This window comes from Podarcis pityusensis, assembly GCF_964106645.2.
Source record: "Podarcis pityusensis genome assembly, chromosome: 2".
Lineage (NCBI taxonomy): Eukaryota > Metazoa > Chordata > Lepidosauria > Squamata > Lacertidae > Podarcis > Podarcis pityusensis.
Genome location: NC_138029.1, coordinates 119052075 through 119119980, shown reverse-complemented (window position 1 = coordinate 119119980; position 67906 = coordinate 119052075). Strand labels below are relative to the sequence as shown.

Below are 67906 nucleotides of genomic sequence, written 5' to 3'. Positions count from 1 at the left end.
ATCGATGGTTACTAGCCATGAAAGCTATGCTCTGCCTGTGCCACTGTTTTCCAAACTTGGGTCTCCAGCTGTTTTTGAACTACAGTTCCCATCATCCCTGACCATCAGTCCTGCTAGCTAAGGATGATGGGAGTTGTAGTCCAAATAAACACCCGGAAACCCAAGTTTGGGAAACACCAGCCTCCAAGGTTGGAGACACCAATGCTTCTGATGGCAATTGCTGGAAACCACAGGAGGGGAAAGTGCTTGAATCCTGCTTGCTGTTTGAGAACAGGGTGCTGGACTAGATAAGCTACTGGCCTGATTCAGAGGCTCTTTTATGTCCTTATGCAGAGCAGCTGATCTACAAGGCAGGCTCAAGCAGTATGTGGACCGAGAACTCCCAGAAGTGCAAACTGGATTTAGAAGAGGCAGAGGAACCAGAGACCAAATTGCAAACATGCGCTGGATTATGGAGAAAGCTAGAGAGTTCCAGAAAGACATCTACTTCTGCTTCATTGACTATGCAAAAGCCTTTGACTGTCGACCACAGGAAACTATGGCAAGTTCTTAAAGAAATGGGAGTGCCTGATCACCTCATCTGTCTCCTGAGAAATCTCTACGTGGGACAAGAAGCTACAGTTAGAACTGGATATGGAACAACTGATTGGTTCTGTTACCGGAAAAATCCGAGGGCTCCCTTGGACAAAAACAAAGACACCAACCAGGATAACTTGGAGCAAAACAGCAGCCTGTAGGCTTGGCCTTTATTGAACTGTTGCAACAGGGTGTTCCCCTCACTTGCAGGAGAGAGGAAAGACCCAGAAAGATGGTGTGCAAGACCTTATAAAAACTTTTGAAATTCCCATCCTCTAGGTCAAGCCCACCCCCAGAAACATCATGCATACATTACAGAAAGGAGGGGTTGAGCGAGGAGTTGTGGTGGTAACCTGAGTGTCCTGTCACCTGGCTGGTTCCTCCTTTCCCCCTCCTCATGAGTCACTTCCAGGAGACAAAGGGGAGTTGGCAGTTTCCTGCCCCCAGAGGGAAGATCTGATCATTGTCCTTTGTTTCAGTCCATGCTGAATCCACTCCCATATGCAAGTTCTTTGTGATCTTGATTGTCTTCTGTCTGGGATCATTAGGGTTGACATAGCAACTGGGCAGGGCTCCTGTGGATGTGCTGGGATGGTGAAGGGATTATGGCTGACCAGAACCAAGCCACCCCCCTTTGATAGTCCTTGTCATATGGAGTAAAATAAAAATGGAACAGTGCAAATCCGATGTATGGTTGATTTTTCTATGAATTTATAACAGAAATGTGGCATATGTAGTGTGTGAGTGTGAGTGTGTGAAGTTTGTACAAACAGAATGATTGGGGTGGGGGGGTTCCTGCTACAGTTCAAAATTGGGAAAGGAGTACGACAAGGCTGTATTTTGTCTCCTTGCTTATTTAAATTATATGCAGAATTCATCATGCGAAAGGCTGGGCTGGATGAATCCCAAGCGGGAATTAAGATTGCTGGAAGAAATATCAACAACCTCAGATATGCAGATGACAAAACCTTGATGGCAGAAAGTGAGGAGGAATTAAAGAACCTTTTAATGAGGGTGAAAGAGGAGAGCGCAAAATATGGTCTGAAGCTCAACATCAAAAAAACGAAGATCATGGCCACTGGGCCCATCACCTCCCGGCAAATAGAAGGGGAAGAAATGGAGGCAGTGAGAGATTTTACTTTCTTGGGCTCCATGATCACTGCAGATGGTGACAGCAGCCACAAAATTAAAAGACGCCTGCTTCTTGGGAGAAAAGCAGTGACAAACCTAGACAGCATCTTAAAAAGCAGAGACATCACTTTGCCAACAAAGGTCCGTATAGTTAAAGCTATGGTTTTCCCAGTAGTGATGTATGGAAGTGAGAGCTGGACCATAAAGAAGGCTGATCGCCGAATAATTGATGCTTTTGAATTATGGTGCTGGAGGAGACTCTTGAGAGTCCTATGGACTGCAAGAAGATCAAACCCATCCATTCTGAAGGAAATCAGCCCTGAGTGCTCACTGGAAGGACAGATCCTGAAGCTGAGGCTCCAATACTTTGGCCACCTCATGAGAAGAGAAGACTCCCTGGAAAAGACCCTGATGTTGGGAAAGATGGAGGGCCCAAGGAGAAGGGGACGACAGAGGACGAGATGGTGGGACAGTGTTCTCAAAGCTACCAGCATGACTTTGACCAAACTGCGGGAGGCAGTGGAAGACAGGAGTGCCTGGCGTGCTCTGGTCCATGGGGTCACGAAGAGTCGGACATGACTAAACAACACCACCACCCCTTTAAACAGCCCCGCTTCCTCCAAAGAAAGAAGGGAAGGGAAAGAAAGGTGCACCAGGAAGATTCCGCTAGCGTTTTAGTTCCCCCATGCGCTCGCCATTTCCTGTCCTCTCTAGGACTCTCTAGCTCAGGCCCTTTAACCCCTTTAGTACCACAGCTGAGTTGATGGTGGGGTTGCATTGCCCTGGGTAGAGCGGGGCAGTAGGGGAACTTCCAACATGGGTAGAACATGTGCTTGGGACAGATGAGGTGCCCAGCTTTTCAGAGCCTGCGTCATGGCAGGCAGGAATATGAAGGCTCCGGTGGGCCCTCTGAGCATATGCAGAGTGCATTCATTGCCCTTGGGGAGGTGCCGCGCGGCTCAGTGGAAGAGCACGCGGTTTGCATGCAGGAGGTCCAGAGTTCAAGCCCCAGCTTCTTCCAATATGTAATTGCTGCATTTGCAGGGGGTTGGACTAGATGATCCTGTGGACCCCTCCCCGCTCTGTGGGGATTTGCACAGCTGAGTTCCTCTGATGAAAATGGGGACATCCTACTCCATACCCTCCAATATTGCTCTTGATGAAATGTGTGTTTTATAAGATCGTGAGGCTAAAGGTGTGTATCTGGTTGGTTGGGTTTTTTTTTTTTACAGGCACATGAAGGGTTACATTGTGAGTGTTTTGGTTCCTAGAGAGACTGAGAAGTTGGGGGTGAAGGGGAAATAAATTAGGGCTGCCCACTTCCTGTTCTGGATGCTCCCCCCCCCCCAGCCCCTCTGCTGCAGGATACAGCCAGACCAGAAAGAGGAGAGCCTCTGTGGGGCTGAAGCAGATCCAGCGCAGTGGGGCAGGATGTGCTGTGAGTTGCATGTGGAGGGGGAAAGGGGAAAGTTTCTAAATGTGCAAGTGGTGCAGAGCAGATGCAAACCCTTGCCCTTTGCCACTTCCGTTCACTTTTGACCTAGATCTCTGATAAAACAGATTTTCGTATATTTTCCTGTACATGCGTTTCCCTGTACACCACCTCTGTCTACAACTACAGGCTCTCTTCCTCCTCCTCCTCCTCTTCTTCTTCTTGTTTTTCAGTATTTTAGTATTTTATTTCTCCTTCATAAATGCTACCGTTTGCCATTGCATCTTTTTGGCGTTTTAGGATGGGAAAGTCATTTTCGTGCAATTGGGGTGGAGCGGGGGAGAGAGAGGAAAAAGTGAAGAGGCACTGGTTCGATAGAGGATTCTTGCAAAAGTGGGGAGGCTTTTAAGAAGAACGTCTCCCCCTTAATACACATCGAAGTTGTGCCATAGAACATCCTGATACAGTAGATCAATATTTTTAATCAGCCACCAAGCATTGCAATTTGTGCACAAAGAAACAGACATATATGAAGGCAGCTAAGCAGACAACGCTGCCCAATTTAAATTAAAAACCACACAAAATCGAAAGCTCATCGTTGTGACCCTTATTTCTAACAGCAACTGCTAGAAATTTTGCGGGTTTTGCTTATCTTGGTCCACAACGAGGGAGAAAGTCACGCAATAACCAACCGGACGTCCTAGTTTAGATAATAATGGGGTGGTGGGTTAACACTTTACCCAAAACTCGTTTTGGGGTTTGTTTGCTTTTTTACTTAAAAGTTAAATTTGAGGTTGCTTGCTAAGGAGTGTCAGGGGTGTGAAACAGCAAAGGTGACTTCAGGTAGGATTGTGAGCAAGCATAAAATTCTGGAATTAACCAGGTGTGTAAGCAAATGGATTCAAAAAAAGAATAGGTATTCCCAAGAATCACTTATCTAATAATAACACTGGGAGTGTAATTTCTTTTATTTATATAAAGATATATATATTCCTTTTTTTGTGCCATATGGTTAGAGGAGAGAACTTTGTTTATTGCATTTGTATCTCACCTCTTCCTGCAAGGAGCTAAAGGTGTGGCCTACATGGGTTCTCTTCCTCCTCATTTAATTCTCATTTAACCCTGCCAGGTAGGCTGAGAAGCAATGAATGGCCCAAGGTCACTTAGTGGGTTTCATGGCTGTGGGGTAATTTTAACTCTGGTCGCCCAGGTCCGAGTCTGATACTCAAACCACTAACAGCTCGCATCATCCCTGACCTCTGGAGGGCTGCATAGGTCAGTCACGCCGAGTTGGAGTGCTGGACTAGGAAGAGGGAGATACGAGTTCAAGTCTCCACATGGCTGTAAAGCTCATTGAGCAACCTTTAGCCTCTCACGTTCTCTCTCAGCCTAAAGACTACTTAACTGGGTTGTTGAGAGGATAAAATGACAAAGGAGACAAGCATTGGTCCATCTACGGACTATGTTGTTCCATTGGTCCATTTAGCTCAGAACTGAAATGTTCTTCCCATGATGTTGCGTCAGCTGCTAGATCCGGACAGCAGGCCCAGTTTAGCAAAGCGCTTTTAACTGGTACCCTTGCACAAGGGCCTGAGGCTTTTCAAAGCTTGCCAATTATATTTGCCGTTGTGCATGTAGAAAAAGAAAAGGTTCAGTCTAGCTGCACAAGCTCTGATCATGAAGAAAGTGACTGGAGGAAAGGGAAAAGTTGAATGAGCACACCTGGAAAAAAGGCAAGGCCTTCTTGGTAGTGGCACCTACCCTGTGGAACACCCCCCCCCATCAGATGTCAAGGAAATAAACAGCTATCTGACTTTCAGAAGACATCTGAAGGCAACACTGTTTAGGGAAGTTTTTAATGTTTGATGTTTTTCGCTTTTTTATTATTATTATTATTCTGTTGGGAGCCGCCCAGAGTGGCTGGGGAAATCCAGCCAGATGGGTGGGGTATAAATAAATTATTATTATTATTATTATTATTATTAGCATGGAAACCCAGCTTATCCCGAGCTCTGCATGGAGATGCAAAAGATTGAACCCAGGATAGTGCAAGGCAGATGCTCAGCCTGAAGGCTTAAAATACAGTTTCTCTTTCAGAACGACTCAACAGTCAAAACAGCTTGGTTTGGCTTATTTATTCCACTTTTTGTCTTCTTCATTCAGAGAAAAGAAGTTTCTTTCTTGCTGTCCGGAAATTTTGCTGAATCCAGCATAAAGTCACCATTTGACCGGAGTGAATTGCAGCACCATTGACAGATCCTGCTGGTGTGTCCTGGAGGAATCAGCCTGGCGGATGAAAACATGAGATGCGCTTATTTTAAAGGAGGTGCGACTGATGTCAAGGTCCTTCCTGGCACCACCTGTGGTACATCCACAAAGGCACAAGTCTCTCACGCGTTGGATAAGAAGGAGTAAACTCTTTGTTTAGCTCTTTCTTTAAGGAGAAGGCTACAAATATTCTGTTTGTTTGTTTGTTTGTTTGTTTTAGGCCTGCAAGTCTCGATGTGGCAACATTTCAGAACCCTCATCGTCCTTCCAGTGATGGGCTTTCCAGCTTAAAATTACACTTTCTACGCTCTCTGTGGACATTGCCTCCGGTGTTCCGACGCCGCCGGACAAAATGGCTGCCGAGCTGAGGGCCGGCGGAGTCATGAGTCTCCCTTTGCAGAACGTTCTAGAACACGAGGCGATCCCTGGCGCGAAACTCAGGGAGGGATCCCAATTGGGGCTTCTGGAATCCGAAGGGGAACGGGTGGTCCCTCGCGTCATCCAGGTTGGGACCATTGGGGAGCTTCTGGGATGGGTGCCCCCCCAAGAGTTGACCCAGGGGTCCGAGGAAGGCTTGGCGCAACGCTGGGAAACTCAGTGGCAGGAGGTCCTAAAGGCCGTGCAGCCCCTTCCCTCCGGGTGGGGAAGCCAACAGCCGTCGAAACCGTTGCTGTGGGGCTCTTGTGAGGCCGTGACGGTTGCTGGCCAGTGGCCCAGCGGAGATGGAGTCGCTCAGCTTCTGGTGAGCAATGGCAGAGGAGCTCCAGGAGCCTTTAGCAATCCGGCCGCTGGAGAAAACAGGACGTCGGAGAAAGAGGCCGTGGGAAAGGACGACACTGGCACCGACGTGCAGGGCAGACATTTCGGGCAGTTTGGCTACCAGGAAGCCGAGGGACCCCGAGAGGTTTGCAAGAAGCTCCGGGAACTCTGCTGGCAGTGGCTGAAGCCGGAGAGGCACACCAAGGAGCAGATCCTGGAGCTGGTGATCTTGGAGCGGTTCCTGGCCGTCCTGCCTCCGGAGATGCAGAGCTGGGTCAGGGAACGGGGGCCTCAGGCCTGTTCCCAGGCGGTGGCCCTGGCCGAAGATTTCCTCAGACGCCAGCAACCAGAGGCCGAGGTAAAGGAGAGAAAGTTTTAAGATTTTATTTTAAATCATTTTGATTTGATTTTCAAAATGTAAAATTAGAACAATCCAAATGTATATCCATATACGGTGGTACCTCGGGCTACAGACGCTTCAGGTTACAGACGCTTCAGGTTACAGACTCCGCTAACCCAGAAATAGTACCTTGGGTTAAGAACTTTGCTTCAGGATGAGAACAGAAATCGTGCTCCGGCAGCAGCAGGAGGCCCCATTAGCTAAAGTGGTACCTCGGGTTAAGAACAGTTTCAGGTTAAGAACAGACCTCCAGAATGAATTAAGTTCTTAACCCGAGGTACCACTGTACAGAGATTACTCTGAATCTCAAGACTCTCCCCCCACCCCCTCCGTGGGTCCTGTTGTCAACATTTACAGTTGCATATTATTCCATAGTCTATATTTTGTATCACTCCATACAATGGTACCTCGGGTTAAGTACTTAATTCGTTCTTTCAGAGCCATCCAAGTTGGTGACTGTCGCAGCCTCCTGCGGCAGGGAGTTTCATAGTTTGACAATGAGCTGCATAAAGTATTATTTTCTTTTATCTGCCCCTGAATCTTCCAACATTCAACTTCCTTGGATATCCTTGCAATTTACCAGCATTTTGGAACCTGAGATGCCCTTAACAAATTCCCACGCAGCCATGATGCTGACTGCATAAGCTTGGGCCAGCCGTTACCTTAAAGTCTAACCACCCTTTTGGGGTTGTTGTGAAGATAAATTGTGTGTGTGTGAAGAGGGAGAGAGATGGGGGAGGCAGGCAGGCAGGCAGGCAGGCAGAGAGGGCACTGCTGCCCCAGGCTTCTTGGGGAACTAGCAAGATTCAATAGAAGGAAAACTATCACAATAATACAGTGGTACCTCGGGTTAAGAACTTAATTCGTTCTGGAGGTTCGTTCTTAACCTGAAACTGTTCTTAACCTGAAGCACCACTTTAGCTAATGGGGCCTCCTGCTGCTGCCGCGCCGCCGGAACACAATTTCTGTTCTCATCCTGAGGCAAAGTTCTTAACCTGAAGCAATATTTCTGGGTTAGTGGAGACTGTAACCTGAAGCATATGTAACCCAAGGTAGCACTGTATTGTCCATAATAATTGTTTCACTACAAGTGAGTTTAAAATCCTGCTCATGTTTTCATCTGCTTGCAATGGTCTCCTAAATAATTTTTTTAAAAATCCCATTCCTTTTATAAAGTTTTTGTCCTCTTGTTTCCTGAGCTTTCCAGTCCATCAGCTCAGTTTGCCATTCCTCTCTGGTAGGGACCCTGTCTTCTTTCCGTCTCTGGACTAGTAACATCTATGCAGCAGTTGTATACATAAAATGTCTTCTTTGGAATATAATTCCTATAATTCCTAATAGAAAAGCTCCTGGTTTTTTTAACAAAAGTTATTTTAAACATTTTTTAAAATTTCATTATATATCATCTCCCAGAAAGATTTTATTATCTTACACGACCACCACATATGATAATTTTTCTTTTTCTTTACATTCCCAGCAGGTATTTGCACTAGTTCTATACATTTTTGCTAACTTACTAGGAGTCAAATACCCCTGGTACATCATTTTCATATAATTTTCAGGGTACAGCATGCTGTAAATTTCAAATCTGTTTTCCATAACCTTTCCCAATCTGCCATCTGGATATTATGTCCCAAATCCTTTGCCCAGTGTATCATTGCTGATTTGACCTGGTGGTCTTTTGAGAAAATTTTCAGATTTGATCTTCCTCAGGGTGAGCCTGAGGGGGGTTTGCCCTCCTGAGTCCAAGGCGTTGACTTGACGGGAATGCTCTCTGCTCTTTTAGGCTCTGGGGAGACACGAGGAGGAGGTGATTGTGGTCTCCCCTGAGGCCGAGTGGTCGCCATTGGAGGGCAGCCTGGGTCCCAACTCATTGGGTATGTATGAATTGTATGGATCCCATTGATCCCATTTAGATTGTTTGCTCTCCAGTCTTGTTTGTGGGCTTCCCATAAAGGCATCTGTTTTTATTTTTATTAGGTATTTTGTGGTTTTATATCTTGATTTTATTCTGGGGAGGGTGGGGTATAAATCATCACCATTATTATTATTATTATTATTAATATTATTATTATTATTAGAACCACCCTGAGACCCCCGGGTATTGGGCAGCATATAAATTCTAATGATGATGATGATGATGATTTCTTGGCAGAAGAGACAAGCCATAGAGAAGGAAACAGCTAGAGGAATCTAGGAAAATGCTAGCTGCTAGAGCAAAGTAAATAGAGGCATAACTGACCAGAATAGCAGAGCAAAAGGCCTGTGAAAATTGTGCAGCTCATCCAATGAGATAAAGAGAGTCAGATTTCTCTGAGCTTTAGAAGCTAAAATGAGAGAGGGTGTTTAAGATGTCCTGCAAATGCCCCGTCAAAATGTGGCCATGTGGAAGCAGCATTGGTGTCCAGCAGAGCTCTTTTGTATATTTTTAAATACTGTGCAGTAAAATCCAGCCTGATCCTTCTGTTTCCTTTTCCTGTCCAGGGAAAGTGAACCTGGATGGCTATGCGGTCTCAGCTGGAGAAACAACTCTGAATGGGAGCAAGCTGGGCCCTTTCCAGCGAGGAAGTCCCAGGCTACCGGTGATGCTCGGGACGTTATTGGGGCGGCCTGGTTCCCTCGAAAGCAGCTGCGATCTGGAGCAGGAGAATGAGACGGAGCCGCTGGAGAGGTGGGACGAAGCCACGCTCTGCAGCGAGGGGGTCTACGAGACCGTTGTGCGCTTGGAAGAACATGGCCACTGGTGCCTCGAATGCGGGGAAAGCTTCCAGGATGCGTGGCAGTTGGATAGACACCAGAAGACCCACACTGGCCGCAAGCGTCCTGAGTGCCCGGAATGCGGGAAGAGTTTCCGGGATATCTCACATGTCCTCCGGCACCAGACAGTCCACACCGGAGAGAAGCCGTATTCCTGCTCCGAGTGTGGGCAGAGCTTCACCCAGAAGCCGGCCCTCAACAGACATCTCAGAAAACATCTGGAAGAAAAGAATTACACAGGTACGTACGCCGTAATCAATTTTGCGGGTGCCACAAAAGATGAATATGAGGGAATAGAATCTGCACACACACAAAATATAAAGCTTTTCAATAACTGCACAAACCCTGCAGCTCCATGCAGATTATTGAAACTATGCAACTTACAATAGAAGATGTAATACAGTGGTACCTTGGTTCCTGAACGGCTTGGCTCCTGAACAAATCGGCTCCTGAACGCCGCAAACCCAGAAGTGAGTGTTCCGGTTTGCGAAAGTTTTTCGGAAGTCGAACGTCCAATGTGGCTTCTGATTGAGTGCAGGAAGCTCCTGCAGCCAATCGGAAGCCTCACCTTGGTTTTCAAACCATTTTGGGAGTTGAACGAACTCCCAGAACGGATTAAATTTAAGAATCAAGGTACCCCTGTATTTGGATTCCAACTTTGGTGTGTTGATATACTTAATAGTGTTTGTTGTGGGGGAGGAAGGGAAAAGGAGATTGTTAGCCGCTTTGAAACTCCTTAGGGTAGTGATAAAGCGGGATATCAAATCCAAACTCTTCTTTTTCTTCTTAATATTCCACAATAATATGAAACCGCGGGGCTTCCCACAGGATCATCAGGAGCGTTCACCTTTCCGCATTCTGCTATGAATAATTGCAAGGGACAAAGTGATTCCCTCTTGCTGTGTGAGAGATAAGGAAATGCCTCTTCTAATATTATCTTAAGAAGAGGAATTCCATCTGTGTGTGTGAAAGAGAAAGGCAGAGTGCCTCTCCTAAAATGACAGTGAAAGAAGTATTAGGAGGAGGAATGTCTGTTCTCAGATGTTCCTGATACTGTCCTCATAAGATACTGTATTAAACATAACCTTCACAGAAAAACAAAATCTGCTGCCCAGTTAATAAGAGACACCCTTTTTAGCTTGTCAAAAATATTTTTATCCTTCTATCTGTCTGTCTGTCTATCTAATCTACTGTATTTACTTACTTAATTTCTTACTTCAAGCAGGCTCGTACTCAATAATTCTCAGAAACCTAAAAACCAGTGCAGTTTTGAAAGGTTCATTCTGCAACCTTGATTCAAAATGGCCTCCAATTGGAGAGACGCATAGACAAAAAACCCCTGCTTCCTTATCTTGGGAACCATCATGCAACATTTGTTTGTGATCTCTTAAGAGGTGTCTAAATAAACAGAAAACGAGTAACTTTCCAAAACGTGTGGTAATTTTCAATTACGTATGGTACACACACACTGCTTGGCACCATAGTTTCCATAAAAGTTTTGCATCGGTTAAAATTCACGTAAGCAAATGACCTTATTTAAACCTTGTGACGCTCCTTCCTCGTGCGGGATCTCATACTGCTCCCCACCTCTGGCCAAACAGGTGTCAGCGTCACCGTCCGACCCCCGAAGACGCTTGTGGGCCGCAAACGCCCCGAGTGCCTAGAGTGCGGGAAGAGTTTCCGGGACATTTCGCAAGTCCTTCGCCACCAGACGGTCCACACGGGAGAGAGACCGTACACCTGCCTCGAGTGCGGACAGAGCTTCACTCAGAAACCCGCCCTCAGCAGACACCAGAGGAAGCACGTAGAAGGCAGCCACGGTGCAGGTATGGGGCTGGGCTTACCCTCTGGGACCACAGCTTCCAGCCAGAGCCAGATCTGGGTTCGGGGGAGCCCTTGGGCAAAGACCCCCTTTCAATGTATCTCCCTCCCTGCTGCCACTGATGTCGCCCCTTCCCTGTTAGGACTATTCACATCACCTAGTTTCTGGTTCTTTTTTGAAGTAGGGGTGCCAGAGATTGAACCGGGTGTGTGTGAGTCAACCTGAACAACAACAACAACAAGCGGCAGCAATTTATACCCCCGCCCATCTGGCTGGGTTTCCCCAGCCACTCTGGGCGGCTCCCAACAGAATATTAATAATAATAATAAAGCGATAAAACATCAAACATTAAAAACTTCCTAATACAGGGCTGCCTTAATATGTCTTCTGAAAGTCAGGTAGTTGGTTGTTTCCTTGACATCTGCTGGGAGGGCGTTCCACAGGGCAGGCACCACTACTGAGAAGGCCCTCTGCCTGGTTCCCTGTAACCTCACTTCTCGCAGGGAGGGAACCGCCAGAAGGCCCTCAGAGCTGGACCTCAGTGTCTGGGCAGAACAATGGAGGTAGAGATGCTCCTTCAGGTACTGGGCCGAGGCCATTTAGGGCTTTAAAGGTCAGGACCAACACTTCGAATTGTGCTCGGAAATGTACTGGGAGCCAATGTGGGTCTTTCAAGACCGGTGTTATATGGTCCTGGCGGCCGCTCCCAATCAACAGTCTAGCTGCTGCATTCTGGATTAGTTGCAGTTTCTGGGTCACCTGCAAAGGTAGCCCCACGTAGAGCGCATTGCAGTAGTCCAAGCAGGAGATAACCAGAGCATGCACCACTCTGGCGAGGCAGTCCACAGGCAGATAGGGTCTCAGCCTGCGTACCAGATGGAGCTGGTAGACAGCTGCCCTGGACACAGAGTTAACCTGCGCCTCCATGGACAGCTGTGAGTCCAAAATGACTCTCAGGCTGCGCACCTGGTCCTTCAGGAGCACAGTTACCCCATTCCGTACTCCATCCACACCTGCCCGCCCCCCTGTCTCCCCAAAACAGTACTTCTGTGGTGGAGATTTGGTCTCTTACTTGAGAGTGTTCAGGCCCTCTGCATCGTCTCGATGGGACAGCTGTGTGATATGCTGCTAGGTGCAGCAACTGAACATAAAACGGTGGATTAAGCAGAGAGGTGGATCCAGCGTTTTGTGGTGGGTTAGGGTTTCAGAGTAGGACCTGAGTAACCAATATTCAAATCCCCACTTACTCATGAAGCTTGATGGGTGACTTTGGGCCAGTCACACACAGGCACGCTCTCCTTCTCTCAGCCTAACCTCCCTTTTTTTTTTTTTTTTTTTTGGAGAAAAAGGTGAGATATAAATGCAAATAAATAAACCAAAGAGCTGGAATCATAGAATCGAAGAGTTGAAAGGAACAGCCGTCCCATACGGGGATCAAACTTGCCACCTTGCCGTTATCAGCACCATGCACTAACCAATAAGTCTCACTAGTGCAACAAGATTTCCCCCTGTCCATGCATGCACAGAAACACCCCAAAATGACTCTGTAGGATTGGCAGGGCCCACCCAGAACAGCGTGTGGAGGGAGAAGAAACGCCTGCACCAATAGAATGAAAGCCATTTGCATGCTTTAAGAGGTTTGAAAAGGTCTTGGACAAATAATGATAACGACATGTTATAATAGTATAACAGATACAGAAACTTATGGAATACAGTGGTACCTCCGGTTATGAATGGGATCCGTTCTGGAGGCCTGGCCATATCCCGAAGATTTCGTTACTGGAGGACTCACTTCTGCGTATGCATGAGGTGCGCAGAGCGCTTCTGCGCATGTGTAAGCGGCAAACCCGGGTTTGCCGCGTCCGCAACCTGAAGTTTACATTACCTGAAGGTAATGTAACCCGAGAGTCCACTGTATACAGAAATGGCAAATCTTACCAGAAGAATAAGAGATCAAGATAACAAACTTTTAATAAAAGAATGGAAATGGTTTATTGAATATTTACAAATAAACTGTAAACAGATAAGGACATTGGCATGATTATTGTAATAACCTGAAGTTTTATATTTAAAGTAGATGAATAAATGAGTAAATTAAGTTAATTTGGAACATGTAGAAAATACAAAAAATAAATTTAAGGAACCGCAGAAAGAGGGGGAAGGAAGACGAGTTTTGAAATGTTAAAATGATTGTAAAATTATTGAAATGTATAAAATTGAAAACCTTAAAAAGAGTAACAGAGACACTTACTTGCAGGTGCAACATTTGTGTGTGTGCATTTGTGAAATATATTAATTTCTTTAATCCTTTCCCTAGCACGAGACATGACATCTGCTTGGATTCTCTCTTTCTCCCTGCAGGTGACGGAAAAGTGTCTTCAAGCCAGGAAAAGGCCTGCATGCAGCCAGGATCCTTGCAGCCCAGCCTGTCAGCAGCATCCCAAGAGAGCGTCGCTGGCACCTTCTCCAGCGGATACTGGCCAGCGGGGGACTCTCCGTGGGGAGCTGCCCCAAGCCGGGTTGGGGCTGCCACCAAAGCTGCCCGAAAAAAGCTGAGCCGCAGGGGGCAAAAAAACCACTGGTGCTTCCTCTGCGCAAAAGGCTTCCGGGACAAGGCGGACTTGGTGAGGCACGAGAGGATCCACACGGGTGAAAAGCCCTACTCGTGTCTGGACTGTGGGCGGCGGTTCAGCTACACGTCGAGTTTGTACAAGCACCAGCTCATCCACCGGCAGCCCATCAATCTAGAGTTGAAACGGGGGACCCAGGAGGACTTAAACCACGGGCAAAACGGTGTTGCGCACCCCCAGGCGGCTGGGGAGGAAGGGGCGTTGGGCAACGGGGTGAAGGTCGAGGACTGCGAAGGGGAGCCTTACGCTGGGAATGTGGTGCTGTTAGCAGGGGGAGCGGCAGAGAGGTGAAGCGCTTTTTGACATTTTTAACAGGCAGAGTCGAAACCTCCTGGCTGAAAAAAACAAGCAGAGCAGAGACAGCTGCCTGGGTCGGGGGGGGGGGTGATGAATTTATCCTTGAGAGAGGGGGTGGTCCCTGGCTGCTTGAAGGAGGCAGTGGTCAAAAGATGGTTCGGAAACTTCAGCCGGTGCCGAATTCAACGGCCAGGTTGCTCACTGGGGCAAGGCAGTTTGAGCCCATCACACGACGATCCTAGCCTGTCCGCATTGGTGTCCTGATCCACCAGCCCAAAGGGAGTGGTGGAGTGCAGGGATACCGAAGAAGGGTGTCAAAAACATTGGTTTTCGGTCTTTATTAAAAGAAAGGCGTAGGGTTGCCTGCATTGCAGGGGGTTGGACTAGATGACCCAAGGGGTCCCTTCCAACTGTACAGTTCGACTTGCAGCAAATCATTCGGCCAGCCTTTAATTTCCAGGCCCGATTCGAAGTGTTGGTTCTGACCTGGAGAGCCTTAAACAGCCGAGGGCCACAATACCTCAAGGACCGCCTCTCCCTACATGAACCAACCCCGGACCCCGTGATCGTAAAACGAGGCCCTTCTTTGTGCGCCTCCTCCACACGAGGTCAGGAGGGTGGCAACACAGGAATGGGCCTTTTTTGTGGTGGCTCCCCGTTTGTGGAATGCTTCTCCCCAGTGGGGGCTCAACTGGCAACTTCAATACATATCTTTAGGCGCCAGGCAAAAACATTTCTCCATAACCAGGCCTTTAGCTGATTAACATTCTATGGGTTTTTGAATGCATTTGTGTGATGGTCCGACACCCTGTACTGCAGGGATCTCGAACTGGATCCTACATGACCGATGGCCATGCAACCTCTGCTTTGAAATCTCCAAGGAAGGAGAGTCTCTCCCGCCTCTCACGGAAATCTGCTCCACTTTCATTTTATTAATGCATTTTGCGTTCTCATTTTGTATTCTTCTCTTGTGAACCGCCTTGCGATCTCCGGATGAAGTGTGGCAATTCAGACAATAGCAAATATAAATAATAAATAAAATAGCCAGCTCGAGAGTCTCCTTCGGTTTGCTCCCACCACCTGCCATGTACATATTGTGTAAAGAGGGTTTCTTATGCTTAATGATAATGATTACCGTTAATAATATTATGGACAATAACACTGGACTTCAGTGACCCCCCTGCTTTCAAGTATTTGGACTGTGGGGACCCTAGCCACAAACATTGTCTTATTTCTCGTTTTAAATAAAAGTATAAACTAACTGCGGATCACAAGTGTGTGTTATTTCTAGAAATAAACCCCTTGAGGGAGATTGCTTAAGCAACCTTCTGTTATTGATTGACAGCTTTCTGCCTTATGTACCCAGGATGTCACTACAGTTTGCGGGCAAATTTCCAAAGATCTCAGAAGCCTGTACCTTCCAGAAAAAGGTGAACTCATTTTTGTTCCTACAAGCTCTTCCAGCTGGGTGAATAGGATGGCAGGCCTTAGGGGTCCATTTCCTATTGTTTTTCCATTTGTCAGGGGTTTTTTGAATGCTGTTTTTATTATATTTCGTACATCACCGTGGGACATATGCGGATGACATGGGATTGTAGCTCAACGGATAATTGCTGTTCAATCCAGAACACCAAAGGACTTTGCTGATTCTCCAGTGCAGCCGATAATGCCTGTCTCAATCTGCTTTCAGTTTGTTGCTGGTTTTATCTTCTGAATGTTTCGAGGAGTTGCTTTTACTGACATTTTTGCCATTCTGTTCTCTCTGTGAACCGCTTTGAGATTGGCGCGTTTTTTTTAACAGCCCGGTGGTGGACAACTTTCAGGAAATAAATAAATAAGATCTCACTTTGAAAAGTGCCAAATTCTCGGGAGAATCTTGATGAGGGCTTAATAATAATAATAATAATAATACAGTCATACCTCGGGTTACAGACGCTTCGGGTTGCATGATTTCGGGTTGCGCACTGCACCAAACCCGAAAGTACCGGAACGGGTTACTTCCGGGTTTTGGTGCTTGCGCATTCGCAGAAGCGCTAAATCGCGCTTTGCGCAGAAGCGTTGAATCGCAACCCGTGTGTGCGCAGAAAGTGCTTCCCTCACGGATCATGTTCGCAACCTGAGAGTCCACTGTAATAATAATTTATCCCCCACCCATCTGGCTGCGTCTCCCCAGCCAACATTAAAAACTTCCCTAAATAGGGCCGCCTTCAATTGTCTTCTAAAAGTCAGCGAGTTGTTTATTCCCAATTTTACGCTGGAAGTGAGCGAGGCTGCCTGCCATCTCCCTCTTGCCCTGAACTGATGGGACTTGAGATGCTCTCTTGCGAACTGAGACTTCGAAGGGCTTTCCAGCTGGAGAACAAGCCCAGCTGCCTCTTTGCGTTTTTAATACCCCGCCTTTTCTCCAAGGGGCTCATGGCGGCCTCTGCTGCTCTCCGCTTCCACAGCTACCATCACAACAACCCTGTCAGGTGGGGCAGCTTGAGAGGCCGCCAGCAGCCCCAAGTCGCTCCCTGATCAGTACTTTTGGTTTAGATGGGGGCACGAGACTCTTAATCTCGGGGTCATGGGTTCGAAACTGTTAACGGAAAAATCCGAGGGCTCCCTTGGACAAAAACAAATACACCAACCAGGATAACTTGGAGCAAAACAGCAGCCTGTAGGCTTGGCCTTTATTGAACTGTTGCAACAGGGTGTTCCCCTCACTTGCAGGAGAGAGGAAAGACCCAGAAAGATGGTGTGCAAGACCTTATAAAAACTTTTGAAAGGGGAGTTTGCAGTTTCCTGCCCCCAGAGGGAAGATCTGATTATTGTCCTTTGTTTCAGTCCATGCTGAATCCACTCCCATATGCAAGTTCTTTGTGATTTTGATTGTCTTCTGTCTGGGATTATCAGGGTTGACAAAGCAACTGGGCAGGGCTCCTGTGGATGTGCTGGGATGGTGAAGGGATTATGGCTGACCAGAACCAAGCCACCACCCCCCCTTTGATAGTCCTTGTCATATGGAGTAAAATAAAATGGAACAGTGCAAATCCGATGTATGGTTGATTTTTCTATGAGTTTATAACAGAAATGTGGCGTATGTAGTGTGTGAGTGTGAGTGTGTGTGAAGTTTGCACAAACAGAATGATTGGGGTGGGGGGGTTCCTGCTACAAGTCCCATGTGAGGCAAGAGTGCTGCATTCCCGGGGGTTGGTCTGGATGACCCTCGGGGTCCCTTCCAACTCTAGAATCCAACCATGTTGACATACAAGTCTGCTTCGCCTTCTCATTCTTTTGGCCGGGCACCATTGCTTTACTGGTGTGCCAGTAAGCGAGTAAATAGAAAGGGAAAATAAATAAATATAAATAAATAATAAATATAAAAAAATAAATAAATAAAAATAAGTGAGACCCTTTTCCCCAGAGTCCAAAGGCACTTTTTTGCCTCAGAGAGGAACAGACTACGCCTCCCAGAATCCTTTGGGTCTGGGAAAAGGGAAGAAGCAAAGGACTAGGCCATCCCAAGCATAAACTAAGGTTTCGGTAGTACAAAAGCTCTGTAAACAAGCATTTGGGTTTCCTCAAACACTGCACTTCAATTGGAAGAAAGCAGAGCTCAGGCGAGGCTGGATTGTAAGCGAGTAAATAGAAAGGAGGGGCCATGAACAGCCTTTCCCAGAGCCCAAAGGCATATTTTGTCTTCCCAGGGAGGAAAAGACTACACCTCCCAGAATCCTCTGGGTCTGAAAAAAAAAGGGAAGGAGCGAAGGACACGAGGACATTCCATTTTGTGTGGGTGTTTTGCAGGAGGGGACCCGCCACCGAGCTCGCTGGGGTGCAAAGAGGCTTCGCGGTGGAGGCTGAAGGTGGGAGCAGGAAGGAGTCTTTGCTGGCAGAGGCTCCCTTCGCAAGCAGCTCTACGCGGGTGAGAGGGCACCGTCTGAACCCTGCAACACGTGAATGCCGGTGAGGGGGCGGGGCAGGAAAGAGCGGCGGGAGAAATAAGCCATTTTGGCTTTTCCCATTGCACGGATAAGTTTGCACGTTGCATCGGGGTGAAAGAGGAGGAAAGGGAGATTCTCGAGAGCAGAAGAAAACTCACTCATTCCTCTTTGAAATTAAACGGTAAAATTTTGTAAAATGGAATATTACCAGAGGTAACTAGCAATATGAAACATAGTAATAGTAGATGAGAAAGATGCATCAATGCTGTATACTAGCGTGTCGCGACACACAGTTTGGAAAGCTCCGGTATACAGCATTAAAGTCTCGCATTGAATATAAGTGATCTGAAAAAAGGACTTTTACAATCTGAAAACGGATACAATGTATGCACTTTTTTGGTAACCCAAGAAAATCTTGAATAATCATAATAATAAAAACAACCCAAAGAATGAAGTTGCAAGCATCTATGGCAGGCATGGCCAGACTTGGCCCTTCAGATGTTTTGGGACTACAACTCCTATCATCCCTAGCTAACCGGACCAGTGGTCAGGGATGATGGGAGTTGTAGTCCCAAAACATCTGGAGGGCCAAGTTTGGCCATGCCTGATCTATGGGGAAGACCGAGATTCCCACTCTGCGCTTGCCACCAAAGGTGTTCCTGAAGTGCTGCAGTTTTGGTGAGGGCATTTTTGTCATTACAGAGACCACTAACCTTTGAGGAAGGGCCCTCCCTGCTGGACGTTGGCCGAAGAGCAAGGGAGGCCATGCTGGAGAATGAGGGGGACGTGGCCTCTCTGGGTAAGGAGCCTCCTTCCTCGAGTCTGAAGCAGTCCTTCCGGGACATTTTCTTCTCACTCTTCTTTTGGGGTGGAGGGGTGGGTGGGGAGCAGGTTTGTTGCACCAGAGCTGCAAATGTACTGTATTCTTAACGCCATCCATTTTGATCCCGACTTTTCCCCCTCCGAGGAGCGCAATGTGGGGCACACGGGTCTCCCCCCCCCCGATTTAATCCCCACAACAAGCCCCAAATGGCCTTGTATACCTGAAGGAGTGTCTCCACCCCCATCACTCTGCCTGGACACTGAGGTCCAGCTCCAAGGGCCTTCTGGCGGTTCCCTTAATGCAAATAGTGAAATTACAGGGAACCAGGCAGAGGGCCTTCTCGGCAGTGGCGCCCGCCCTGTGAAACACCCTCCCAGCAGATTTCAAGGAATTAAAAAAACTATATAAGCTTTTGAAGGCAGCCCTGTATCAGGAAGTTTTTAATGTTAGATGTTTTATTATGTTCTTATATGTGCTGGAAGTATTCTTATTAGTAATCTAGCATAGGTGTGGAGAACTCAGACTGTTGTGTGGCTTTAAGGTAGGATTCTGTGCAAAATGAAAAATATTGGATGGGCAGGGAATAATAAGAATAAGAATACAGTGGTACCTCGGGTTAAGAACTTAATTTGTTCTGGAGGTCCGTTCTTAACCTGAAACTGTTCTTAACCTGAGGTATCACTTTAGCTAATGGGGCCTCCCGCTGCTGCCGTGCCACTGCTGCACGATTACTGTTCTCATCCTGAAGCAAAGTTCTTAACCTGAGGTACTATTTCTGGGTTAGCGGAGTCTGTAACTTGAAGCGTATGTAACCTGAAGTGTATGTAACCCGAGGTACCACTGTAATAATAATAATAATAATAATAATAAACAGTTCTGTGAGGTAGGGTAGCCCTAAGAGGGAATGACTGGACCAATATTTCCTGATGAGTTTCATGGCTGAGGGGGATTTGAACCCCGGTCTCTCAGATTCCAGTCTGGCTCTTTAACCACTGCGCTGCACTCTAGCAGTGCAAAATAGGTTTGCTGGCATGTGAGGGACTCCCACCAGCGTAACAGCAACAGGAAGCGCCAACCAAGTCCCCTCCCTGGGGTCCTGGCAGTGCAGTCCTGACCCCCCACCCTGCAGCCATAATCAGCCGTCCTCCCTTCTGTTTCCAGCACAGAGCAACGGGCCACCTTGCCCCACACAAACATGCAGCCCCCTAACCCAAAGTACTGTTTAGTTATGGGTTCTTCCTCAGAAAAGTTTGAGAGAACTTTGGATGACCGGCCGCTGGGGATAGTTTGGGCCATGAAACCAAATGCTTCCTCCATGTTTCCTTCTTCTCACTTCTTCTTCTTCTTCCTTCTTCTCACTTCTTTCCCACATAGCACTGCCGCTTCCCAAGACGAGCCTCCTCCCCAGCGCAGAGCAAGCGGAAGAGCCCAGGACGCCACAGTATCAGATCTCAGACGGAACAGGGGCTGCCATTTTGGACACCAGCTCAGGTGAGGCAGTTTGGGTGGGATGCCGAGTTCAGAGTTTCTCCTCCCTTGATGAGAATGGGCAAGAAAAATCTTCTCTGTTACTTCATTCATAGGGTTAGTAAGGATCCTGTTGTGTTAAAGCTGCTTCTCCCACAGACCTGGCCACTGTTTTTCCTTTCCCCACCCCTGTCCTTCCTCCTCAATTTACTATTTTTAAGAACATGAAAACTTAGAATCACAATCCTGGCTTTGGTCTGTCCTGCATTTTCCAAGCTTCAGCTTCAGGGGGGGCCTCTGCCTTTTTGCACGATGCAAGAGGGAGAGAAACTTCGCTTTCCCCTTTACACCTCTGCCCTCTCCTCCCTCCACCATCTTTGCTGTTCCTTCTCTAGCTCTGCTGCCTGCTGAGTCCCTCAAGCCCAGAGGTTAGGAGGATCAAGGAGAGGAAGAAGAAAGTGGGGAATGAGAGCAAAGAGGCAAATGCCAGGATGGCGACTGCCAAGCTTTCTAGCTCTGTGAGCACATTTGGGTTTTGTTTTTTCTTTAAAGCATCTTCTGTGGGCACTACCCATTCTGGTGATTCCTCCCTGGACTGAGAGGAGGAACCTTTAAGGGCATCATTGTTCGAAGGGATTTGGGTGGAAACCTGAACAAGTGGAATTTCTCTTGAGCCTCGAAAAGGACCTAGAGCTGAAAGAAGTGGGGGAGAGTGTGCCTTTCCATCTTCCTCCTCCTCCTTCTTCTTCAGTTTGGATTCTGAGGCTATTTTAAGGTTACCAGATTTTGTTTCAATGAATCCAGGGACACTTTTCAACTTCCTACTAAATAGCTGGATTTTGCCAGGGGACTGATTTGTAAATCCGGGGACTGTCCCTGGGAAATGGGGACGTCTGGTAACCTTTGGCTACTTCTCTGCCATCCTCAAACCCCAATTCCGCTTTCTTCCCTCTCTCAGCAGGAAACTCGAGGAGGAAACACTTCTGCCCAGAGTGTGGCCAATGCTTTGCCTTCGGATTGGCTCTTGCTAGACACCAGAGAATCCACACAGGGGAGAAGATCCAGGAAAGCTCTGAGCGTGGGGAATGTTTTGGTCAGAGTTCAGAGATTGTGAGCCCTTTGGAAACCCCTGTGTCTTTGGAGTTCAGGAAGATTCTTGCTCATCAGCCCATCGTTCTGATCCACCGGAACGTCCATGCAGGAGGAGATAAGTCATATCGCTGCTTGGAGTGTGGGGAAGGTTTTGCCCAACTCTCAGATTTTGTGAAACATGAAAGAGGCCACACGGGAGAGAAACCCCACAAATATGCCGAGAGTAGGATCGGGTTCCCCAAGAGATCACAGCTTCATGGACCCCATAAAGTCCACACAGGAGAGAAGCCCCACAAATGCAGTGTGTGTGGGTTATGCTTTTCGGTTAGGTCACAACTTGTTTCCCATCAGCGAACCCACACTGGAGAAAAACCCTATAAATGCCTGGAGTGTGGGAAATCATTTGCTGAAAAGTCAGTCCTTGTGGTCCATCAGAGACTCCACACAGGAGAAAAGCCCTTTGAATGCTGGGAGTGCGGGAAATGTTTTCCTCAAAACGCACAGCTTTGGAGCCATCGGTTGGTTCACACAGGGGAGAAACGGTATAAATGCTTTGAATGTGGAAAAAAGTTTACTTCCCGTTCCGGCCTTGTAAGCCATCAGAAAACCCACACAGGAGAAAGGCCCCATAAGTGTCTGGAGTGTGGCAAATGTTTCCCCACAAATGTAAGTCTCAGGCGACACCAGAGAATCCACACAGGAGAGAAACCCCATGAATGTAGAGAGTGTGGGAAATGTTTTCATGAGAAAGCTGACCTTCTGAGGCATCAGACTGTTCACACCGGGGAGAGGCCTCATAAATGTGCGGAGTGTGGGAAATGTTTTATTTCAGCATCAGAACTTGTAATCCACCGGAGAATCCATACGGGAGAAAAACCGTTTGAATGCGTGGAGTGCGGGAGATTGTTTTCCCAAAAACAACACCTCTGCAGACATCAGAAGGTCCATACAGGAGAGAAACCCTACAAATGCATGAAATGTGGAAAATGCTTTGCTGGCCTATCAGATCTTCGTGTACACGACAGGATACACACAGGATTGAGGCCATATGAGTGTGGAGAGTGTGGAAAACGTTTTTCCACTTCATCACATTTTATTATTCATAAGAGAGTCCACACAGGAGAAAAGCCACATAAATGTTTAGACTGTGGAATGTCATTTACTGAAGCAAAATCCCTTAAGGGTCACCAGAGGATCCACACAGGAGAGAAACCTCACAGATGCTTGGAGTGTGGGAAATGTTTTTCAAGGAGAGACACCCTTGTGACCCATCAGAGGATCCACACAGGAGAGAAACCCTATAAATGCTTGGAGTGTGGGGAATGTTTTCGTCAGAAGCCATGCCTTGTGATCCACCAGAGGATCCACACAGGAGAGAAACCCTATAAATGCTTGGAGTGTGAGAAATCATTTCCTTCGAAGTCACCCCTTGTGATCCACCAGAGGATCCACACAGGAGAGAAACCCTATAAATGCTTGGAGTGTGAGAAATCATTTCCTCGGAAGTCACGCCTTGTGATCCACCAGAGGATCCACACAGGAGAGAAACCTTACAGGTGCTTGGAGTGTGGGAAATGTTTTTCTCGGTCACGATATCTTCACAAACACCACAAAGTTCACACAGGAGGAGAGCTTCCCAATGTGTAGAGTGGGGGAAATGTTGAAGGTGGAAACCTTCAAAGACTCCATGTGGAATAAAGAGCATATAAATGTTGGGAGTGTGGGGAATATTTTGATCAGTGGTCAGCCCTCGTGGCACACCAGAGTGTCCATCCCAAAAGGAGGACGGACAGACATTAGGAGTGTGGAATATGCTTTGTAAAGAAAGGAATCTTTTATCAAAACTGGAGACTCCACGAAGGAAATAAATTGCAAGTGTCTGGAGTGTGGGAAATGATTTGCTGCTCATTCGGACCTTCAAAGGCACCAGAGAATCCACATAAAAGGAAACCCATTAATGTTTCGAGTGCTGGAAATGTTTGTCCTGGAAGGGCTAGGCTGGTGCTGCATCAGGGAGTCCACACAGGAGAGAAACCACACCAACGCTTTGAGTATGTGTAATGCCAGATATTTTTAGAAGGTGGTGTCTCCTGATCTCCATGTAATGGTAGCTTTAAATCCTTATATATCTATCTGTAATAATGAGGACTTTTCCACAGATCTAATTGTATTATGATAACTTTGCATCAACCAGAGGTTTAGACAGCTGGCCTGATAAGGCGTCAACTAGCGGACTGGCCTGTGGACCAAGCCATGGAATTGGCAGTTAGACATAGACTTTGTCTCACCGCTTTGAACAGAGGGAGTAACTTTGCTCTGTGCCAACGGAGGAGATAAGGGAGGATGGCAACAGAACTTAATGAGCCTTCCTGCTATTAGATCATGCTTGGAAGCCTCTATATAAGGGCTTAGCAACAGCAGCTCTGAGTCCATCGTTCGAGTTCTACTAGTGAACATCAAGGTTGGCCCTATTGAGGGAAGGGAAGGATCTCCTGCTCCTGGGGTCTCTGCTGCAAATGAGATGAACCATGAACGTCGCTTTTGCAGTTATCTCCATAATATCCTTTTGATCTTGTATCTTAAGTGTCGCTCATTAGTGAGTATGGAACATAGATGTTAGACTGCTAGAATAATATTTAGAATATACTGGACCCCATTACCTTTGTTTTAAAAAGGGTTATGGTATCTTAACTGTTGGAGATGCACTAGGGATAATGCTTCTCTAAAACATAAGTTTTTTCATTGTCCTATAACTGAAATTATCAACAGAACGGTATGGAACAACCTTGCATTTACTGAGCAAAATATCGTTTTGAATTATATACTCAGCACATGGGACCTTACAAAAGGACTATACGAGTGGACTCTCCGTGCCCCGACCGCAGCAAAAGGACTGATACTGATGAATTGGAAAAATAAAAATGTGGCTCCCTTCTATTATTGGATTGGAGACTTCTACAAACTCGCAACATATAAACGACTTTGCATATAAATGCAGACTTGCCATGCACAAGTTCAGTGATATTTTGGATCCATTTTTACAAATACTGTAATAGGTTAAGGTCTGGTGAAGTACAATTGTAAAATATACAGTTTGGGGTTTCCATCTCTCCCCCCTTTATTTCCCCCTCTTACACGGTTTCTGTTTCTGTTTCTCTTTTTCTCTCATTTACATCTCACCATGTTTAGTTCACGTATAATTTTGTACTTTTTCAACTTTCAGTAAAGATTTTTTTTAAAAAAGTTTGACTGCTTATTTACCTTCTCTTTGCTTAAATTAATAAGAGCTTCTTCCTGTTCCTTCTTCGACACCAAAGAATACCTTGAGGTGGAGAATTCAAAAATGTTTTAAGCCATGAACAAAATATTCCCTTCACCCCTCACCTCTGAAACATGCAGGTCAAAAAGCCTCCCAGAAATCTTTGAAATGTGAAAAATCCTACTTCCTCCCCCCTTAAAAAAAATTCATATATTGAAAATAAAAGTACAGTGCTACCTCAGGCTACATACGCTTCAGGTTACATACGCTTCAGGTTACAGACTCCACTAACCCAGAAATAGTGCTTCAGGTTAAGAACTTTGCTTCAGGATGAGAACAGAAATTGGGCTCTGGCGGCACGGCAGCAGCAGGAGGCCCCATTAGCTAAAGTGGTGCTTCAGGTTAAGAACAGTTTCAGGTTAAGAACGTACCTCCGGAACAAATTAAGTACTTAATCTGAGGTATCAATGAGGGGCATACAAAAAACTCCCAAGTCAGAAAAATACTCTCAGTGAATTCAGCCTGATGCAATCTCACTTTATGCAAGATAAGTAAGAAAAACAAAACAAAAAATTAAAGGAAGGGAAGGAAAAACTAAAGAGTAAGACTACTAACATACTAAGTACGTTGAAGTTTGAATTTCAAAGCATCATAACGTAAATGTACATTTTCCATTTTGCTGATGGTCTTCCTTTTACTGATATTTTTACCATTCTGCTTTGAGGTTCGTTTGTTTCTTGAATGGTCCAGTGGAGGACAACTTTCAGGAAACAAATAAACGAATAAGATCTCTTCGGCCTTGAAATTCTCCTCCTGACAACCTTGATGGGGCTTAAGGCAGTTTTACACTGGAAGTGAGTGAGGCTGCCCCGCATCTCCCTCTTTCGCCTCTTGTGAACTGAGAGGGGATTGCAGAGGCCAAAATGCTCTTATTTCTGTCTTATTTCTGTTGGGTGAGCCTTAGCCGGAAGGCAGGACCCCCTGCGCCAGCCCAGCTCCATTTCTCCTCTCCCGCCTTTTCCCCAAGGGGCTCAGGGCGGCCTCTGCTGCTCTCCGCTTCCACAGCCGCCATCACAACCACCCTGTGAGGTGGGGCAGCTTGAGAGGCCGCCAGCAGCCCCAGGTCGCTCCCTGGTCAGTACTTTTGGTTTAGATGGGGGCATGAGACGCTTAATGCCATAGTCACGGGTTCGAGCCCCACGTGAGGTAAAAGAGCGCTGCGTTGCCGGGGGTTGGACTGGATGACCCTCGGGGTCCCTTCCAAGTCTAGAATCCCACCACGTTGACGTGCAAGTCGGTTTCATCTTCTCACTATTTTTGCCGGGCACCACTGCGACGTGTTAGGCGGTACAGAGAGGTGTGCCAGTAGGTGAGTAAATAGAAACTGGAAAATAAAAATAAATAAGCGCCCTTCCCTAGAGCCGCCCCAAAGGCACTTTTTCCCCTCACAGAGGAACAACTACAAATCCCAGAATCCTTTGCGTCTGGGAAAAGGGAAGAAGCGAAGGGGCAGGACGTCTCGAGAGGTGCCTGTTTCCTCCGGCCAGCCCCCATTTGTGTGGGTCTTTTGCAGGAGGCGTCCGGCCATCGCGATCTCTGGGGTGCAAAGAGGTTTTGCAGGGGAGGCTGAAGGTGGGAGCAGGAAGGAGTCTTTGCTGGCAGAGGCGCCCTTCGGAAGCAGCTCTCCGCGGGTGAGAGGGCACCGTCTGAACCCTGCAACACGTGAATGCCGGTGAGGGGGCGGGGCAGAAAAGGGCGGCGGGAAAGATGAGCCATTTTGGCTTTTCCCATTGCACGGATAAGTTTGCACGTTGCATCGGGGTGAAAGAGGAGGAAGGGGGGATTCCCGAGAGCAGAAGAAGGGATCTCTTTCACTTGTTTATTCCTCATGGAAAGCTTTGAAATGAAATGATAAAATGTAAAATTATGTAAAAGGCGATGGTAACCAGAGATAAATATGAATATGAAACGTAGTAATAGTAGATGATAAATATGCGCCAAGAATGGCGTGCCAAATGGTATTAATTTGTATAAAGCCTATAAAAATAACTGACAAAAAAATGAAATGAAAGCTTGGTGGTAGATTGTGCATATTTTTAATTTAAAAAATCTGGACATTAAGAAAAATCAGATAACATTATAATCCCCTTTTTAAGAAAGAAAAAAGTTTGCAATTGGAGTACCCCCCTGAATATTTTAAAGTGTTCCGAAATGTCCTGTATATCCTGGGGATGGGGGGTGTGGAAATCTCAGATCCTGGGGCCAAATGGGGGTCTAGCTGGACTTCTCATTTCCCCCTCCCCCATGCCAGCCCCTTCTCCCTAGGATGCTTCAGCCCTGCTCTAAGTCGGGTGCTTTTGCCTGGCTAGAATATGCCATCGATTTTCCCCCTGACCTGCTTGGCTGGAGTTGTGTGTGCATGTAAATAGACCTCTGGTTTCTGTGCGGCTGGAATGTATCCCATGGGTTGTGTGTATTTTACTTCCTTGCATTCATACCCCACCGATCCTGCGAAGAACTCAAGGTAGTTTGCATGTTCCCCATCTCCCCATTTCTTCCCCACAACATCCCTGTGAGGGAGGCCAGGCGGAGAGACAGTGACCGGCACCAAGATCACCCAGTGGGCTTCATGGCCAGGTGGGGATTTGAACCCCGAACTCCCAGGTCTCAGCACAGAACTCTAACCACTACACCACATTGCCACTCTGGACTAGCAGTGCTTCTTGGTATTAGACAGGGGTCTTTCCCCAGCCTCTCTTAGATAGATCACGAATTGGACTTGGGGGTATCTGCTCTGCCAAATGAGCTAAGGCTACTCTCCAATCTCTTTTATTTATTTTTTTGGAAATATTTAATTTTCAAATATTACAAATTCTTTTAAAATACAGTTATAACTACTCTCTCATATCGGTTGACTTCCCATCCACCCTGCCATGGTGTTTTCTTATTCCCTTACAAATCTGCAATGGTACTTATATTACAGTGGTACCTCAGGTTACATACGCTTCAGGTTACATACGCTACAGGTTACACACTCCGCTAACCTAGAAATACTGCTTCAGGTTAAGAACTTTCCTTCAGGATAAGAACAGAAATCGTGCTCTGGCGGCGCGGCGGCAGCAGGAGGTCCCATTAACTAAAGTGGTGCTTCAGGTTAAGAATAGTTTCAGGTTAAGAACGGACCTCCGGAACGAATTAAGTACTTAACCTGAGGTACCACTGTATATCCATTCTGGACTTAACCATCCTGGGGTCCTTACCTTTTTTTATTATTATTAACTCTATTTTGTTCACTGCAGTCAACCCCAGGAAACAGCCATAGGCTGGGGACCCGACCTTGGGTTGCAAAAAGTAAAAAACAGAACACTCTGAAAGCTGAGCTTTTTAAAAAACAAACCCCAAAGTTTTTAATTTTTTTTTTTTACAAATATGTAAAAAAAAAACACTTAATTTTTTATCAAAGATTTTTTTCAGTGCCAATGAAAACTATTAAATGCGTAGAAAAAGAACCTACCCACGTGGCGCTGAAACAAAAACCTTGCACATCCACTGTGTAAAAGAATGAAAGTCTATTATCCCCCTTCTCTCTCCCCCCAAACCTTATACTGCAAGCAGGAGAGCTTTCCAAACTTTTCAGGTGGCTGACACATTTTTTAGACGTGCATTATTTGTGACGCAGTAATTCGGTTTCCCTAGCAAACCGGAGGTTAAACTCATCCCTTTCCAGCCCTGGCAGGAACGTGGGGAGTGTTTAAACGCCACAACTACACACTGCAGCTGACATAGTAACGTGTCGCGGCATTAGTGGCAAAAGTCCAGTATAGAGCATTAAAGTCTCACATTGAATATAAAGGATCGGAAGAAAGAACTTTTATGATTTGAAAACGGAGACAACTTGTGCACTTTTTTGTTAACCCAAGAAAATCAATAATAATAATAATAATAATAGAATGTAGTTGCAAGGATCTATGGGGAAGACGGAGATTCTCTCCTCACTTGCCACCAAAGGCGTTCGTTCCTGAGGCGCTGCAGTTTTTGCTGAGGGCATTTTGTCATTACAGAGATCGCTAACCTTTGAGGATATGTCTGTTTATTTCTCTAGGGTCGAAAGGGCCCTCCCTGCTGGACGTTGTCCGAAGAGCAAGGGAGGCCATGCTGGACAATGAGAGGAACATGGCCTCTCTGGGTAAGGAGCCTCCTTCCTCGAGTCTGGAGCAGTCCTTCCGGGACATTTTCTTGTCACTCTTCTTTTGGGGTGGAGGGGCAGGTGGGGAGCAGGTTTGTTGCACAAGAGCTGCAAATGTACTTTATTCTTAATGCCATCCATTTTTATCCCAACCTTTCCCCCTCCAAGGAGCGCAATGTGGGGCACACGGGTCTCCCCCTCATTTAATCCCCACAAGAAGCCCTAAACGGCCTGGGCCCCATATACCTAAGGAGCATCTACATCCCATCATTTAGCCAGGACACTGAGGTCCAGCTCTGAGGGGCTCCTGCTGGTTCCCTCAACGTGAGAAGTGAAGCGATAGGGAACCAAGCAGAGGACCTTCTTTGTAGTGGTGCCCTCCTGTGAAGCACCCTCCCGTCATATATCAAGGAAATAAATAACTATATAACCTTTAGGAGCCCTGTATCAGGAAGTTTTTAATGCTGGACATTTGATTATGTTTTTATATGTTCTGGAAGCTGCCCAGAGTGGGTGGGGTGACCCAGTCAGATGGGTGGGGTTCAGATCAAAAAGTATTAGCTTCCCAGGTCCTAGTCGGGCACTTTAACCACTGCGCTGCACTCTAGCTGTGCAAAATGGGTTTGCTGGCATGTGAGGGACTCCCACCAGCGTAACAGCAATACTCCAGAAGTGCCAACCGAGTCCCCTCCCTGGGGTCCTGGCAGTGCAGTCCTGACCCCCCACCCTGCAGCCATCTTCAGCCGTCCTCCCTTCTCCTTCCAGCACAGAGCAAAGGACCACCTTGCCCCCCGCAAACATGCAGCCCCCTAACCCAAGGTACTGTTTAGTTATGGGTCCTCGATGAGCGGTCATTGGGGATAGTTTGGACCATAAGGCCGAATGCTTCCTCACTTCTTCTTTCTCCTCTTCTTCCTTCTTCTTCCTTCTTTCCCGCATAGCACTGCCGCTTCCCAAGACGAGCCTCGTCGCCAGCGCAGAGCAAGCGGAAGAGCCCAGGACGCCACAATATCAGATCTCAGACGGAACAGGGGCTGCCATTTTGGACACCAGCTCAGGTGAGGCAGTTTGGGCGGGATGCCGAGTCCGTTCAGAGTTTCCCCTCCCTTGCTGAGAATGGGCAAGAAAAATGTTCTCTGTTACTTCATTTTAAAAGGCTCTTTCACTGGTTATACCTTATGCAGTGGGTGTTGTGGGAGGGGGGAGGGGGAGAAGTGGTACGACTTCCGTCTCTCACGCATCATCTGATCCAATGATTTCAGTCTGGATTCTGAAGCTACTTCTCTGCCATCTTCAAACCCCGATTCCGCTTTCTTCACTCTCTCTGCAGCAAACTTGAGGAGGAAACACTTCTGCCCAGAGAGTGGCCAATGCTTTGCCTTCGGATTGGCTCTTGCTGGACACCAGAGAATCCACACAGGGGAGAAGATCCAGGAAAGCTCTGAGAGTGGGGAATGTTTTGCTCAGAGTTCAGAGCTTGTGAGCCCTTTGGAAACCCCTGTGTCTTTGGAGTTCAGGAAGGTTCTTGCTCATCAGCCCATCGTTCTGATCCACCGGAACGTCCATGCAGGAGGAGATAAGTCATATCGCTGCTTGGAGTGTGGGGAAGGTTTTCCCCGACTCTCAGATTTTGTGAAACATGAAAGAGGCCACACAGGGGAGAAACCCCACAAATATGGCAAGAGTAGGATTGGGTTCCCCAAGAGTTCACAGCTTCATGGACCCCATAAAGTCCACACAGGAGAGAAGCCCCACAAATGCAGTATGTGTGGGTTATGCTTTTCTTATAGGTCAGAACTTGTTACCCATCAGCGAACCCACACTGGAGAAAAACCCTATAAATGCCCAGAGTGTGGGAAATCATTTGCTCAAAAGTCAGGCCTTGTGATCCATCAGAGACTCCACACAGGAGAGAAGCCCTATGAATGCTGGGAGTGTGGGAAATCATTTGCTGAAAAGTCAGTCCTTGTGGTCCATCAGAGACTCCACACAGGAGAGAAGCCCTATGAATGCTGGGAGTGTGGGAAATGTTTTCCTCAAAATGCACAGCTTTGGAGCCATCGGTTGGTTCACACAGGGGAGAAACGGTATAAATGCTTTGAATGTGGAAAAAAGTTTACTTGCCGTTCCAGCCTTGTAAGCCATCAGAAAACCCACACAGGAGAAAGGCCCCATAAGTGTCTGGAATGTGGCAAATGTTTCCCCACAAATGGAAGTCTCAGGCGACACCAGAGAATCCACACAGGAGAGAAACCCTATGAATGTAGAGAATGTGGCAAATGTTTTCATGAGAAAGGTGAACTTCTGAGCCATCAGACTGTGCACACCGGGGAGAGGCCTCATAAATGTGTGGAGTGTGGGAAATGTTTTCTTGTACCATCACATCTTGCAATCCACCAGAGAATCCATACAGGAGAGAAACCCTACAAATGCATGGAATGTGGAAAATGCTTTTCCCAGAAACAACACCTCAAGCAGCACGAAAAAATCCACACTGGGGAGAAACCCTACAAATGCGTGGAGTGTGAAAAATGTTTTGCCAGCAATTCACACCTTCATGTACACCAGAGAATCCACACAGGAGTGAGACCATATGAATGTGGAGAGTGTGGGAAATGTTTTTCCACTTCATCACATCTTATTATTCATAAGAGAGTCCACACAGGAGAAAAGCCACATAAATGTTTAGACTGTGGAATGTCATTTACTTTAGCACATAGTCTTAGGGGGCACCAGAAGACCCACACAGGAGAGAAACCCCACAAATGTTTGGAGTGTGGGAAATGTTTTTCAAGGGGAGACACCCTTGTCTCCCATCAGAGGATCCACACAGGAGAGAAACCCTATAAATGCTTGGAGTGTGAGAAATCATTTCCTCAGAAGTCACCCCTTGTGATCCATCAGAGGATCCACACAGGAGAGAAACCCTATAAATGCTTGGAGTGTGAGAAATCATTTCCTCAGAAGTCACACCTTGTGATCCACCAGAGGATCCACACAGGAGAGAAACCCTATAAATGCTTGGAGTGTGAGAAATCATTTCCTCAGAAGTCACCCCTTGTGATCCACCAGAGGATCCACACAGGAGAGAAACCCTATAAATGCTTGGAGTGTGAGAAATCATTTCCTCGGAAGTCACGCCTTGTGATCCACCAGAGAACCCACACAGGAGAGAAACCTTACAGGTGCTTGGAGTGTGGGAAATGTTTTTATCGGTCACAACATCTTCACAGACACCAGAAAGTCCACACAGGAGGAGAGTTCCCAATGTGTAGAGTGGGGGAAATGTTGAAGGTGGAAACCTTCAAAGACTCCATGTGGAATAAAGAGCATATAAATGTTGGGAGTGTGGGGAATATTTTGATCAGTGGTCAGCCCTCGTGGCACACCAGAGTGTCCATCCCAAAAGGAGGACGGACAGACATTAGGAGTGTGGAATATGCTTTGTAAAGAAAGGAATCTTTTATCAAAACTGGAGACTCCACGAAGGAAATAAATTGCAAGTGTCTGGAGTGTGGGAAATGATTTGCTGCTCATTTGGACCTTCAATGGCACCAGAGAATCCACAATAAAAGGAAACCCTTAATGTTTTGAGTGTGGGAAATGTTTGGCCTGGAAGGGGCAGGCTGGGGCTGCATCAGGGAGTCCACACAGGAGAGAAACCACACCAACGCTTTGAGTATGTGTAATGCCAGATATTTTTAGAAGGTGGTGTCTCCTGATCTCGATGTAATGGTAGCTTTAAATCCTTTTAACTCTATCTGTACATATAACGAGGGCTTCCCCATGAATTTATCTATATGATGAGGACTTGGCATCAAGCAGAGGTCTAGACAGCTGGCCTGATAAGGAGTCAACTAGCGGACAGACCTGTCTTGACGCAGCCATGGAATTGGCAGTTAGACATAGACTTTTGCTCACCGCTGGGAACAGAGGGAGTAACTTTACTCTGTGCCAACCACAAAGATAATGGAGGATGGCAACAGAACTTAAAGAGCCCACCTGCTATTAGATCGTGTTTAAAATCCTCTATATAAGGGCTCAGCGACAGCAGCTCTCTAAGTCCCGCGTTTGAGTTCTGCTGGTGAATGTCAACGTTGGCCCTATAGAGGGAAGGGAAGGATCTCCTGCTCCCAGGGTCTCTGCTGCAAATGAGATGAACCGTGAACTTCGCTTTTGCAGTTATCTCCATAATATCCTTTTGATCTTGTATCCTAAGTGCCCCTCATTACTGAGTATGGAACATAGATGTTAGACTGCTAGAGTAATATTTAGAATATACTGTACCCCATTACCTATGTTTTAAAAAGGGCTATGGTATCTAACTGTTGGAGATGCACTAGGGATAATGCTTCTCTAAAACATACGTTTTTTCATTGTCCTATAACTGAAACTATGAACAGAACTGTACGGAACAACCTTATATTTACTGAGCAAAATATCCTCTTGAATTATATACCCAGCACATGGAACCTTACAAAAGGACTACAGTGGTGCCTCGCAAGACGAAAACAATCCGTTCCGCAAGTCTCTTCGTCTAGCGGTTTTTTCGTCTTGCGAAGCAACCCTATTAGCGGATTAGCGCTATTAGCGGCTTAGCGGCTATTAAAGGCTTAGCGGCTAAGAGGCTATTAGCGGCTTAGCGGCTTAGAAAAAGGGGGGGGGAGCGGAAAAAAATCGCAAGACTCGCAAGCCGTTTTCGTCTTGCGAAGCAAGCCCATAGGGAAATTCATCTTGCGAAGCAACTCAAAAACGGAAAACCCTTTCGTCTAGTGCAGGGGTCTGCAACCTTTAAGACAAAAAGAGCCACTTGGACCCGTTTCCGAAGGGAAAAAAAACTGGGAGCCGCAAAACCATTGCGACATTTAAAACAAATATATCTCCGAAGCCGCGATCTGACTGCAGGCGGGAAGGTGACGTCGGGACGGTGCGTGACTAACGCACGCACCGCCCCCATGCGACGTCACAGCCAGTACAGCGCCCGCCACAGTGGGGAGTGTCGGGGCGCACAATGCGCCTCCTCCCCTCGCTAGTATCCGCCCCGGAGCCGCGGCAAAGATGTAAAAGAGCCACATGCGGCTCCGGAGCCGCGGGTTGCAGACCCCTGGTCTAGGGGGTTTTTCATCTTGCGAGGCATTCGTCTTGCGGGGTACCACTGTATACGGGTGGACTCTCCATGCCCTGACCGCAACAAAAGGACTGATACTGATGAATTGGAAAAATAAAAATGCGGCTCCCTTCTACGATTGGATTGGAAAGTTATACAAACTCACAACATATAAACGACTTGCATATAAATGCAGACTTGCCATGGACAAGTTCAATGACATTTTGGATCCGTTTTTACAAATATTGTAATAGGTTAAGGTCTGGTGAAGTACAATAACAAACTTGTAAAATATAGTTTGGGGGTTTTCCACCTCTCCCCCCTTTATTTCCCCCTCTTACACAGTTTCTGTTTCTTTTTCTCTCTCTCTTATTTACGTCTCACCATGTTTAGTGCACATATAATTTTGTAGTTTTTCAACTTTCAATAAAGATTGTTTTTTTAAGAAAGTTAGACTGCTTATTTGCCTTCTCTTTGCTTAAATTAATAAAAACTTCTTCCTGTTGCTTCTCCGCCACCAAAGAGTACATTGAGGTGGAGAATTCAAAAATGTTTTAAGCCATGAGCAAAATATTCCCTTCGCTCTTCACCTCTGAAACATAACATTTTTCATCATGGAGGACAAAAAGCCTCCCAAAAATCCTTGGAATGTGAAAAATCCTACCTCCTTCCCCATTTTAAAAAGTTCATTTATTGAAAATCAAAGTAGTGCATACAAAAAACTCCAAGTTAGAAAAACACTGTAAATCAATTCAGCCTTTTACAACATCACTTTATGCAAGTAAGAAAAACAAAACAAAAGGTAAGAGGAAATGTTTTCCTCAAAATGCACATCTTTGGAGCCATCGGTTGGTTCACACAGGGGAGAAACGGTATAAATGCTTTGAATGTGGAAAAAAGTTTACTTCCCGTTCCGGCCTTGTAAGACATCAGAGAACCCACACAGGAGAAAGGCCCCATAAGTGTCTGGAGTGTGGAAAATGTTTCCCCAGAAATGGAAGTCTCAGGCGACACCAGAGAATCCACACAGGAGAGAAACCCTATGAATGTAGAGAGTGTGGGAAATGTTTTCATGAGAAAGCTGAACTTCTGAGCCATCAGACTGTGCACACCGGGGAGAGGCCTCATAAATGTGCGGAGTGTGGGAAATGTTTTATTTCAGCATCACATCTTGCAATCCACCAGAGAATCCATACGGGAGAGAAACCCTACAAATGCGTGGAGTGTGGAAAATGCTTTTCCCAGAAACAACACCTCAAGCAGCATGAAAAAATCCACACTTGGCAGAAACCCTACAAATGCGTGGAGTGTGAAAAATGTTTTGCCGACAAATTACACCTTCATGTACACCAGAGAATCCACACAGGAGTGAGACCATATGAATGTGAAGAGTGTGGGAAATGTTTTTCCACTTCATCAAATCTTATTATTCATAAAAGAGTCCACACAGGAGAAAAGCCACATAAATGTTTAGACTGTGGAATGTCATTTACTTTCGCACAAAGCCTTAGGGGGCACCAGAAGACCCACACAGGAGAGAAACCCCACAAATGCTTGGAGTGTGGGAAATGTTTTTCAAGAAGAGACACCCTTGTCTCCCATCAGAGGATCCACACAAGAGAGAAACCCCACAAATGCTTGGAGTGTGGGAAATGTTTTTTAAGGAAAGACACCCTTGTCTCCCATCAGAGGATCCACACAGGAGAAAAACCCTACAAATGCATGGAGTGTGGGAAATGTTTTTCCTCTTCATCATATCTTATTATTCATAAGAGAGTCCACACAGGAGAGAAACCATATAAATGTTTAGACTGTGGAATGTCATTTACTTTCGCACAAAGCCTTAGGGGGCACCAGAAGACCCACACAGGAGAGAAACCTTACAAGTGCTTGGAGTGTGGGAAATGTTTTTCAAGAAGAGACACCCTTGTCTCCCATCAGAGGATCCACATAGGAGAGAAACTCTATAAATGCTTGGAGTGTGAAAAACCCTTTGCTATAAAATCAGAGCTTAACATGCATCTAAGGATCCACGTCAGAAAGGGAGTCTTTCAAAACACCAGGGAATTCACACAATAAGTCAATCCTATAAATGCAGAGAAACAAAATCCCTTAAGGAGCACCAGAGAACCCACACAGGAGGGAAACCCTACAAATACTTGGAGCGTGAGAAATGTTTTTCTCGGTAAAAACATCTTCACAGACACCAGAAAGTCCACACAGGAGAGAGGCCTTACCAATGTGTAGAGTGTGGGAAATGTTTTTCAGAGTGGAAGCCTTCGAAAACACCAGAGAATCCATATGGAATAGAAAGCATATAAATGTTGGGAGTGTGGAGAATGCTTTGTAAAGAAAGGAACCTTTTATCAACATTGGAGACTCCACGAAGGAAATACAATGCAAGTGTCTGGAGTGTGGGAAATGAATTGCTGCTCATTTGGACCTTCAATGGCACCAGAGAATCCACAAAAATGGGAAACCCATTAATGTTTTGAGTGCGGGAAATGTTTGTCCTGGAAGGGCTAGGCTGGGGCTGCCTCAGGGAGTCCACACAGGAGAGAAACCACACCAATGCTTTGAGTATGTGTAATGCCAGATATTTTTAGAAGGTGGTGTCTCCTGATCTCGATGTAATGGTAGCTTTAAATCCTTTTAACTCTATCTGTACATATAATGAGGACTTCCCCATGAATTTATCTATATGATGAGAACTTGGCATAAATCCAGAGGTCTAGACAGCTGGCCTGCTAAGGAGTCAACTAGCGGACAGACCTGTCTTGACCCAACCATGGAATTGGCAATTAGACATAGACTTTGGCTCACCGCTGGGAACAGAGGGAGTAACTTTGCTCTGTGCCAACCACAAAGATAATGGAGGATGGCTACAGAACTTAAAGAGCCCACCTGCTATTAGATCGTGTTTAAAATCCTCTATATAAGGGCTCAGCAACAGCAGCTCTCTAAGTCCCTCGTTCGAGTTCTGCTGGTGAATGTCAACGTTGGCCCTATAGAGGGAAGGGAAGGATCTCCTACTCCCAGGGTCTCTGCTGCAAATGAGATGAACCGTGAACTTCGCTTTTGCAGTTATCTCCATAATATCCTTTTGATCTTGTATCCTAAGTGTCCCTCATTACTGAGTATGGAATATAGATGTTAGACTGCTAGAATAATATTTAGAATATACTGGACCCCATTACGTTTCTTTTAAAAAGGGCTATCTCAGGTATCTTAACTGTTGGAGATGCACTAGGGATAATGCTTCTCTAAAACATACGTTTTTTCATGGTCCTATAACTGAAACTATGAACAGAACGGTATGGAACAACCTTATATTTACTGAGCAAAATATCCTCTTGAATTATATACCCGGCACATGGAAGTGCCGGCACATGGAAGTGCCTTACAAAAGGACTATACGAGTGGACTCTCCGTGCCTTGACCGCTGCAAAAGGACTGATACTGATGCATGGGAAAAATAAAAATGTGGCTCCCTTCTAAGATTGGATTGGAAAGTTATACAAACTCGCAACATATAAACAACTTGGATATAAATACAGACTTGCCATGGACAAGTTCAATGATATTTCAGATCCATTTTTACAAATATTGTAATAGGTTAAGGTCTGGTGAAGTACAATAACAACCTTGTAAAATATAGTTTGGGGTTTTTCCACCTCTCCCCCCCTTTATTTCCCCCTCTTACACAGTTTCTGTTTCTTTTTCTCTCTCTCTTATTTACTTGTCACCATGTTTAGTGCACGTATAATTTTGTACTTTTTCAACTTTCAGTAAAGATTATTTTTTTAAAAAAGTTAAGACTGCTTATTTGCCTTCTCTTTGCTTAAATTAATAAAAACTTCTTCCTGTTGCTTCTCCGCCACCAAAGAGTACATTGAGGTGGAGAATTCAAAAATGTTTTAAGCCATGAACAAAATATTCCCTTCGCTCCTCCCCTCTGAAACATAACATTTTTTTATCATGGAAGACAAAAAGCCTCCCAAAAATCCTTGGAATGTGAAAAATCCTACTTCCTCCCCCTTAAAAAAATTTCATTTATTGATAATCAAAGTAGTGCATACAAAAAACTCCAAGTCAGAAAAACACTCAGTGAATTCAGCCTTTTACAATCTCACTTTATGCAAGATAAGTAAGAAAAACAAAACACAAAACAAAAGGTAGGAAAGAAAAAACTAAGGTGTAAAACTACTAACAGACTAAGTATGCTGAAGTTCCAATTTCAAAGCATCATAAAGTAACTGTACATTTTCCATTTTGCTGATGGTATTCCTTTTACTGATATTTTTACCATTCTGCTTTGAGGTTAGTTTCTTGAATGGTCCAGTGGAGGACAACTTTCAGGAAACAAACGAATAAGATCTCCTCGGTGTTGAAAAGGGCCAAATTCTCCTCCTGACAACCTTGATGGGGCTTAAGGCAGTTTTACACTGGAAGTGCGTGAGGCTGCCCCGCATCTCCCTCTTCCGCCTCTTGTGAACTGAGAGGGGATTGCAGAGGCCAAAATGCTCTTATTTCTGTCTTATTTCTGTTGGGTGAGCCTTAGCCGGAAGGCAGGACCCCCTGCGCCAGCCCAGCTCCATTTCTCCTCTCCCGCCTTTTCCCCAAGGGGCTCAGGGCGGCCTCTGCTGCTCTCCGCTTCCACAGCTACCATCACAACCACCCTGTGAGGTGGGGCAGCTTGAGAGGCCGCCAGCAGCCCCAGGTCGCTCCCTGGTCAGTACTTTTGGTTTAGATGGGGGCATGAGACGCTTAATGCCATAGTCACGGGTTCGAGCCCCACGTGAGGTAAAAGAGCGCTGCGTTGCCGGGGGTTGGACTGGATGACCCTCGGGGTCCCTGCCAAGTCTAGAATCCCACCACGTTGACGTGCAAGTCGGTTTCATCTTTTTCATTCTTTTTGCCGGGCACCGCTGCGACGTGTTAGGCGGTACAGAGAGGTGTGCCAGTAGGTGAGTAAATAGAAAGGGAAAATGAAAATAAAGGAGCACCCTTCCCCAGAGCAGAAAGGTACTTTTTCCCTCACAGGGGAACAGACTACAAATCCCAGAATCCTTTGCGTCTGGGAAAAGGGAAAAAGCGAAGGGGCAGGACATCTCAAGAGGTGCCTGTTTCCTCTGGCCAGCCCCCATTTGTGAGGGTCTTTTGCAGGATGCGTCCGGCCATCGCGATCTCTGGGGTGCAAAGAGGTTTTGCAGGGGAGGCTGAAGGTGGGAGCAGGAAGGAGTCTTTGCTGGCAGAGGCGCCCTTCGGAAGCATCTCTCCGCGGGTGAAAGGGCACCGTCTGAACCCTGCAACACGTGAATGCCGGTGAGGGGGCGGGGCAGGAAAGGGCGGCGGGAAAGATGAGCCATTTTGGCTTTTCCCATTGCACGGATAAGTTTGCACGTTGCATCGGGGTGAAAGAGGAGGAAGGGGGGATTCTCGAGAGCAGAAGAAAACTCATTCATTCATTCCTCTTTGAAAGCTTGGTGGAATATTGTGCATATTTTTATTAAATATCTGGACATTTTAAAAAATCAGATAACATAATCCCCTTTTTTTAAAAATGAAAAAGTCTGCAATTGCAGTACCAACCTGAATATTTTAAAGTGTTCTGAAATGCCTTGTATATCATGGGGATGGGGTGTGTGGAAATCTCAGATCCTGGGGCCAAATGGGGGCCTAGCTGGACTTCTCATTCCCCCCCTCCCCCATGCCAGCCCCTTCTCCCTTGGGTGCTTCAGCCCTGCTCTAAGTCGGGTGCTTTTGCCTGGCTAGAATATGCCATCGATCGTTCCCCTGAGCTGCTAGGCCGGAGTTGTGTGTGCATGTAAATAGACCTCTGGTTTCCGTGTGGCTGGAATGTATCCCATGGGTTGTGTGTATTTTACTTCCTTGCATTCATACCCCACCGATCCTGCGAAGAACTCAAGGTAGTTTGCATGTTCCCCATCTCCCCATTTCTTCCCCACAACATCCCTGTGAGGGAGGCCAGGCTGAGAGACAGTGACCGGCACCAAGATCACCCAGTGGGCTTCATGGCCAGGTGGGGATTTGAACCCCGAACTCCCAGGTCTCAGCACAGAACTCTAACCACTACACCACATTGCCACTCTGGACTAGCAGTGCTTCTTGGTATTAGACGGGGGTCTTTTCCCAGCCTCTCTTAGATAGATCACGAATTGGACTTGGGGGTATCTGCTCTGCCAAATGAGCTAAGGCTGCTCTCCAATCTCTTTATTTATTTTTTTGGAAATATTTAATTTTCACATATTACAAATTCTTTTAAAATACAGTTATAACTACTCTCTCATATCCGTTGACTTCCCATCCACCCTGCCATGGTGTTTTCTTATTCCCTTACAAATCTGCAATGCTACTTATATTACACTGGTACCTCAGGTTACATATGCTTCAGGTTACATACGCTACAAGTTACACACTCCGCTATCCTAGAAATACTGCCTCAGGTTAAGAACTTTCCTTCAGGATAAGAACAGAAATCGTGCTCTGGCGGCGCGGCTGCAGCAGGAGGCCCCATTAACTAAAGTGGTGCTTCAGGTTAAGAATAGTTTCAGGTTAAGAACGGACCTCCGGAACGAATTAAGTACTTAACCTGAGGTACCACTGTATATCCATTCTGGACTTAACCATCCTGGGGTCCTTACCTTTTTTATTATTATTAACTCTAATTTGTTCACTGCAGTCAACCCCAGGAAACAGCCATAGGCTGGGGACCCGACCTTGGGTTGCAAAAAGTAAAAAACAGAACACTCTGAAAGCTGAGATTTTTAAAAAACAAACCCCAAAGTTTTTTAGATTTTTTTTTTTACAAATATGTAAAAAAAACCTTAATTTTTTTATCAAAGATTTTTTTCAGTGCCAATGAAAACTATTAAATGCATAGAAAAAGAACCTACCCACGTGGCGCTGAAACAAAAACCTTGCACATCCACTGTGTAAAAGAATGAAAGTCTATTATCCCCCTTCTCTCTCTCCCCAAACCTTATACTGCAAGCAGGAGAGCTTTCCAAACTTTTCAGGTGGCTGACACATTTTTTAGACGTGCATTATTTGTGACGCAGTAATTCGGTTTCCCTAGCAAACCGGAGGTTAAACTCATCCCTTTCCAGCCCCGGGAGGAACGTGGGGAGTGTTTAAACGCCACAACTACACACTGCAGCTGACATAGTAACGTGTCGCTGTAGCAGGAACCCCCCCCCCTTTTCACTACATCGTACTCCACAAGCACCACACACACACACACACACACCACCCCCGAGCCTGGCAACGTCCCCTCTAGAGGGGCATCTCCCCAAGGAATGATAGCCTTCCGTAAATAAGGAAGCGCTGAACCCCTTTTCTTGTATTCCCTCCGACGCTCCACTTCGCCCTATCTTTATTGTGAGTAGACCGGCCGCCCGAACTCCAGGTCAATCAGCTATCGTTTCAGCCAATCAGCATTGCCAAACAGCGCCCCTGGCGGCGGCTACGCTGGTACTGCAGCCGGCATCCACTATTTTGCCACTTTGACAGCTCGCTGATACAATGTTTCCGAATTAAATCGACCGTGACTGATTTAATCAAGTCTTGCTACATTGTTTCCGAAGCTTGGAAAAATACTTCAGACTTCAAAGCCTTCTCTTCAGAAATTCACCAAAAATCAGCCGTACATCGGATTCTCATCGGACCACTTTTATTTTGCCCCATGAATAAAGGACTATCAAAGGGGGGTGATCTGGCACCCACCAGCCATAATCCCCCGACCGAGCGAACACGTACTCAGCGCCCCCTCCCAACTGACCTTTTACCTTGATGACCTGCTTGATGGGTCCAGACAGAAACCGGCCTAGGACACAATACTTTGCATGGGATAGTGTATTCCGCCACAACTAAGACAAAGGGAACTGTGACCAGATTTCCCCAGGGGGCAGGAAACTGCGCCCTTTTCCTTTGTCTTCCAAAATGACTTACGGGAAAGAGGGAGAGGGGCACTGCCCAGGTGTGGGGGGATTCGGATTACCTGCCGGACCCCTCCCCTGACTCCTCCTGTTCATAATATAATCATGATGTAAATATGATGTAATTTTGAGGGTGTAGCTAAGGGGATTAGCAACTAATAAAATTTTGGGTTCTCTTTTGTTCGGGGCTTCCATGTTGCTTCACCTCGTGGGCGGTGGGAGTCCTGTCGCGACAGTCTTCTCTTAATAAAGACCAAGCCTACTGGCTGCTGTTTTGCTCTGAATTGCTCTGGCTGGTGTCTTTGTTTCGTCCAAGGGAGCCCTCGGGTTTTTCCGGTAACATCGCGACAGTAGTGGCAAAAGTCCAGTATAGAGCATTAAAGTCTCACATTGAAGATAAAGGATCGGAAGAAAGAACTTTTATGATTTGAAAACGGAGACAACTTGTGCACTTTTTTGTTAACCCAAGAAAATCAATAATAATAATAATAATAATAGAATGTAGTTGCAAGGATCTATGGGGAAGACGGAGATTCTCTCCTCACTTGCCACCAAAGGTTTTCCTGAGGCGCTGTAGTTTTTGCTGAGGGCATTTTGTCATTACAGAGATCGCTAACCTTTGAGGATATGTCTGTTTATTTCTCTAGGGTCAAAAGGGCCCCCCCTGCTGGACGTTGTCCGAAGAGCAAGGGAGGCCATGCTGGAGAATGAGGGGGACGTGGCCTCTCTGGGTAAGGAGCCTCCTTCCTCGAGTCTGGAGCAGTCCTTCCGGGACATTTTCTTGTCACTCTTCTTTTGGGGTGGAGGGGCAGGTGGGGAGCAGGTTTGTTGCACAAGAGCTGCAAATGTACTTTATTCTTAATGCCATCCATTTTTATCCCAACCTTTCCCCCTCCAAGGAGCGCAATGTGGGGCACACGGGTCTCCCCCTCATTTAATCCCCACAAGAAGCCCTAAACGGCCTGGGCCCCATATACCTAAGGAGCATCTACATCCCATCATTTAGCCAGGACACTGAGGTCCAGCTCTGAGGGGCTTCTGCTGGTTCCCTCAACGTGAGAAGTGAAGCGATAGGGAACCAGGCAGAGGACCTTCTTTGTAGTGGTGCCCTCCTGTGAAACACCCTCCAGTCATATATCAAGGAAATAAATAACTATATAACCTTTAGGAGCCCTGTATCAGGAAGTTTTTAATGCTGGACATTTGATTATGTTTTTATATGTTCTGGAAGCTGCCCAGAGTGGGTGGGGTGACCCAGTCAGATGGGTGGGGTTCAGATCAAAAAGTATTAGCTTCCCAGGTCCTAGTCGGGCACTTTAACCACTGCGCTGCACTCTAGCTGTGCAAAATGGGTTTGCTGGCATGTGAGGGACTCCCACCAGCGTAACAGCAATACTCCAGAAGTGCCAACCGAGTCCCCTCCCTGGGGTCCTGGCAGTGCAGTCCTGACCCCCCACCCTGCAGCCATCTTCAGCCGTCCTCCCTTCTCCTTCCAGCACAGAGCAAAGGACCACCTTGCCCCCCGCAAACATGCAGCCCCCTAACCCAAGGTACTGTTTAGTTATGGGTCCTCGATGAGCGGTCATTGGGGATAGTTTGGACCATAAGGCCGAATGCTTCCTCACTTCTTCTTTCTCCTCTTCTTCCTTCTTCTTCCTTCTTTCCCGCATAGCACTGCCGCTTCCCAAGACGAGCCTCGTCGCCAGCGCAGAGCAAGCGGAAGAGCCCAGGACGCCACAATATCAGATCTCAGACGGAACAGGGGCTGCCATTTTGGACACCAGCTCAGGTGAGGCAGTTTGGGTGGGATGACGAGTCCGTTCAGTGTTTCTCCTCCCTTGCTGAGAATGGGCAAGAAAAATGTTCTCTGTTACTTCATTTTAAAAGGCTCTTTCACTGGTTATACCTTATGCAGTGGGTGTTGTGGGTGGGTGGGGAGAAGTGGTATGACCTCCGTCTCTCACGCATCATCTGATCCAATGATTTCAGTCTGGATTCTGAAGCTACTTCTCAGCCATCTTCAAACCCTGATTCCACTTTCTTCACTCTCTCTGCAGGAGACTGGAGGAGGAAACACTTCTGCCCAGAGAGTGGCCAATGCTTTGCCTTCAGTTTGGCTCTTGCTAGACACCAGAGAATCCACACAGGGGAGAAGATCCAGGAAAGCTCTGAGCGTGGGGAATGTTTTGGTCAGAGTTCAGAGCTTGTGAGCCCTTTGGAAACCCCTGTGTCTTTGGAGTTCAGGAAGGTTCTTGCTCATCAGCCCATCGTTCTGATCCACCGGAACATCCATGCAGGAGGAGATAAGCCATATCGCTGCTTGGAGTGTGGGGAAGGTTTTCCCCGACTCTCAGATTTTGTGAAACATGAAAGAGGCCACACAGGGGAGAAACCCCACAAATATGGCAAGAGTAGGATTGGGTTCCCCAAGAGATCACAGCTTCATGGACCCCATAAAGTCCACACAGGAGAGAAGCCCCACAAATGCAGTATGTGTGGGTTATGCTTTTCTTATAGGTCAGAACTTGTTACCCATCAGCGAACCCACACTGGAGAAAAACCCTATAAATGCCTGGAGTGTGGGAAATCATTTCCTCGCAAGTCAGTCCTTGTGGTCCATCGGAGGCTCCATACAGGAGAGAAGCCACATAAATGTTTAGACTGTGGAATGTCGTTTACTTTAGCACAAAGCCTTATGAGGCACAGGAAAACCCACACAGGAGAGAAACCCTACAAATGCTTGGAGTGTGGGAAGTCATTTGCTGAAAAGTCAGGCCTTGTGATCCATCAGAGACTCCACACAGGAGAGAAGCCCTATGAATGCTGGGAGTGTGGGAAATGTTTTCCTCAAAATGCACATCTTTGGAGCCATCGGTTGGTTCACACAGGGGAGAAACGGTATAACTGCTTTGAATGTGGAAAAAAGTTTACTTCCCATTCCGGCCTTGTAAGCCATCAGAAAACCCACACAGGAGAAAGGCCCCATAAGTGTCTGGAGTGTGGCAAATGTTTCCCCACAAATGTAAATCTCAGGCGACACCAGAGAATCCACACAGGAGAGAAACCCTATGAATGTAGAGAGTGTGGGAAATGTTTTCATGAGAAAGCTGAACTTCTGAGCCATCAGACTGTGCACACCGGGGAGAGGCCTCATAAATGTGCGGAGTGTGGGAAATGTTTTATTTCAGCATCACATCTTGCAATCCACCAGAGAATCCATACGGGAGAGAAACCCTACAAATGCGTGGAGTGTGGAAAATGCTTTTCCCAGAAACAACACCTCAAGCAGCACGAAAAAATCCACACTGGGCAGAAACCCTACAAATGTGTGGAGTGTGGAAAATGTTTTGCCAGCAAATCACACCTTCATGTACACCAGAGAATCCACACAGGAGTGAGACCATATGAATGTGGAGAGTGTGGGAAATGTTTTTCCACTTCATCACATCTTATTATTCATAAGAGAGTCCACACAGGAGAAAAGCCACATAAATGTTTAGACTGTGGAATGTCATTTACTTTAGCACAAAGCCTTAGGGGGCACCAGAAGACCCACACAGGAGAGAAACCCCACAAATGCTTGGAGTGTGGGAAATGTTTTTTAAGGAAAGACACCCTTGTCTCCCATCAGAGAACCCACACAGGAGAGAAACCCTATAAATGCTTGGAGTGTGAGAAATACTTTGCAAGAAAATCAGAGCTTAACATGCATCAAAGGATCCACACAGGAGAGGAAGCTTACAAGTGCTTGGAGTGTGGGAAATGTTTTCGTCAGAAAGGGAATCTTTTGAAACACCAGAGAACCCACACAGGAGAAAAACCCTACAAATGCATGGAGTGTGGGAAATGTTTTTCTTGGTCATCATATGTTCGCAAACACCAGAAAGTCCACACAGGAGAGAGGCCTTACCAATGTGTAGAGTGTGGGAAATGGTTTTCACAGAGTGGAAACCTTAGAAAACACCAGAGACTCCATATGGAATAGAAAGCATATAAATGTTGGGAGTGCGGGGAATGCTTTGTAAAGAAAGGAACCTTTTATCAACATTGGAGACTCCACGAAGGAAATACAATGCAAGTGTCTGGAGTGTGGGAAATGAATTGCTGCTCATTTGGACCTTCAAAGGCACCAGAGAATCCACTAAAAAGGGAAACCCATTAATGTTTTGAGTGTGGGAAATGTTTGGCCTGGAAGGGCTAGGCTGGTGCTGCCTCAGGGAGTCCACACAGGAGAGAAACCACACCAATGCTTTGAGTATGTGTAATGCCAGATATTTTTAGAAGGAGGTGTCTCCTGATCTCGATGTAATTTTAGCTCTAAATCCTTTTAACTCTATCTGTACATATAACGAGGGTGTGCTGGTCCAGGGGGGAGGTTACCGTGGGGCGAGGTCCAGGACCTGAGTTGAGGGTCAGCAGACAGTCTCTCCAAGGGCGAAGCGGGGTCCACAGCGAGAAGCCGGGCAAGAACAGGAACTCTGGGGGAACAGGACTGGATGCTGGCCGAAACAGCTCTTCAACGATGTTGCTCCCGCAACCTGGGACCGGGCTGACTGGCCTTTTATCTTCTCTGAGGCCAGGGGCGGCCCTGGCCCCCAGGAGACCCGCCTCTCCTGGCCTTAAGGCGAGCACTCCTCCTGGGAGAAACCAGTTCCCTCCGCCTCTCTGCCCTGAGCCTCTGCAGTTCAGGAGAGGCTGAAGGGTTACTGGGCCCCGGGGGAGACTCACATGTAGGCACTGAGTCCTCAACCACCTCCGGAGCCAGAGTGGATTCACCTGGTGCCTGCTCCTGAGGATCTGGCACAGGTGCAGGCGCTTCAGAATCAAGCCCCTGCCCCAGCTCAACCGGCCCTGGTGGCGGGGACTCCTGTGCAGGCTGGGATGCCTCCGCTTCAGCCCCTGAATTGGATTGCCAGGCCATCACAGAGGGCTTTCCCATGAATTTATCTATATAATGAGAACATGGCATCAAGCAGAGGTCTAGACAGCTGGCCTGATAAGGAGTCAACTAGCGGACTGGCCTGTCTTGACCAAGCCATGGAACTGGCAATTAGATATAGACTTTGACTCACCGCTAGGAAAAGAGAGAGTAACTTTGCTCTGCGCCAACCACATAGATGAGGGAGAATGGCAACAGAACTTAAAGAGCCCACCTGCTATTAGATCGTGTTTAAAAGCCTCTATATAAGAGGCCGGCGGCGGCAGCTCTCTAAATCCCTCGTTCGAGTTCTGCCGGTGAACATCAACGTTGGTCCGATTGAGGGAAGGGAAGGATCTCCTACTCCCGGGGGCTTCTCCATGAAGATCTCCCAAGCCTCGTCCTTTGCATGCAGGAAAGGGCTCAGATGCACAAGACCCGGAAAGATCCGTGTCTGGAGCTCAAGTCTCCAGGAGGGACCTAGCAGGCTCCTGGCAGCCGTGGATCTCCCTTAGTCTGCAGATCTTCCTTCCTTAGTCCAGCATTTCCCCCGTCTGGAAGCAACGCTCAAGTCGCCTCCCTTCCTGCGAAAGAGCCTTTCCCCTCCAAAGCCTAGCAAGAAAAAGCTCCTTCTGCCTCTTGCCCTGCAAAAGCCCCTGATCTCGGGGACTGGCGAGAGAAAAAAGCAAAAGCCCCTTCGCCTTGTGGGACTCCCCACTCCTGGGCTCCTTTCCTTCTCAGACACAAAGGCTTCTGGGAGATTTAGTTTCAGGCTTTGGCCCTGAGCCCCAGGCAGGCTGAGATTTTGGGGTCGTGGGAGGGTGCTTTAGAAAAACAACAACCCAGCAGGGTAACTGCCCCTGAAGGACCAGGTGCGCAGCCTGGGAGTCATTTTGGACTCACAGCTGTCCATGGAGGCACAGGTTAATTCTGTGTTGTTAACGGAAAATCCGAGGGCTCCCTTGGGTAAAAGCAAAGACACCGACCAGAGTAACTTGGAGCAAATCAGCAGCCTGTAGGCCTGGTCTTTATTAAAGAAAGACTGTCGCGACAGGACTCCCACCGCCCACAAGGTGAAGCAAAATGGAGGCCCCAAACAAAGGAAAACCCCAACTTTTATTAGCTTCTAATCCCCTGAGTTACACAGGTAATCTGAGTATCATGACACCTGGCCGGAGCCCCTTCTCCCCCTCCCCATGAGTCATTTCCAGAAGACAAAAGCATAGGTGCAGTTTCCTGCCCCCTGAGGGGAATCCAATCACTGTCCCTTTATCATAGTCCGTGCTGAATCCACTCGTGTATGCAGTTCGTTGTGTTCTTGATAGTCTTCTGTCTGAGCCTATCAAGATGACTATCAAGGTTGCCATGCCAATTGGGAAGGGCTGTAGAGTACGTGCCCCCTCGCTCAAGGGATTATGTCCGACTGGCATCAAGCCACCCCCCTTTGATAGCCCTTGTAATATGAAGCAGAATAAAAGTGGTCTGGTGAAAATCCGATGTACGGCTGATTTATAGTGAATTTATGAAGAAACTGTCCTAGAAGTTCAAAGCACTTTCACTTTCCCGGAAGCAGGTTTCAACATTTTGATTAGATCAGTCACGGTCAATTAAACTCGAAACTTTGTATTTGAGAGCTGTCAAAGCATAGAGAAGCGTGCGCCTTTGCCTGCAGTACCTGCGTGGTCGCCACAAGGGGCGCTGTTCGGTAGCGCTGATTGGCTGAAGTGGCAGCTGATTGACCCCAAGTTCAGAGAATTGGTCAACCCATTAAAGGAATTGGGTGAGGTAGAGTTTTACGGTCTACTCAGGGAAAATATATGAAAATAAAGGGGTTCCACACGGAGCTGTCAAGTTAGCGCTTCCTTATTTACGGAAGACTTTCAGGGGATGCCCCTCTAGAGGGGCATCTTCAGGCTCGGGGAAGGTGGGAGGTGTGTGTGTGGTGCTTGCGCATTACAGTGTAATGAGGGGGGGGGTTTCCTGCTACAGTGTCCAGGGCATCTGTTTACAAGCTCCACCTGGTACGCAGGCTGAGACCCTACCTGCCCATGGACTGTCTCACCAGAGTGGTGCTGTGCTGGTCCCGGGGGGGAAAGGTACTATTACCGTAGCCCAAGTTCAGTCCAGAGTCTCTAGCAGGGTAGACGATCACTGGATGAGACGCGAGGTCCGAAACAGGGAGCCGGGCGGGGAAACAGGAACGCTGGCAGGCCAGAAGCAGGAAGCCAGGCGGGGAACAGGAACACTGGTAGGGCAGAAGCAGGAATCCAGGCGAGGAACAGGAACACCGGAGAGTCGGAAGCAGGAAGCCGGGCGAGGAACAGGCACACTGGGAGTGCTGATCTAGGTCTGGGTAAAGCAGGTACTCCACAACGACGTTGCTCCCGCAACCTGGGACCGGGCTGCCTGACCTTTATCTTCTTCTAAGGCCGGGGGCGGTCCCGGCCCCCAGGAGCCCCGCCTCTCTTGGCCTTAAGGCGAGCACTCCTCCTGGGAGACACCAGTTCCCTTCGCCTCTCTGCCCTAAGCCTCTGCAGTTCAGGAGAGGCCGAAGGGTTACTGGGCCCCGGAGGAGGCTCACCTGCAGACACTGAGTCCTCCAGCACCTCTGGGGCCAGAATGGTTTCACCTGGTGCCTGCTCTTGAGGATCTGGCACAGGTGCAGGCTCCTCAGCATCTAGGCCTTGCCCCAGTTCAGCCAGCCCTGGAGGCGGGGACTCCTGTGCCGGCTGGGATTCCTCCGGTTCACTCTCAGACTCGGAATCCCAGGCCATCACAGGTGCCTGCTCTGGTTATCTCCTGCTTGGACTGCTGCAATGCGCTCTATGTGGGGCTATCTTTGAAGGTAACCCGGAAACTGCAATTAATCCAGAATGTGGCAGCTAGACTGGTGACTGGGAGTGGCCGCCGGAACCACATAACACTGAGAGATCTGCATTGGCTCCCGGTACGTTTCCGAGCACAATTCAAAGTGTTGGTGCTGATCTTTAAAGCCCTAAATTGTGGGATGTGAAACACAAGAGCAGTCAAGTACAACATTCCTAGAGTGAACATGTTTGCACATGGGGAGGGATGTTTGTCCAGCCAGCAGGTAGACTTCCTTTTCCCTCTGGGCTGGGACAGACTTCCTCTACATGTGACTAGAGGTGGGTGTGGCCTCACCTGTGCAGGTAATAATATAAACGGCCTTGGTCCTGTATACCTGAAGGAGTGTCTCCACCCCCATCGTTCAGCTCGGACAATGAGGTCCAGCGCCAAGGGCCTTCTGGTGGTTCCCTCATTGCAAGAAGTGAGGTTACAGGGAACCAGACAAAGGGGCTTCTCGGTAGTGGTGCCTGCCTTGTGGAATGCCCTCCCATCAGATGTGAAGGAAATAAGCAGCTATCTTCTCTTTAAAAGACATCTGAAGGCAGCCCTGTTTAGGAAGGTTTTTAATATTTAATGCTGTATTGTTTTTAACACTTGATTGGAAGCCTCCCAGAGTGGCTGGGGAAACTCAGCCAGATGGGCAGGGTATAAATAAATTATTATTATTATTATTATTATTATTATTATTATTATTATTATTATAGCACATTTGTGGGCTGTTGGAAAACACCCAAAATCACCATCGCATTCTGCAACGAAAAGAATCTTGGGCAGCCAGCCTCTCTCAACTTAGCCTACCTCCCAGGTCTGTCGTGATGAAGTCCAATATAAGCAATCAAACGCTCTTTAAAGGAAGGATGTGGCAGAATATGTTTATATAAGCCAGAATGACCTAAGAAGAGCTGTGCTGGATCAGGCCAGCGGGCCATCTAGTCCCCCATGCTGTTCTCGCAGTGACCAGCTGGGTGCCATGTTGCAACCTCTCCGATTTCCTCCCAACCCTCAGAAGGGCACAGGAGGTTCGGTCTGCCCCCCATCTTGTCCCCCTTCCTCCAGTCCAAGGCGAGGGACTGTCGATGAGGCTTCTCTGAAGTGCAAAACGACAACAGGTGCCATCCCGCTAACCGTGACTCTCTTAAGTCCCAATTCGCTCAACGAGGGCTTGCTTCCATGGACTCGCTGCTTTCGTGGAAGACAATCTTACCCGGCTACGAGTGATTGCCAAAAAAGAAGGCAACTTCCAGGAAAATGAGGTTAAGAGGGCTGCAGCTGAAGGTCACAGGAGGACTCTCAGGAGGAATCCTTTGCACCTTGTGAGTCAAAATGCAGTCAATCAGGGATCATTATGCCCAGTGCAACAACAACAATGCCCAGTGCTTTTTTTCTTTAAAAATGTTAGGGGTATTCTCATTTTCCTGGTCATATTGAAATACTACCCCCCAATGAGGCCAAACTTAGATTCACATTTTTTAAAAAAATGCTTTATTGGTTTCAAAATTGTACAACAAAAATTTTCAGTAAATGTTATAAACAAAATAGAAATAAACAGTTCTTCATTCATTGTTTGATACTTGTTTGTACACTATTTTGTAATTAAATTAATTTTGTAATTAAACTTGACATTCGATCTTCCCATTATGTTCTCAAATTAAATTCTTTAGAACCGCACATTGACTTTGTTTCTCCTTGCTATTTAATTTACATTAGATTTTGTAAAATTGTCCTTCTTAAAGCAGAGAAGCTCAATCAAAACCTGCTAACGGATTTATCATTTGACAATATTATTTGACATAGACTTTACAAATATCCCATTCTCTAGTAATTTTTTTCATCTGAGATATCTCATAACCTCGCTGATAAATCTCGCTAATTCAGCATATTCTTAATTTACTTTGCCAATCCGATCCAATTTGATTGGGATATCCTCTCCCTTCCATCCTTTCGCAACCAGAATTCTGGCAGCCACTGTGGCGTACATAAGTGCTCTCTTATACTTTTTTGGAATTCCATTTCCCATAATTCTTAGCAGGACAGCCTCTGGTTTCTTAGGGAGAGAGCATTTGAACATTTAAGTCAATTGCAGGTCATTTCCCAGAACTGCCTGCTCTTATTACAGTTCCACTACATGTGGATCTATGTACCTTCAGCCTCCCTGCATTTCCAGCAAATATTTGTCCTAGATCTAGGACATTTTTTGATTCACAAAATGTTTAAGGGTATGCGTACCCCCCACGAGCCCCCAGAAAAAAACCCCCACTGATTATACTGCAAGGGGTTTCCAACACACCTTTGGCAGGCGAACTAGTCTCAGATTCATCTCCCACACAGGGATGTTGTGCCATGGAGCTTTTCAGATATGGTCAGGGGAAATTCTCTTTGTCTACCATCCTCATCCAACCTTGTATAATTTGAAGATCTGGAATCATTTCCTTCACTTGCCGTTTCCCGAAAGCCCTTCCTTCCTTCCTTCCTTCCTTCCTTCCTTCCTTCCTTCCCTCCATCTCTTCCCTTTTCACTCCGATGCAGAGCAAATTGACACCAAGGGAAGAGTCATCCCCACAATGATGCTGGGGAATAGAATGGAGCGTCTCCTGCTCCCCGCTGCCCCTTCACAAGTTGCAATATACAAAGTCACTGGAATGTGCTTTGATAAGAGAGAATACTATGAAGCTCTTTTATTCCTCTTTTTTTAAATAATAAAATAAAATTCATTCCAGTTGCACCTTAGAGACCAAGTAAATTTGTTATTGGTATGAGCTTTTGTGTGCATGCACACATCTTTTTTATTTATTTTTATTTTGATTCGACTACGGCAGACCAACACGGCTACCTACCTGTATCTTTTTTAATAAATATTTTTATTAATTTTCACAATTAAACCAAATCACCACAGATGATAAAAATGGAAAAAAGATTTCAAACAACTGTATTCACATAGTATTAAATCCACGTTATGGGATTGACTCCCTCCCCTTGGTTCCTTGTGTTATCTCAGTTTATGCATGTCAATCAAGACTTTATCTCTGATTACCTCCAAGTAATGGCAAGTTCTTAAAGAAATGGGAGTGCCTGATCACCTCATCTGTCTCTTGAGAAATCTCTATGTGGGACAAGAAGCTACAGTTAGAACTGGATATGGAACAACTGATTGGTTCAAAATTGGGAAAGGAGTACGGCAAGGCTGTATATTGTCTCCCTGCTTATTTAACTTATATGCAGAATTCATCATGCGAAAGGCTGGGCTGGATGAATCCCAAGCTGGAATTAAGATTGCTGGAAGAAATATCAACAACCTCAGATATGCAGATGACAAAACCTTGATGGCACAAAGTGAGGAGGAATTAAAGAACCTTTTAATGAGGGTGAAAGAGGCGAGCGCAAAATATGGTCTGAAGCTAAACATCAAAAAAACGAAGAACATGGCCACTGCTCCCATCACCTCCTGGCAAATAGAAGGGGAAGAAATGGAGGCAGTGAGAGATTTTACTTTCTTGGGCTCCATGATCACTGCAGATGGTGACAGCAGTCACGAAATTAAAAGACGCCTGCTTCTTGGGAGAAAAGCAATGACAAACCTAGACAGCATCTTAAAAAGCAGAGACATCAACCTTGCCAACAAAGGTCCGTATAGTAAAAGCTATGGTTTTCCCAGTAGTGATGTATGGAAGTGAGAGCTGAACCATAAAGAAGGCTGATCGCCAAAAAAATGGGTGCTTTTGAATTATGGTGCTGGAGGAGACTCTTGAGAGTCCAATGGACTGCAAGAAGATCAAACCTATCCATTCTGAAGGAAATCAGCCCTGAGTGCTCACTGGAAGGATAGATCCTGAAGCAGAGGCTCCAATACTTTGGCCACCTCATGAGAAGAGACGACTCCCTGGAAAAGACCCTGATGTTGGGAAAGATGGAGGGCACAAGGAGAAGGGGACGACAGAGGATGAGATGGTTGGACAGTGTTCTCGAAGCTACCAACATGAGTCTGACTAAGCTGCGGGAGGCAGTGGGAGACAGGAGTGCCTGACGTGCTCTGGTCCAGGGGGGTCACAAAGAGTCGGATAGGACTAAACAACAACAATGAGATTGAATTGTTAATAAGATCAAGCACATTCCTTATGGCAAACATGTCATTGGGCATTCCAGTGACTGTTGGCATCCTCCTAATGAGCAAATAGAAATGATTAGAGCCGAGTTTAATGAAATGGGGAATGAAAGTGGACTAGAGAAGGATGAAATGCTACATTTTTGTATGTATATTTTGTACAGATTGCTCTTGGAATAGCACACAAGAGATGAACAGGTCAAATCTGTAATGATACACTGAGCAAAGGACTTGGGGCACAACATTCAGATTGCAGGTTGGGAAAAGTTATGGAAAACAGATTTGAAATTTAGGGCTGAAAGAAAACTATATGAAAATGATGTACCGGTGGTCGGTGACTCCTAGTAAGCTAGCAACAATGTATAGAACCAGTACAAATACCTGCTGGAAATGTAAAGAGAAAGAAGGTACCTTTTATCATATGTGGTGGCTGTGCGAGGTAATAAAAGCTTTCTGGGAGATGATATATAATGAATTGAAAAAAATGTTTAAAATAACTTTTGTATATATAAAAAAACCAGCAGCTTTTTTTATAAGGAGGAAAACCTTTTATGCATGTGACAAGAGCCACATGGATGCTACTAGCCTAGAGGTGGAACGAAGACAAAATCCCGCCCAGAGAAGAATGGTAAATCAAGCTGTTGGACTATGCCAAAATGGCAAAACTGACTGGAAAGTTCAGGAACCAAGAAGACAAAAAGTTCAAGAAAGAATGGGGAAAATTTATAATTTATTTAGGAGACTACCGTAAGCAAATGAAAACATTAGCAGGATTTTAATCTCACTTGTAATGTAACAAATTCGATGGATAATATGGATAGATATAAAATATAGATTTGATAATAATAAGCAGTTGAAAATGCAGACATTAGGACCCATGGAGGGGATGGGGGTGTCTCAAGATTCGGAGAAAACTCTGTATATGGAAATGTATTTGGTTTTGTTGTAAATCTGTATTTGAAAAATCAAATAAGAACTGAGATAGAGAGAGAGAGAGAAGGATGAAATGGAAAATGGAAACAAAGAGGACACAGAGACTTCAGGGAGCAATTTCGATAAAGGGTTGCCAGAAAATGGAAAAGCTCTTCGCAGAGGTGTTTAGAGGAATTAAAAAGTAGAATTGTTGTGATGTCGGAGGAGTGGAATGAAGCCATGGATGGAGAAATGAAGAGAGACCCTGAGCCAACAGAGACAGAGTTGAGAGAGAAAGGTCTCTGTCTACAACCTGGAAATTCAGTTAATGAATACACAATAAAAAAGGATTGTGGCGTACTATTTTAATATATAAATAAAATAAACTCTTGTGTGGACAAAGATGGAAAGATATTTTAACATTTAATATGGAGGAATGGTTGAAGTTAATAGAGGTAAAGTTCATATGTTTGTTTAGAGGAAAATGATTGCTGAAATTTATTAATAGCAATAATTAGAGAACCCCCTCTGGACTTTTTGTTTATAAAGGAATATGAACTAATCAGATACATTTGGAATAGAAGACTGGGAAAATATTACCTAACAGAAAGTAGATCTGTTGGATGTCATTCTAGGGTGAATATTTTTAATAATTTATTTTATGTAACAGATTGGGAGAATCAGAAGTCGTTTTCTCTTTTCTTTTCTTCTATATTGTTGTTTTCCTTTGGTATTTTCTCTTATCCGTCTCTCTTTGTTTCTGTTTTTTATTTAGATTTGTTTCTTTTATCTTATTGTATTACTAAAAATCTGTAACAAAATCTTATTTAAATAACATTTCCCGCACTCCCAACATTTATATGCTTTCTATTCTTTATGGAGTCTCTGGTGTTTTTTAAGGTTTCTCTGTGAGAAACATTTCCCACACTCTACACACTGGTAAGGCCTCTCTCCTGTGTGGACTCTCTTGGGTATAAGAAGCTCCAACTTTTCAGAAAAAAACATTTTTCACACTCCAAGCATTTGTAGGGCTTGTCTCCTGTATTGATTGTCCAAGGGATTATGAGATATGCTTTCTAGGGTTCCGATTTATTATGATTTCTCTCATGCCTACGAAGGTTCTTACTCTTGGTAAATAATTGTCCACATTCTGTGCATTTGTAAGGTTTATCTCCTGCATGGGTCTTCTGATGGATCATAAGCCGCCATTCGCTAGCAAAACATTCCTCACACTCTGTGCATTTATAGACTATCTTTCCTGTGTGGATTCGCTGATGTTTCAGAAGACCGTCTCTTCTCGAAAAGAATTTCCCACACTCTGAGCATTTGTAGGGCTTTTCCCCTGTGTGGGTTCTCTGATGAAGCACAAGACAGTGTTTCCTAGAAAAACATTTCCCACATTCCAAGCATTTATGGCATCTATTTACTGTATGCTTTTTCTGGTGCCCCTTAAGGGTATGTGAATGAGAAAATATCATTCCACATTCCAAACATATATATGGCTTTCTTGGGTGAATTCTCTTATGTCTCATAAGATGTGCTGAAACAGAAAAACATTTCCCACAATCTTCACATTTATAAGGCCCCTCTCCTATGTGCACTCTCTGGTGTTCATCAAGTTCTGCTAGGCTGGCAAAGTGTTTTCGACATTCCACGCATTTGTAGGGTTCCAAATGAGTATGATTTCTCTCGTGTCTACGAAGGTTCTTACTCTTGGTAAAGACTTTTCCACATTCCGTGCATTTGTTGGGTTTCTTTCCTGCATGACTTTTCTGATGGATGATAAACTGTGATTCGCTGGTAAAACATTCCTCACACTCTGTGCATTTATAGGATATCTCACCTGGGTGGACTCTCCGATGTTTTACAAGACTCTCTCTCCTTGAAAAGCATTTCCCACACACTGAGCATTTGTAGGGCTTCTCCCCTGTGTGGATTCTCTGATGAGTCACAAGGCCGTCTCTCCTAGAAAAACATTTCCCACATTCCAAGCATTCATGGCATCTATTTACTGTATGCTTTTTCTGGTGCCCCTTAAGGGTATGTGAATGAGAAAATATCATTCCACATTCCAAACATATATATGGCTTCCCTGGGTGGGCTTTCTTATGTCTATTAAGATGTGATGAAGTAGAAAAACATTTCCCACAATCTCTACATTCATAAGGCCCCTTTATTGTGTGCACTCTCTGGTGTTCATCAAGGTCTGCTAGGCCGGCAAAGCATTTTCCACATTCCCTGCATTTGTAGGGTTTCTCTCCTGTGTGGATTCCCTGATGGATTTCAAGTTCTGACGGCGAAACAAACCTTTCCCCACACTCCACACATTTATGGGGCCTCTCTCCACTGTGAACCGCCTGATGGCTCAAAAGGGCAGATTTATCAAGAAAACATTTCCCACACTCTGTGCATTGATAGGGTTTCTTTCCTGGGTGGATTATCTGGTGTTGAACAAGATCTGATTTTGTGGGGAAGCGTTTCCCACACTCCAAGCACATATGAGGCTTTTCTCCTGAATGGGTTCGCTGATGAATAACAAGTTGTGGCCTACAAGAGAAGGATGACTCACAATCACTGCATTTGTGGCATTTCTGTCCTGTGGGGATTTTCTGGTGTACAAGAAGCTGTGATCTCCAGAGAAAACTTTTCCCGCACCCATCACATCTGTGGGGCCCTGTGTGGATTCTCTGATGTTTCACAAAAACTGATCGGCTAGGGAAATTTCCCCCACACTCCAAGCATTTATATGGTTTCTTTCCCGAGTGGCCCCTCCGATGGATCACAAGGACAGTGTGCTGAGCAAACGATTTGCCACATTTCATGCACTTATAGGGTTTACCCCCCTTATAGATCTGCTGACGTCTCACCAGTTGCCGCCGTCTAGAAAAGCTCGTCTCAGACTGTAAGTATTTGTGTCGTTTATTTCCTGTGTGGACTCTCTGGTGTTCACAAAGCTGCAATTCCTGAGGGAAACATTTCCCACACTCCAAGCATTTGTACGGTTTTATTCTTGCGTGGGCTCTGAGATGCTTCACAAAATCCGAGAGTGGGGAATGTTTCTCTCCACACTTACGGCAGTGATAGGAGTTGTCTGCTGCATGAACCTTCCGATGGAGCTGAAGGACAGATCGATGAGAAAACGTTTCCCCACACTCTGCACACTTATGGGGTTTTTCTCTTTGGCGGGTACTTTGGTGGCTCAAAAGCCCTGAACTCTGACCAAAACATTCCCCACTCTCACTGCCGTTCTGGGGCTTCTCTCCTGTGTGGATTCTCTGGTGTCTGGCAAGAGCCAACGTGGAGGCAAAGCACTCGCCACAGATTGGGCAGGTATATTTTCTGCTGGTGTCATCTGCTTAGAGAGAGAGAAGGGTGGAAAGTTAGTCTGAGTCTGGAAGAGAAGGAACCACACAATACAAACTGAATAATGGTTGTGCTATGATATGCAAGATATGAAGCCTGAACCTGTGAAAGCTCTCACAACCCCCCACAATTTACATTAAGTGTAGCCAGGGGTAGGCCCAGATTTGGGCATAATGCCCACAGCCCCTTTGTTCTTCACACAAAGTGGCCTCACTTTAGTCATCATCATCACTTTTGATTTGTAAACCGTCTTTCTATCTTACGATACCCAAGGCGGTTTACAAGCTGAAGAAACAAAGAACATACACTATAACAATCTAATGTGATAATAAAACATAACTTTAAAATAAGCAACCCACATCAAATAAATTAGCATTCAACAATCACTAGAATAGTATAGAATAATATTAAATATCAGCATATAAAAATTAAACAGAAACCCACTCTTAACAATTACAATAAATAACTTCCAAGCTACAATCATTAACACAACAGCAAGCCACAGTGCATAACATAATAGAATAAAAAAATTGAGAACCAGAGACTGGAGGATGGGACAAGGCAGGTGGAAGAAGGCCTTGCCTGATGAAGTCTCTCCCTCACACAGGTGGCTTTTCAGGATGTGCATGTGAGTGTACAAGGCTGCCATCCAGATCATCTTATCATTGGGGTCAGGTTCCCAGCAACATTTTTGATGTTCCTTGCTGGCATTCCATGAAGGTGACTAAACTTCCAAACTTTTCCAAACACAGCTTTTTTCAGCTGTGGCCCCGATCTGGTGGAATGCTCTGTCACAAGAGACTAGGGCCCTGCAGGACTTGACATCTTTCCGCAAGACAGAGCGGTTCCACCAGGCCTTTGGCCAAGGCACAGCCTGACCCCTCCTTTGGTAGTCCTCACAGAACTCTGGCCCAATGCTTGCCATTAATTTGATTTTGAATTGATTTTAGAATGCTGTGTTACTTTTATTGTTGTTAGCTGCTCTGAGCCCGGCTTTGGCTGGGGAGGGTGGGATATAAATAAATTATTATTATTATTATTATTATTATTATTATTATTATTATTATACTTTGTCAGGAGGTAGTGGTAGGTTGTTACAATCGCACCCCCACCCCACCTTGAAAGCTACATTGAGCTGCACAAGGAAGGTGTGAGGGCTTTGAAATTTCAACACCACCCTGTGAAACACCAAAATTCGGTGCCCCAAACAACTCTCCCCTTCCAATGTTCCTCATTGTTGTGGTGCCCCCAGCAGCTCCCTCTTGGCTTGGTGTTCCCCTTAACCTGCCTTTGGTGAGTGTGACACTCTCCTCTGGCATAGTCTGTGGCATAATGTCACTGTCTGCATAAATTGCTCCTTATTTCTCCATTCCAGAAGATTCCCCGATGCACAATGACCTCTGGATTCCTCTTTAACAACAACAACAACAACTTTATTACTTATACGCTGCCCAACAGGATGGGTTTCCCCAGCCACTCTGGGCGGCTCCCAACAGAAGACTAAAAACAGAATAAACCTTCAAACATTAAAAACTTCCCTAAACAGGGCTGCCTTCAGATGTCTTCTAAAAGAAGATGGGAAGGTGTTCCACAGGGCATACGCATGTGAAAACCATTTAGTCGCTGACCTACCTGGACTGGCTGGGCGACAGTAGGAGTGTTCCAGCAATAACATCGCTCCCAGGGAAAGGCGCTTCTGCATCATTCTCCTTGGTTTTCAACTGACGGCTTGGCGGAGGATCACGACGGATGTGGGACCGCCTCTTTTTACCACCCTGTATGAAAATAGAACTTTTAGCATTGGCCTCTCATTCGCCTATGGGATTAATAATAATAATAATAATAATAATAATAATAATAATAATAATAATTTACTTATACCCCACCCATCTGGCTGGATTTCCCCAGCCACTCTGGGTGGCTCCCAACAGAATTAAAAGCACAAGAAAATATCAAACATTGAAAACTTCCCTAAACAGGGCTACCTTCAGATGTGTTCTAAAAGTCAGATAGTTCTTTATTTCCTTGACATCTGATGGGAGGGCAGCCGCCCAACATTTTGAATTGAACCAACACTTTGAATTGTGCTCGGAAACCTACTGGCATTTGACTGACCAGCAAGAAGACCTTGGGGTCATAGTGAACAGCTCAAAGGTTTTGGTCCAGTGTGTGTATGGAGTCTGTGAAAAAGGCAAATTCTCCATACAATATCATAGTGCCATTATACAAATCTATGGTGCAGCTGCATTTGGAATAATACAGGTCGCCTCACGTCAAAAAGCATTTGGGGCTTTTCAGAAAAGCAAAGTGAGAGGTGACACGATAGAAATTTATAAAATTATGCATGGCATAATTTTAGTGGAAGGGGTGAAGTTTAGTGGAAAGGGTGAAGTTTCTCCTCCTCTTTCAAAACACTCTTGTTTCAACTTCACACTTGTCAGTGTGTCTCACTGATCCTTAGGGTTGCCATATTTCAAAAAGTGAAAATCCGGACACAAGTTTTCGAGCTTTTTCCCCCCCATGGAAATTCACTAAATTCTACACTTCTGACATGGGTTTCTGTACATCTGGGTTTTTCCGGACATTACAGCAATTTCCGCCCAGACACCATTTCCGACAGCTGAATCCTGGCTATTTCCAGGAAGTTCCGGGTGCATGGCAACCCAACAATCCTGTCTGCCAATCTACCCACCACAACCAGAAGCTTCTTATGGGAAGTCTATGTCCTGAAAATCCCTATTGTTTTCCTGCCCCCACCAGCGCAGGATTGAACTCTGTGGAGGCCCCTAGGCAGTCGAAATCTCGGGGGCCCTCTTGTAAATGGTATGCTAATAAGTTTTTGATTTTACCAACCAGCAATTTAAATAAGCCAATTTTGATACACCACCAATTATTTCCAGTGATACTGCTGCAGACTGCATCCACCAATTTTAGAAACAATATCTGAGGGGGCTTCACATCCCCCTTTTCTCTCACATACACACCTCACTTTCCATGAAGGTTTTCAAGCAGAGGTTGCAATGTAATGTATGACTTAGCTGAACTTGGCATTACAATCTGAATTCTATGGCAAAAGAAAATACAAAAAAGGACACAAACAAAAAAACACAGAAATGCAATCATCTGACTTCGGGAGGGTGGAGTGAGGGCTCTGGGATGGTGCCAGAGCCCTGGCAACGCCTTATCTATCTATCTATCTATCTATCTATCTATCTATCTATCCACACAATTATTTGTGCCTTTTTCATTACAAGTTTTCATATCCCATTGATTTACTCACACAATCATGGTCATTGACTTCCCTTCCTCCCTTCCATAGTTCCGTACTCTCCAATTCTACCTATCCCTGCTCTTTCCCTCACACATCCGCTTAGGAAAGCATGTGTCTGAGCAGTTTCTGCCTTGCCCCACTCCTTTCCAGGGGAAAACTTGCTCTTTAGGATAGGTTGGATCAAAGGCCAATATAAGAAGCAAAAGAAACAGCAGAATTACAATTATCTGGCTTCGGGGATGACAGAGCAAGGGCTCTGGTATGGTGCCAGAGCCCTGGCACTGCATTCTCTTAATATATATATTCTCTTAATATATATATATTTATGCTTTTATTCCATTACAAGTTTTCATATTCCATTCAATTTACTCACACAATCATAGTCATCAACTCCCCCCACCCTTCCATGGTTCTAGATATCTACCCATTACAACTGCATATTCCAATGGCTCCTTTGCAGGGGGTTGGACTAGATGCCCCTCAGATCTCCTTCCAACTCTACAATTCTTTTGATTCTACTATTCAGCCTCTCCCCACTCTTTCCCTCACACATCTGCTTAAGAAAGCACATGTCTGGGCAGTTTCCCCCTTGCTCCGCTGCTTTTCAAGGGAAAAACTTGCACTTTAGGGATAGGCTGGATCAAAGGTCAATCTGGGGGAAATCTGAATTGCTGCTTGCTCCTCTAACTGAGCACGAAAGAGCAGTTTTGGTGGTGGGCTGGGGGATTCAAGAGAAAGTGTGGATAAGCCCTTAGACCCATATCTCCCCTCTCCTGCTTCTCACTCACATTCACCCGTTACAAGAGTAATCTGCAGCTTCTCTTCTGTGATAAACTCCCACAGGAAACCCTGAAAGTGACCTCTGTCTTTCTCCAATGTGCTTTTCCTTATCACAACAATCCTGTTCCGCCTCTTCCCCTTCCTGCCAAGAAGAGTACCTGAGGACTGATGGGAGAAAGCAAAAGTGCATTGCACTGTGGGGCTTCTCAAGCCTACTTTCTTATCAGACCCAAAGCCTTCTGGGAGATGAAGTTTCTTCCAGTGTTTCTCAAATTTGGGTACCCACCCTACAAAGTCTCATCATTCCTGACCACTGGTCCTGCAAGCAAAGGATTATGGGAGTTGTAGTCCAACAACAACTGGGGACTCAAGTTTGATATACAGTACAATATGATATAAGGAGATTCCAACTAGACTTACGAAAGAACTTTCTGATAATAAGAGCTGTTCAACCGTGGGAACGGTCTCCCTCGGGAGGTTGCAGAATCTCCTTCCTTGGAAGTTTTTAAGCAGAGATTGGATGGCCATCTGTCATGGATGCGTTAGCTGAGTTTCTTGCATTGCAGGGGGTTGGACTAGATGACCCTCGGGAACCCTTCCAGCCCCAAGATTCTATGACTCTATTAAACAAAAGACGCAAAAGAAATATAATTATCTGGCTAAAGGAAGGCGGAGTGAGGGGCTCTGGGATGCTACCTGAGCCCTTGCACCACTCATTCATTCATTCATTCATATATACATTATAAATAACATTACAAGAGTCGACTGCAGCTTCGTTTCCCAAAACTCCCTAAGGGCACCCTGCAAGCGACCCCCCCCCGATGTGCTTTTCCTTATCACAACAATATTGTTCTGCCTCCTCTCCTTTCTTATCCAGACCCAAAGCCTTCTGGGAGATATAGTCTCTTCCAGTATTTATCATACTTAGGTACCCACCCAATCAATGTTAGACTACAAACTCCCATCATTCCTGACCACTGGTCTTGCTAGCTAGGGATGATGGGAGTTGTAGGGCAGAGCAAGGGCTCTGGTATGGTGCCAGAGCCCTGGCACTGCATTCTCTTAAAAATATATATATGCTTTTTTCCATTACAAGTTTTCATATTCCATTCAATTATCTCACACAATCATAGTCATCAACTTCCCTCCCCCCTTCCATGGTTCTAGATATCTACCCATTACAACTGCATATTCCACTGGCTCCATTGCAGGGGGTTAGACTAGATGACCCTCAGATCCCCTTCCAACTCTACAATTCTTTGCTTCTATGATTCAGCCTCTCCCTACTCTTTTCTTCACACATCCGCTTAGGAAAGCACATGTCTGGGCAGTTTCTCCCTTGCTCCTCTCCTGCAAGCATAGTTTCCCAAACTTGAGTCCCCTGGTGTTTTTGCACTACAACTACCAAAAACCTGCTCTTTATGGGTAAGCTGGATCAAAGGCCAATCTGGGGGACATCTGAATGGCTGCTTGCTCCTTTGAGCACGAAAGAGCAGTTTTTATGGGGGGGGGATTCAAGAGTAAGTGTGGATAAGCCCTTAGACCCGTGTCTTCCCTTTCCGGCTTCTCACCCACATTCACCTGTTACACAATTCAGCTGCAGCTTCTCTTCTGTGATGAGCTCCCAAAGGACACCTTTCAAGCGACTTCCATCCTGCCCCATGTGCAGCCTTCACAGAAAGGCTTTTCCCTCTAAAGTCCTATTGCAAACCCCTTGTTTTTCCTCCTCCACTTCCTGCCCTGATAAGGAGGACTCAGGGGAGAAAGCAAGAGCCCATTGCATTGTGGGGCTTCCCACGCCTGGCGTTCTTTCTTTTCCAGACCCAAAGCCTTCTGGGAGATGTAGTATCTTCCAGTGTTTCTCAATCTTGCTCCTGTTTTTTTGGACTACAATTCCCATAATCCCTGGTCCCTGGTCCTGCAAGCAAAGAATGATGGGAGTTGTAGTCCAACAACACCTGGGGACTAAAGTTTGATATACAGTACAATATGATATAAGGAGATTCCAACTAGACGTACGAAAGAACTTTCTGATAATAAGAGCTGTTTGACCGTGGGAACGGTCTCCCTCGGGAGGTTGCAGAATCTCCTTCCTTGGAGGTTTTTAAGCAGAGGTTGGATGGCCCTCTGTCATGGATGCGTTAGCTGAGATTCCTGCATTGCAGGGGGTTAGACTAGATGACCCTCAGGACCCCTTCCAGTCCAAAGATTCTATGATTCTATTAAACAAAAGAAGCACAATAAATATAATTATTTGGCTTAAGGAAGGCAGAGGGGCTCTAGGATGCTACCTGAGCCCTTGCACCACTCACTCATTCACATATATGTTATATATAACATTACACAAGTCAGCTGCAGCTTCTCTTCCCAAAACTCCCTAAGGACACCCTGCAAACACCCCCCTAATTTTCCTTATCACAACAATATTGTTCTGCGTCCTCCCCTTCCCACCAAGAAGATTCCTTGAGAAAGAGGGCTGAGGGGAGAAAACAAAATCCCATTGCATTCTGGGGCTGCCCAGTCCTTGTCTTCTTTCTTATCCAAACCCAAAGCCTTCTGGGAGATGCAGTCTCTTCCAGTATTTATCAAACTTAGGCACCCACCCAAACAATGCTAGACTACAAACTCCCATCATTCCTGACCATTGGTCTTGCTAGCTAGGGATGATGGGAGTTGTAGTCCAAAAACACCTCAAGTTTGAGAAACAATGCTTGCAGCTGAGCCCTATGTAAGCTGTCATTTATGGGATCTGGGAGGGTGTTTTTTTAAAAAAACAGAACTTAAAACTGTAGACTGTTGAAAAACAGATGCTGTATGTTTGTTCAGTTGCATTTTAATTACTTCTTTTATTTATTATTTTGAATCTTATTTTTATATTTCATTTTATTGCTATTACAATTGGAATTCCATGGCACAAGAAAAGACAATATAAGAGGCAAAAGAAAAACCAGAATTACAATTACAGTGGTACCTCTGGATGCGAACGGGATCCGTTCCGGAGCCCCATTCGCATCCTGAGTAGAACGTAACCCACGACTGTGCGTCTGAGCATGTGCGGGTCATATTTTGCCTCTTCCGCGCATTTGCGTGACGTCATTTTGAGCGTCTGCGCATGCAAGAGCGGCAAAACCCAGAAGTAATGCATTCCGTTACTTCCGGGTTGCTGGGGAGCGTAACCTGAAAACACTCAACCTGAAGCATATTTAACCCGAGGTATGACTATATCTGGCTTCGGGGAGGGCAGAGCAAGGGCTCTGGTTTGGTGCTAGAGCCCTGACACTGCATTCTCTTTTTCAATTTTTTTTAATGTGCTTTTTTCCATTACAAGTTTTCATATTCCATTCAATTTACTCACACAATCATAGTCATCAACTTCCCTCCCCCCCTTCCATGGTTCTAGATATCTACGCATTACCACTGCATATTCCAATGGCTCTATTGCAGGGTTTGGATTAGATAGCCCTCAGATCCCCTTCCAACTCTCAATTCTTTTGATTCTACAATTCAGCCTCTCCCCACTCTTTTCTTCACACATCTGCTTAGGAAAGTACATGTCTGGGCAGTTTTCCCCTTATCCCACTCCTTTCCAAGGGAAAAACCTGCTCTTTAGAGATAGGTTGGATTAAAGGCCAAACTGGGGAAAATCTGAATTGCTGCTTGCTCCTGTAACTGAGCACAATAGAGCCGTTTTGGGGGTGGGGTGGGGGATTCAAGTGTAAGTGTGGATAAACCCTTAGACCCGTATCTTCCCTCTCTTGCTTCTCACCCGCATTCATCTGTTACATGAGTCAGATGCAGCTTCTCTTCCGTGATGAGCTCCCAAAGCGACCTGCAGTGCGGGAAATGCTTCTACCAGAGAGCCTGTTGCATTGTGGGACTTCCCACGCCTAGCGGTCTTTCTTATCCAGACCCAAAGCCTTCTGGGGGATGTAGTATCTTCCAGTGTTTCTCAAACTTTCCCCTCCCTGGTTTTTTTGGGACTACAATTCCCACCATCCCTGACCACTGGACCTGCTAGCTAGGGATTATGGGAGTTGTAGTCTAACAACACCTGGACTCAAGTTTGATATACGGTACAATACAATATAAGGAGAGTCCAACTAGACTTACGAAAGAACTTTCTGATAAAAAGAGCTGTTCAACTGTGGGAATGGTCTCCTTTGGGAGGTTGCAGAATCTCCTTCCTTGGAAGTTTTTAAGCAGAAGTTTGAGTAAAAATGCTTCGTGTTGAGACCCAGGTAAGCTGCTGTTTATGAGGATCTAGAAGAGTGCTTTTTAAAAAACTACTTAAAACTGTACTGTTGAAAAACAATTCAAATCACCATAGCACTGGGCAACAAAAAGGAATTAAACCACTCCAGGATAAAATAAAACACAACAATAAATTGTGTAGATAGGTGGTGTGAGTGGGTGTCTGTGTGTGGGGTGAGGCTCAAGTACAAAACGTGTGTTTCGTGTTCAAATTAAGGCTTAAAACGGGAGGGCAAAGCTGTGACCACAACCCAGGCAGAAAACTTTGTTCCTGGTATCATCTGCTCACAGAGGAAGAGAAAGGGGAAGACAGGGTTTGTTTCTGAACCCGGCACTGTAGAAACCTCAGAACAAAGGAACATAGGAATCTGCCTTATCCCGATTCACACATTTGTGTCACTTGAAACCAGATCACATGAAAATTTCTGGTGGCCTTGGTGGACCACTTAATGCCTTTTCCATCTGTTGTAGCAACTGTAATGCACTGTGGTAGATGCTGCATGTTAGTTTAATTGCATTTTTATTTCTTCTTCTATTTCTTCTATTGAATCTTATTTCTCATATTACATTTTATTGGTAATACAATTGGAATTCCATGGCACAAGGAAAGACAAAGTAAGAAACAAAAGAAGAACTAGCTTCAGTAGGATGGAGGAAGGACTCTAGTATGATGCCAGAGCCCTGGCACTGCATTCTCATTCTCTCTCTCTTTCCATTACAAGTTTTCATATTCCGTTCAATTTACTCACACAGTCATAGTCACTGACTTCCCTTCCCCCCTTTCATGGTTCTAGATATTAACGCATTACAACTGCATATTCTTATTACTCCATAATTTCCCCTCTCCCTCCGCATTACATCTTCATATACTTTAAACTGCTGAATTTACTCCAACCCTGCTTAACCTGTTTGACATGATTTTTCAGATATTCTGCAAACATTTTTCACTCCTCCTTAAATACTTCACCTTCCTGGTCTCTTCTTCTATAATTCATATTTGCTAATTCCACACGTTCCATCAATTTCATTTGCCATTCCTCCTTCGTTGGCGTTGTTCCCTCTGTCCATTTCCAAGCATATATCATTTGGGCTGCTGTGATTGCGTCAAGTAACAAATCATTTTGATCTGTGAGGACATCGTAATATTCCTAATAAGGAGATTTCTGGTCTTTTTATATAAGTCCTTTAAAACACCCCCCTCCATTTCATTATATATCATCTATATTGTTATAGATCATCTCCCATAAATCCTTTGCTGATTTACATGTCCACCACATATGATGAAATGTACCCTCCATTTCTTGATACACCAGAAATACAATTAAAATCAATATTTCATACAAACCACCACAGACCACAGTTTGGGAACCCTTGTACTAGAGTTTGGGGTCCGCCCGCAAAAATGGGCCTGTTTAAACAATATGCTCCTAAAGATCAATGGTGCTGTGATTTTCAAGTACAGTGGTGCCTCGCAAGACAAAATGATTTCGTTCCGCGAGTTTTGTCGTCTTGCGATTTTTTTCGTTTTGCAAAGCACGGTGTCGGAAAAGTTTT

The 67906-nt window shown here is 45.8% G+C and overlaps 5 protein-coding genes across 22 annotated transcripts; 4 read left to right on the top strand and 1 right to left on the bottom strand.

Annotated features, from left to right (window-relative positions):
* The first annotated feature begins 3018 nt into the window (after positions 1 to 3018).
* Positions 3019 to 15333, top strand: LOC308469461 (uncharacterized protein). Of its 5 annotated transcripts, none has more exons than XM_080991954.1 (7): positions 3023 to 3145; positions 5303 to 5465; positions 5628 to 6531; positions 8354 to 8443; positions 9051 to 9563; positions 10925 to 11149; positions 13507 to 15333. In XM_080991954.1, the coding sequence occupies exons 3-7, from the start codon at positions 5760 to 5762 to the stop codon at positions 14064 to 14066; spliced, it is 2160 nt and encodes a 719-aa protein (XP_080848080.1). In that variant the 5' UTR covers positions 3023 to 3145; positions 5303 to 5465; positions 5628 to 5759; the 3' UTR covers positions 14067 to 15333. The 5 variants fall into 5 exon arrangements, with proteins under 5 accessions (XP_080848082.1, XP_080848080.1, XP_080848079.1 ...); XM_080991953.1 differs by having other exon boundaries at positions 5303 to 5504; XM_080991952.1 differs by having other exon boundaries at positions 5303 to 6531.
* A 1338-nt stretch (positions 15334 to 16671) lies between these two features.
* On the top strand, positions 16672 to 26032 carry LOC308469438 (uncharacterized protein). Of its 4 annotated transcripts, none has more exons than XM_080991903.1 (4): positions 16672 to 17979; positions 18701 to 18797; positions 20196 to 20312; positions 21250 to 26032. In XM_080991903.1, the coding sequence occupies exons 1-4, from the start codon at positions 17716 to 17718 to the stop codon at positions 23025 to 23027; spliced, it is 2256 nt and encodes a 751-aa protein (XP_080848029.1). In that variant the 5' UTR covers positions 16672 to 17715; the 3' UTR covers positions 23028 to 26032. The 4 variants fall into 4 exon arrangements, with proteins under 4 accessions (XP_080848029.1, XP_080848028.1, XP_080848030.1 ...); XM_080991902.1 differs by having other exon boundaries at positions 16673 to 17979; positions 21247 to 26032; XM_080991904.1 differs by having other exon boundaries at positions 17856 to 18020; positions 21247 to 26032.
* Positions 26033 to 26130: 98 nt separating this feature from the next.
* Positions 26131 to 33468, top strand: LOC308469436 (uncharacterized protein). Of its 3 annotated transcripts, none has more exons than XM_080991897.1 (4): positions 26131 to 26330; positions 28742 to 28825; positions 29767 to 29883; positions 30156 to 33468. In XM_080991897.1, exons 2-4 carry the CDS (start codon positions 28792 to 28794, stop codon positions 32273 to 32275), a joined length of 2271 nt encoding a protein of 756 aa, XP_080848023.1. In that variant the 5' UTR covers positions 26131 to 26330; positions 28742 to 28791; the 3' UTR covers positions 32276 to 33468. The 3 variants fall into 3 exon arrangements, with proteins under 3 accessions (XP_080848023.1, XP_080848024.1, XP_080848022.1); XM_080991898.1 differs by having other exon boundaries at positions 28701 to 28825; XM_080991896.1 differs by having other exon boundaries at positions 26131 to 26371.
* Positions 33469 to 38002: 4534 nt separating this feature from the next.
* On the top strand, positions 38003 to 48300 carry LOC308469488 (uncharacterized protein). 3 transcript variants are annotated; one of them, XM_080992014.1, is made up of 4 exons: positions 38003 to 38899; positions 42538 to 42621; positions 43563 to 43679; positions 43948 to 48300. In XM_080992014.1, the coding sequence occupies exons 2-4, from the start codon at positions 42588 to 42590 to the stop codon at positions 45873 to 45875; spliced, it is 2079 nt and encodes a 692-aa protein (XP_080848140.1). In that variant the 5' UTR covers positions 38003 to 38899; positions 42538 to 42587; the 3' UTR covers positions 45876 to 48300. The 3 variants fall into 3 exon arrangements, with proteins under 3 accessions (XP_080848140.1, XP_080848139.1, XP_080848138.1); XM_080992013.1 differs by lacking the exon at positions 38003 to 38899 and adding an exon at positions 38932 to 39216; XM_080992012.1 differs by lacking the exon at positions 38003 to 38899 and adding an exon at positions 38932 to 39257.
* Positions 48301 to 55037: 6737 nt separating this feature from the next.
* LOC308469416 (uncharacterized protein) lies at positions 55038 to 66018 on the bottom strand. 7 transcript variants are annotated; one of them, XM_080991851.1, is made up of 6 exons: positions 65868 to 65957; positions 63673 to 64320; positions 62522 to 62721; positions 62260 to 62420; positions 59683 to 59825; positions 55038 to 58042 (listed from the first exon to the last, which is right to left on the bottom strand). In XM_080991851.1, the coding sequence occupies exons 5-6, from the start codon at positions 59753 to 59755 to the stop codon at positions 55764 to 55766; spliced, it is 2352 nt and encodes a 783-aa protein (XP_080847977.1). In that variant the 5' UTR covers positions 59756 to 59825; positions 62260 to 62420; positions 62522 to 62721; positions 63673 to 64320; positions 65868 to 65957; the 3' UTR covers positions 55038 to 55763. The 7 variants fall into 7 exon arrangements, with proteins under 7 accessions (XP_080847977.1, XP_080847974.1, XP_080847980.1 ...); XM_080991848.1 differs by lacking the exon at positions 62260 to 62420; XM_080991854.1 differs by lacking the exon at positions 62260 to 62420 and having other exon boundaries at positions 55038 to 58039.
* Positions 66019 to 67906: the final 1888 nt, after the last annotated feature.

Excerpts from the sequence above, each read along its gene's own strand:
- LOC308469461 (XM_080991954.1), top strand. The coding sequence starts at position 5,760 with ATGGCTGCCGAGCTGAGGGCCGGCGGAGTCATGAGTCTCCCTTTGCAG. Across the intron at positions 8,444-9,050 it reads CCTGGGTCCCAACTCATTGG|GGAAAGTGAACCTGGATGGC; the intron begins GTATGTATGAAT and ends TTTCCTGTCCAG. Across the intron at positions 11,150-13,506 it reads AGAAGGCAGCCACGGTGCAG|GTGACGGAAAAGTGTCTTCA; the intron begins GTATGGGGCTGG and ends TTCTCCCTGCAG.
- LOC308469438 (XM_080991902.1), top strand. The coding sequence starts at position 17,716 with ATGAACAGCCTTTCCCAGAGCCCAAAGGCATATTTTGTCTTCCCAGGG. Across the intron at positions 17,980-18,700 it reads TCGCAAGCAGCTCTACGCGG|AGACCACTAACCTTTGAGGA; the intron begins GTGAGAGGGCAC and ends TTGTCATTACAG. Across the intron at positions 20,313-21,246 it reads CATTTTGGACACCAGCTCAG|CAGGAAACTCGAGGAGGAAA; the intron begins GTGAGGCAGTTT and ends TCCCTCTCTCAG.
- LOC308469436 (XM_080991897.1), top strand. The coding sequence starts at position 28,792 with ATGCTGGACAATGAGAGGAACATGGCCTCTCTGG. Across the intron at positions 28,826-29,766 it reads GAGGAACATGGCCTCTCTGG|CACTGCCGCTTCCCAAGACG; the intron begins GTAAGGAGCCTC and ends TTTCCCGCATAG. Across the intron at positions 29,884-30,155 it reads CATTTTGGACACCAGCTCAG|CAAACTTGAGGAGGAAACAC; the intron begins GTGAGGCAGTTT and ends CTCTCTCTGCAG.
- LOC308469488 (XM_080992014.1), top strand. The coding sequence starts at position 42,588 with ATGCTGGAGAATGAGGGGGACGTGGCCTCTCTGG. Across the intron at positions 42,622-43,562 it reads GGGGGACGTGGCCTCTCTGG|CACTGCCGCTTCCCAAGACG; the intron begins GTAAGGAGCCTC and ends TTTCCCGCATAG. Across the intron at positions 43,680-43,947 it reads CATTTTGGACACCAGCTCAG|GAGACTGGAGGAGGAAACAC; the intron begins GTGAGGCAGTTT and ends CTCTCTCTGCAG.
- LOC308469416 (XM_080991852.1), bottom strand. The coding sequence starts at position 59,755 with ATGATGCAGAAGCGCCTTTCCCTGGGAGCGATGTTATTGCTGGAACAC. Across the intron at positions 58,043-59,682 it reads CTGTCGCCCAGCCAGTCCAG|CAGATGACACCAGCAGAAAA; the intron begins GTAGGTCAGCGA and ends TCTCTCTCTAAG.